Genomic DNA, 72,089 nt, shown 5'->3' on the forward strand with positions numbered 1-72,089 from the left:
CCAGGATATTCTCAACACACAAACCAGCCTATCCTTGACACACCCCAAATGCCATATTCCCTTAAACGCTTGTCCACAGCTGTGAAAGTCTGATGGTTTAGTACTCTTCTGTTTGGAAACATTTCCATACACCGTCGTCTTGCTGCGTAGGTATCGCCTCCAGTTGCACCGTAAGGGAGGTACACATTCACGTATTTACCGTTTGACGGGTAGGCCATTGTATCGTACAAAATGATTGCAATCTACGAGCGACCGACAGAATGAATGTACATGGTGCTGCTACATTACAACAGAGTCATAGAGCACAACGGATCTCACCAAAGTCAAGTAAACGAAGCATTGTAGAGGGGTGTACAAAGCAACATCAGTCGACATGCAGGCGAACACCATACGCCAAAAGCCTGTACTGGTCTATGATGTAATGCCTACAACAAATGACAGTATGCATCATAACCCGGATACAGAGCAATTTCAGGCAACACTTTATTTAATATTTTACTCTTACTTTGATGGATACATTACATTCACGAAGTGTGTACAGTTACTTTTGAATCACGCTGTATAATCCGTTGCACTATGAAAGCCCGCTTACTTCCTTAAGTTTCATTAACAGTAGTAAGACCGTGCTTTTGTTCATTCATCGGTAAAATTTTAGAAGAAAAAAGAATATTTTCAGGGCTTTTACACCGGAGCCATAATGGCTGTCCACTCTTAGGCTGAATCATGTCCAGGAGTAAAGACTTTCACGTTGCTCACGACAATAACATAGGCTCATTGTCCGAATGCTCAGCGGTAGGGTACGGCAGTGGCTTTGACATATTTCCCGAGTGCATGGTGATTTTAGTACGAGTTAGTTGAGATGATATTTGATCATCCACATAGAGAGGTTAGCTAGGCAGGAGAATATAATGCGTTATATATGGTACCCAGATCTCACATGCACTTCGTTTTCTGATCTCTCGTGCGATCGTTTGTTTCGGTGTGCCGGGGGCGTAAAAAACCATCACGTGGTTCGCTGTGTCGAGGAGTTAACGCCGTGAATCACCAGCTTCAAGAAATGACGCAAGTGCTCCCAGGTGTATCCTCTCCCGGAATGCGGCTTTTGTTTTCATGAGCCCCAAACAGCTCAGTTGGCTCTCGGCGTAGGAAGTCATAAAATTTATTTCGTAACGGTCCAGCAACTTTTTAACTGCGCCTCTTTACACGCGCGGTCGCCCGCCGCTCTGATTTACGGCTGTCATTTGTTTGGGAGTGGACCCGTGGACCTCGCGCAGGCTTCCGCGACGGCGAGCGTCCTTTTTGTGACGTGAAACTACACGACGTCGCTCTGCGGGTCGCCGCGGCGTTGCGCAAAAACTGGAGACGCGTCCTGCGTCACAATGGACCGTTGCGTACGTACACATTCGCTATACACACACTTCCTGTGCATTCCAGGAGGCCACTTCTAGCTCTGGGGCTGTGGATAAGCAGTTACACTGCGCGATCAAAAGTACCCAGACGCCCCTGCGTAATGCGGAATTGACCGCTAGATACCAAGAGAGGCGGACCCGACAGTATAAAAAATGGCGGGGACTGTTGTCAGCAGAAAATCAGTACCAGTAGAATCGGTCGGTTATCAAAACTCAGAAGCTTCGAAAATGGACAAGTCATTATATGTCGTCTGAATACCAAATCCGTCAGGGACATCTGAACCCTTCTAAAGCTCCACAGATCGACTGTTGGTGACATGATTGTGAAGTGCAAACGCAGAGGAACAGCCGCAGCTGAATGAAGACCAAATGACCTCATGTACTGACTCATGTACTGCGTCCGAAAATCCTGGAGGGTGGTTGTAAAAAAAATCACTTTAACTCAGCGGAAGAAGTAACTCGTGAGATTCAAAGTGTTACCAACAGCAGAGCTAGCATGTCTGTGCGTAGGGAACTATAAAGAACAGGGTCAACGGTCGAGCAACTCCTCATAAATAACACATTTCTGTAATCAGTACTAAGCAACGCTTCAGGCGGTGGAAACAGATACGCCATTGGACAGTGGGTGACTATAAACGAGTGATTTGGAAAGATGAACGACGCTGTAACCGGTGGTATTCTGATGGGAGGTTTTTCGCTTGGTGAAAGTTAACTGTCAACAGAGAAGTACCGAGGACGCTGCGTTACAGTATGGATGGTTAGAGTGTCGTCACTTTGTTGCGCTGAAGTATATGAACACGGTTTACAGCCTATTGTACCGTATACATTAGAGGAACATTTGCAGACGATGACAGTTTGTATCAGCATCCCAATACACCCCGACATTAAAGGAGCATCTGTGAGACAATGGTTTGGGTTCAATAATTCTTCTGAAATAGACTAGCCTGTCCAAAGAACCGAACTGAACCCAAAGGAACGACAATGGGACGAGTTATAAGGCGGAATAACCCATGTCAAAAAGGGCCAAGAGAAGTCTACTAGTATCAAACTTGGCCATTAATTTGAGGAAGAAACAGCAGAGTATGTACGTTCCGAGCACAGCATTGTAGCATTGTAGCATTGTAGCATTGTATGGTAGAGAGACGTGGACGCGGCCCCTCCGGCCAGAGGTTGGAGTCCTTCCTCGGGCATGGATGTGAGTGTTGTTCTTAGTATAAGTTAGTTTAAGTAGTGTGTAAGTCTAGGGACCGATGACCTACCCAGTTTGGTCCCTTAGCCATTCACACATGAGACATGGACTGTGGGAAATCTGGAACAGAAGAGAACAGAAGCTTTTGAGAGTTTCCAACAAAAGAATGTCGGAAAGTAGGTGGACTGATATGTAAGATAAGGAATGAGGAGGTTCTTCGCAGAATAATCGAGAAAAGCAATATACGGAAAACAGTGACAAGGAAAGGGGCTAGGTTGATAGCATATCTGTTAAAACATCAGGAAATAATTTCCATCGTACTAGAGGTAGTTGTACAGGGTATAAACTGGAAGGAAGTCAGAGATTGGAATACATCTAGCAAAGATACACGTGAAAAGAGTTTTGCATCACCTCAGTTCCAACAGTTCCGGAACCTACACAGAAAATTGGAATAGAGATCAACATAGACATCATTTCTGCCCTTTTTATTGCTCACGATAACAACACATTCCGTGTTGTACCACCATACAGCGAGACCTTCAGAGGTGATGGTCCAGATTGCTGTATACACCGGTACCTCAAATACCCAGTAGCACATCCTCTTACATTGATGCATGCCTGTATTCGCCCTGGCACACTATCCACAAGTTTATCAAGGCACTGTTGGTCCAGATTGTCCCACTCCTCAATGGCGATTCGGCGTAGATCCCTCAGGGTGGTTGGTGAGTCACGTCGTCCATAAACAGCCCTTTTCAATCCACCCTAGGCATGTTCGATAGGGTTCATGTCTGGAGAACAAGCTGGCCACTCTAGTCGAGAGATGACGTTATCGTGAAGGAAGTCGTTCACAAGATGTGCACGATGGGGGCGCGAATTTTCGTCAATGAAGACCAATGACTCGCCAATATTCTGCCAATATGGTTGCACTATCTGTCGGAGGATGGCATTCACGCATCGTACAACCATTACGGCGCCTTCCATGACCACCAGCGGCGTACGTCGGCCCCATATAGTGCCACTGGAAAACAGCAGGGACCCTCCACCTTGCTGCACTCGCTGGACAGCGTGTCTAAGGCGTTCTGCCTGACCGGGTTGCCTGCAGACACGTCTCTGACGATTGTCCAGTTGAAGGCATATGCGACACTCAACGGTGAAGAGAACGTGATGCCAATCCTGAGCGGTCCATTCGGCATGTTGTTGGGCTCATCTGTACAGCGCTGCATGGTGTCGTGGTTGCAAAGATTGACCTCGCCATGGTCGTCGGAAGCGAGGTTGCGCGTCATGCAGCCTATTGCGCACAGTTTTAATCGTAACACAATGTCCTGTGGTTGCACGAAAAGCATTATTCAATATGGTAGCGTTGCAGTCAGGGTTCTTCCGAGCCATAATCCGTAGATAGCGGTCATCCAATGCAGCAGTAGCCCTTGGGCGGCCTGAGCGAGGCATCTCATCGACAGATCTGTCTCTCTGTATCTCCTCCATGTCGGAACAACATCGCTTTCGTTCACTCCCCGACGCCTGGGTACTTCCCTTGTTGAGAACCCTTCCTGGCACAAAGTAATAATGCGGACGCGATCGAACCGCGGTATTGACCGTGGTTGAACTACAGTCAACACGAGCTGTTTACCTCCTTCCTGGTGGAAGGACGTGAGAGTGAGGTCACAAAGTTCAAACTCGATGGAGAAGACAGTTGTCAGTCTCACACACTATGTGAAGTCAACCTTACCTGGAAATTTTAGGCCCAGTGCACACAAAAGTGGGGTGTCATTGATATCTGCAGGAGTCCTGGTGGGGACCTCTCATTGTTTCGAGTCACCCATGGATAGCAAATGGAACTTACAGAGGTTCAGGTGTAGTTTTCAACTTCATCTCAGTACTCCATCTGACAAAACAGAAAAATGTCACCACCTTTGTTGACTTTATAGAAACATATTATTCTAACACGAGATAACTCTGACTCTTCGAACTCCATGAATTCAAAGGTTGTTACACTAAATATAAAGCGTTTCTCGGTGAACTTTCAGAATCACTAAAAATAAGAAATGATAGCAGTAATCTAGAATGAAGGTGGACTTTTAACTGCACCTGGGAATGTGGAAAATGCACTAAATGAATCTGAAGTAAGTAATCGTGTAAAGTTAAAGCTAAAAAGTAAGGGAGTCGAAATCTAATGTATTGCTTTCGAAGACGACCTAGCGATCTTTGACAAAAACATAAGTTCAGCCGCATTTCAGACAGGTCACCTCGAAATGATTACTGGGAACATAGACCTAAAACATCTACACGCTAAACGAAGTATAATTTGAATACTCCGTATTCTGTGGGCACATAATTTAGATGTTCTATCACGTTCAAAAATTAAAAAATAATTTTTCAAATCAATTGATTAAATAAAGAAGTAAATGACATCAGGACCCGAAATACTGAGAGTAACAACCCCCCAAATACATCTACAGGGTCAGTTTCCATAAATGCAAAAATCACGCATCATATCACTGTAATAACATTTCAAGCAATCTACACAGCAGAATGCATAATTTTATTCAGAGGCGTAGAAACGGAGAGAATACATAAAAGTAGAGAAAAGATCGGCGAAAACTTCTGGGACCGAAACAAATGAAAGAAAAAAAAAACAGTAGGAAACTTCAGAAACTTTTAAACACGAAACGGAGAAGTATGATTTTCTTTGGACACACAAACAGACTGGATCAAGACAAACCAGTTACACAAAGTTTTACAGATGATTTTTTTTATATACCACTGTCCGGGAACGTAGAACACATATCACTTATTGCCTTTATTAACCATGCAAGTCTGGAATTGTCGATTACATTTATCTTGCACTTTTCGTTTTTTTCCCAAACTAGCTATGTTGAATAATAATCGCAAGTCCAACAGGGGTACTTTGTGTAATTGCAGCACACGACCTAAGGGCGCAAAAAATAAAAACAAGTGAACACTGTTTGCCTACGACAATTTGGCAGTTTGGTGCTTATCGGTAGAGGACGGAAGTCATCGCCGTTGAAACAGTTGTCAACCTATGCGATGTAACAGTGGATGACAGTGTATTATTAATAATGCATTTGAGTGCACCGCGACCCATAGTGAGTGAGCATGAGCGGTGATACGTCATCCATGACTTCTAGGACGCCTCGGCAACGGTAGCCAGATCACGATGAACTTTGGTACTGCTGCTTCAAATGAAGACGAACAAATAATTTATTTCAATTACGCCCACCTATATCCTCATATAACGCCGTGTCAAATTATTTGGTCGTGTGCCACAAACGGCATTGGCTCGCCATCCCTGACCTAGACAAAATGAATGTTTCTGAGAAGATCCAAAACAAAGAAAACTTCGCAACCGGAATTAATAACTTCGAGTATTTTGTAGGCAAAGATAAACGCAAGTGCAGAAGAATGTTTACCGAGTAACAAACATTAGAGCGAAGAGATAACTACATATTTCGAATAAAGGAAAAAAAGAAACACCACCGGAAACATGTCGGACATGTCCGAAAGAAGAGACGCCATTTTTGATTCAGCTGTCACAATTAATTAGAGGCGTTACAGACATTGGCTGCAAATGGCTGTTCATGTAAATCAATGGGGAAAGTTGAAAATTTGTGCCAGACCTAGATTCGAATCTGGGTCTCCTGCTTGCTAGGCAGATGCTCTGACCAGAAAGCCATCTAGGCACAGTGATCATCACTATAGCACGGGATACCCTAGCACGCCTCCCGTCAGAACCCAATACTCAACTTTTCCTCACACTACCAATGTAGTGCCTCATTTTCCATTTTCCTGATTAATCGCAGCATCCCGCCAATTCCTGTAAGAGTTCGAGCCTGGTGTGCATCCGCACTGAAGGGGTTATTAGCCATCATCGCCTTAATTGTACAGTCGTGGACAAAACGAGCGAGACCCCTCGCCTTTTCGTTATGCTGATCCGCACGGCTTTAAAGTCTGCTACACAGCATAACAGGCAAGGCGACGAAGTGCTACCAACATACTATGCGCAGGCGTGAAATTGACAAACTATCTGAACTTTTTTAGACTGTATTCCATAATTTGTAAGACTATATTAATGCTGATTAGTGTGTTAAATACAACACGTAAATATAAGACAGAACTGAAAGAACAAACGCTAATTGGTATGAACTGGACAAATAAAAATGAATTTCAACTTATCGAGATGACTTAACTGTTTCAGTAAGACAAAGAACCCCAGATCGTTACGAAGTAGCAAACTATTATCCGCATTCGGCCGCGAAACGGTCTGTGTCAACGTTCAGACCAGTCATACTGGATTACCGTTGCTGACCTACCATGAAAGTGTGCAAATTTAGCAATGCGTGAAGATTCATAACGAAATTCACTTAAACATCATTCAGTGCCACGCTTAAGTCAATTCCATTATTGACAGAAGCGGAAAAAGTAGGCAGTAACATGTATGAAATTCTACAAGAGTGTCATATTGACATCCACAGAGCGCCAGTACAGAATAAAGGTAGCGATAAAACGTATTGGGTGCGCGAGAATTTCTTAAAATTGCTTTACTGATATTCTACCTGCCTCCATAGAGATTAGAACCGAAAACAAACCAGACCTTCCTTTCACTATGCTAGCAGACAACCTAGGCAAACAGCCCTCTATTATTACCCCAGACATGAACAAGCAGGCAATTTCGAAATGAAAATCTGCAGTTTCTGTTGCATAGAGCTTTCTGGACTCAAAAACATGAATTTTCTTCCTTTATGTCACCGCTTATGTGACAATCATTCGGGATGTTTATCGAAATAACAAATTACTGTTATTAGAGAGTAAATTTTGTAGGATAATTCTGCACCACCCCAGGAAATAAACGGCTACATAGCTGCCAAACGTATTCTGCATTGTTTCGAATTCTCCACTAGACTCGCCACAGCCAGAAAACGTTCATTAGCAGAAGTGTTTCTTAAGCTAGCTAGCAATGAGAATGTTCGTACTTCTAAAACGCGGTGGCATTAATACTGGGATGTGAATTACCACGTGTATAGGCAAATACATTCTATTTGCATTCCTGTAAACGTGATTTGGATCGAAAACGTAGCTACGACTAATATGCTTATGTATCGACAGCAACTAGAACATTTCGAATAAAGAGTAGCGGGTGTTATTTATGCGGCCCTCATCTTCAGTGTTTTCGTTGTTAGGATTTCGTCACCTAAACCGGTAAAAACGGAACCCTACTAGTCTCACTTTCTTGACCGTCTATCGGTCTACCCAACCCTTAAAACCCGTTTACCTCCAGAACGGGTGGACATAATAAGCGGAAATGTATCGCACTTCTTGCTGTAACCGGTCCCTTGCTGGTGTAAAAAAGTGAGCTTCTATGTCAACGCAATCAAAAGATACGACGGTTTATGTAAAGAAAATTTACGCGAAAGGTCAAAAAATGGCTTCAAGAACTATGCGACCTAACTGCTTAGGTCATCAGCCCCTAGACCTAGAACTACTTAAACCTAGCTAGCCTAAGGGCATCACAGACATCTATGCCCGAGGTAGAATTCCAACCTGCGACTGAAGCAGCCGTGCGGTTCGTCACTGAAGCGCCTGGAACCGCTCGGCCACCGCAACGCGGCGAAACCCTACTCACCTCATGTATAATGATAATATATACTGTCTAGTGAGGATAAACTGTATTCTCCAGCAACTCAGATCGTTTGATCACGGAACTTTTACGAAGCTACATTCAAACTTTGTCGAAGTCGTCTGCAATATCCATTACAAACACCCTAGGAACTTCGTATGCGATATCCACTTCTGAAGACGCTGGCAGATACTGCAGTACTATAATAAGTAGGTGGGAATTTATTGTTATTGGTCCACGCATGACACTTTATTTCAATATCAATTTAACGCGCCTAGGTGTTTGTATATGCCTGAAACTATTGAACAAAAAGTAAATAAACAACAAACGAGCCGGCCGCGGTGGTCTCGCGGTTCTAGGCGCGCAGTCCGGAACCGTGCGACTGCTACGGTCGCTGGTTCGAATCCTGCCTGGGGCATGGATGTGTGTGATGTCCTTAGGTTAGTTAGGTTTAAGTAGTTCTAAGTTCTAGGGGACTTATGACCACAGCAGTTGAGTCCCATAGTGCTCAGAGGCATTTGAACCATTTTGAAACAGCAAACAACTTCGATGTTTAAATCAAATGAAAGTCACATGTCGTAATTAAAACATAATTTCGTCGTTACATCTACATGACTACATCAACAGGATTTCTTGGCAATCCGGACTTACGTGCCTGGCAGAAGGTTAGGGTTATTTCTCTACCGTCCCACTCATTAACAGTGTGCGGGAAAAAGGACCACTTAAATCTTTTCTTGCGAGCCTTGAATTACATTATTACTATGGTTTCTTCCTGTGTTCCCGAGGAAATACCCCGATCTTGCTGAAACTTCGCTCAGTGAAAGCGGGGACAAAATAAGCGAACACGTGTCTCGGCTTATCTGCTTACACTCTACCGCTTCTGAGAAAACGACGGTCAAAGTTTTCAATGCGCTGTTACTATAGTGTAGACACCTCTTAGCGGGTAAGCATTCAACTGGAGCGGTGGCTCTGCGGCTACCATAGCGATTTCTGAACTTTGCGCTGCGAGTTCGAAACCCGGTTTTTCCTTTTTTTTCCCCTCACTCTCTGAATTATCTACGAATGTTTATTCCAATTTATGTTGAAACACTGTTGTCGTTATTCGTCAGTTAATTTACTGTGTAAAGAAATAAGTTAAAAAGGGAACACACAGTGCGTAGTGGGGCGATCACTCTGTTGTAGAAATAATTCAGAAGCCAAGATCGCTTAAATATTGTTTACTGGATATCCGGTTTCAACACACTAAAGGTGCCATCATCGGATCTGAATGTAGATTAACATTTATAAAATATTTGGTTATAACGATACATGAGGCAGCCCAGATGATGTTAGATCAGCTTGTCTCATTCGTTTATTACTTTTTAATTCATTAATTACACATAAAGTTAATTGGCGAATAATGACAACATTATTTCAACATAACTTAGAAAAAAACATTCGTAGATAATTCTGATAGATAGGCAGGAAAATAAAATAATTAAAAAACCCAATATGGTATCGAACACGGGAATCAGTGTTAAGAAGGAACGACGGTAGCCACCGCTTCAATTGCGTTCTCGGCTGCAGAAGGTATCTACACTAGAGCAACAGCGCGTTGATAACTTTGGCCGTCGTTTTCTCGGAAACGGTCGAGTGTCTGCAGATAAGCCGAAACACATGTTCGCTTATTTTGTCCTCTCCTTCACTGAGCAAAGTTTCGGGACAATCAGGCTATGACATTTGGCGAGTTCCCCTCGCTCGTCGAGTCGCTTCTTACGCCCGGCGAGAATTATGTATGCCTCCGAGTAAACTGCGCCACCTGGAAACACGGCGAGCGGGGATAAACACGTTTTCCTTCTTATAAGGCAACCTTCTACAGATAATATTCACGAAGTGTTCTTCAGGTTGCCTCAGATATTTCAGAAATGTTTCTTGCCTCAGGCCTGCCGCATATGCAAAACGTAAACATTTCATTTCATGTAATATTTATCAGGATAAGACATGACAAGAGTGGACCAGTCACTTCTGAGAAAAATTAGAGATTCTAAGTTGCTCCACTATGTAATGACACGGGCACGGGCTTGCGATCTGTTTTTTATGCCATCGATTTCCGTGTTACACATACTTGGCCACTGCGTTGCGGCTGCCATCTTGGAGGAGGCAGTCTGTTTCCTGCCAGCGCTGTTTCCGCAGCCAATATTAACCGCGACGAATCATTCAGTCAACGCTAAATGGCCCATCTGGCTGAGGCAGACAAGGGCGCTATAATACTCCATGCAGAGGGATCTTCAAATGCCGACATAGCGAGAACTATGGGTCTTCACAAGTCGACGGTAGCCAGGTGGATCAGACGAAAGGAAGAGAGTGGTAACTTGAATGGGAGGCCTCATGGCCGTCGCCGCAAAACAACGCAAGCTCAGGATCAGCAGATACGCCGTTTCAGTGAGAACCACCCATTTGTCAACGCACGACAAATCAGCAAATTCATGAAGCTTGGAATGAGTTACTTGAATCTCCTAGTTCTGTGGCTCGAGTTGTGGGTTCAATGCCCACAGACTTCCAGCTGTTGTGGAAGCCAAAGGAGGCTATACGCGATTTTTTTTTACAGACTTATGTTTTATATAATTTCAAGGAAACGCAATAAGTGGAATGGGGACAAACAAATTAATTCACAGCAAGATATGTAATATTTAATTTGATAAGAGAAGAAATACTCACCTTATATATTCATTCAGTCTCTATAAAATACGTGACACACGTGTGTATGCAAGAAGGGTACAAAACAGTTCAGCACAAAATAAAAATGTTGAGGAGAAGCTCCCCGATGAAGACGTAATTGCAGAACAAAGGTTGGGCTAGAAGGAGAGGTAAGGAGGCCCGAAAAAGCAGAACAAAATCAAATACCCAATAGACTTTGAGTAGTTGTCGCAGCAAAGGGCGGTTGGTATATGCGATTCGGAGCAACTGTACAAGAATAGTTTTATTTACTGATTTTTGAGGCTTTATTTTGTGACGGCTAAACAGTGCTGCATCATGAGACCCGCTATTTTTCCACATGTGGCTAAACATCAGAGCTGAAAAAATTTTGAGAGGTACCGAAGTTCTCTGGAAGAGTAAAGTGTTTTAGACAAGAAGATGATTTTTAGTTCATTTCATTTTAACCATTCACACTATGCTTCGACATTCTAATCTTTGATTTCATTTTATTATTACGTATCTTTCCTTCAGTGAAAGTCAACGGTAGTAAGTTTCAAGATATGAAGAATAACTGGAAGTTTCTAATTTGTGGAATAGCGTATTTAACAGTTAATATTATCAACAAATCTGTAGTTATAGGACATATTAAGAAGCAAGTAAAAATGGCACTGTGGAAAGATCAGGTTGGCCTCTAAAGGGTAACGACGGTAAAATAGCAAATACTAAACAATGGGTAACAACTATTGTTGATGGTGAGTAGCCGTAATCGATATGTCACTTTTCCGTAATTGTATTTCTGAAGTTTATCGTCAATCCTAGGACTGACATCGATACTCTGTTTTACGTAAAGAATACAACCTTCAAAATTTATTTAGCAGCGCAGAATATTAAATCACAGTTTATAGATCAGGAACCTAATCCAACTGCCTTTAATTTTATTCTCACGGATGACTTTGGGACAGTAAATAACAAGAGAAATAACAAAACTCTCAGAATCAATATATAGAATTCAAGTGTCCAGTGGATTCAAAAGTTTGCTATAATAGCGATTAATTGCTTTTACAGACTCCTTCATGCCTACATTTTCTATCAGACAATGTTTGAAACTAGGACTAAGAAGGTAAACAATTTTTCCACAAATTGTCAAATTGGAAGTCGGAGAGACAGTTACACAAATTACGATGACAACAAACGTTTTTCAAGTAAACTGATCACAGGAGGAATCCAACGCATTTATTGTGAGTTACATGCACAGTATGTAAACTGGCAACGCCACCAACACACAATACCACTAACAAGGGAACATCCCCATCGCACCGCCCTCAGATTTAGTTATAAGTTGATACAGGGGATAGGCCTTGAAAAACTGAACACAGATCAATCGAGAAAACAGGAAGAAGTTGTGTGGAAGTATGAAAAAAATAAGCAAAATATACAAACTGAGTAGTCCATGCGCAAGATAGGCAACATCAAGGATAGGGTGAGCTCAGGAGCGCCGTGATCCCGTGGTTAGCGCACGCAGCTGCGGAACGAGAGGTCCTTCCGTCAAATTTTCCCAGGAGTGAAAAGTTTAATTTTTATTTTCAGACAATTATTATCTGTCCGTCCGTCTGTCCGATGCGAGGTAACCGCGCCGTAGTATGATGACGCTACACCTAAAAAACATCGAAAGACATGACGTCAGTCGACTATAGCGCACGGAAGAGAGAGTATTCCTGCTAATGAGGCTCCCTCGCTGGCAGTTAACTGTTCGCTACTTTGGACGAGAGTGCATTAAATACGTGCGATGCATTGCGTGGGCAATATGAATCCAGCAAATATAGCTCGTGACTCCAATAACAATGTCAATGAATATTTTCCGAACTGTAAGGCATCGGAAAGTTCCTTAAGGGATCGAACGATTGTCGAACATTTGTATGATTATTTCCTACATTTGTTGAATAACAGTACGTGTGGTGATGATTGTCTGAAAATAAAAAAAATCAAACAACTAACCCGAGGGAAGACTTAAACCAGCGACCTCTCGTTCTGCAGCTCCTCACGCTAACCACGCGACCACTGCGCTCCCGTGCTCAAGCTATCCTTGATGTTGCTTATCATGCACACGGACTACTCAGTTTGTTTGGTTTGAATATTTTTTTCATAGGTCCACACAACTTCTTCCTGTTTTTCGAATGATCTGTGTTCAGTTTTCAAGGCCTATCCACTGTGTCAACTTATAACTAAATCTGAGGAGGGTGCGATGGGAAGGTTCCCTTGTTAGCTATGAAACAACTGTAGCAAAACGGAGCATCCTCGTTATCCATGTGATGGATAAGACGACTAATTCGCAACATAAATGTCAATGTAAGCATCAGTTTCTGTTGGAACGTGCTTCCCGGACCAAATAACATACATTTCCTACGTCTTCAATGCGAATCATGTAGCAAATGTAATTTAAAGGACATAAAAATATCGAGTGAATTTACTAAAATAATTATGAACCACTTGAATTTGCATTCAACAGGCAATGTTCAGAAGTCTGGTGTAGGAGTACTGCATGCTCTAATTCGAAACAACAAAAATCAACAGAGTAACTATTATTGAACGTCATCAGGTCACTCATCGAGCATTTCTATGCAGTACTGTTACTGGTGACGTGTTATGATGCCTTTATCGTTAACTTCCTAAGAAGAAATGAAAGGCTGAGCCCCACCAAAAGACGTAAACTCGAGGAGAGAGTTGCGTGAACATATTATTTTACATCTGATAAATCCAAAAGTGTGTTTTGGGCTACGAATTCTGCCTCCAGGGTGTGTGCAACACAGCTGGAACTTGTTGCCAACAACTGAGTCACCTTTCGGTCACAGTGTAAGAAAATCGAGCAACAAAACTACATCACCTGTGCTACTGCATGATAACGCACTATGTTGATTTGAGAAACAAAACTATCCAGGAGATTGATAGGAAAGTCGTCTCTCAGGCACATTTGTATTGATAGGGAAGTCCTCTCTCAAGCACTTGTCCCTCTCGTCATATATTTGTAAAATTTTACCTTTCCCACTCTAGATCGATCAACCGTCAAGGCAATTCATTTCTAGACGAAAATACTTTTAAAACTACTCTGGTTTATTGACATCGTTAGAACAAGTAGGTTTCTACAGGCGTAGAATTTGTAAACAACTTTAGCATTGTCATATCGTTTTAGATATCGTGAAAGAAAATTCTGCTGCTAATTAATTTCTCTTTGATAATTACTGTTGCGTTTAGTAAACTAATGGAAAATGCAATTAAAATATTCACTGTACTAATACAAACTAAAGTCAGCTTAATACAGAAACATCACGACGGCAGTCTATCTTAATAAAGCATTAAGTTTCTGTGAGACAATTGGGCTTATTTTAACACGAATTAGTAGGATATTACAGACTTTACACTTAGAAAAGATCTGTATTTATTTCATTTCCTGTGCCATTCGTAAGTGTTATGAAAATGGGGCTTTTCATAGATAAAATTATGTATTCACAACAACAACAAAATGTCGGCAGAAAACAAAAGTGGCATTATGAATCTGGCAGTACCGTAAGGTTTTCACTCTGACACTAAGAGTTACTGAAAGTAGCAAGAAGAATTTTGCTCGAGCGTTGTCTTACGATTCCCTTATTAAGTTTTTATCTGCCTGCTTGTAGCTGTGCTACAAAAGAATTAAAAATCTGGCTTTCAGCAAGTCTCGAAAGGCGAACAAAAGCAGCTTGTACCTGGTTACTAAGCATGTTACCTGGGGGCTGGTTTTTTCTTAAAGCGGGAAGACATCCTTTTGTGGTTCAATTGGCAAATGTCAGTCAGACGTGTGACGTTAGTCTAAGCGTTTCGGTGTGTTGAATTTGTACCAATGATTTTTCTACACGTTTTTTCTGTCCCAAATAGAGTTGAAGTCTCCCATTAGTATTTTCACGTCATCTTGGTGAATTTCGCTCATGGTATTTTCGAGTGTGTTCCAGAATTTTTCAACATTGTCGATGTTTTTCTTATTTTCGATGTTGGTGGGTTCAAATGGTTCAAATGGCTCTGAGCACTATGGGACTTAACTGCTGTGGTCATCAGTCCCCTAGAACTTAGAACTAGTTAAACCTAACTAACCTAAGGACATCGCACACATCCATGCCCGAGGCAGGATGCGAACCTGCGACCGTAGCGGTCGCGCGGTTCCAGACTGTAGCGCCTAGAACCTCTCGAACACTCCGGCCGTCGATGTTGGTGGGGACACGTGCATTGATGAGTGTATATGTTTTACTGGGGCTCTGAATGACCATAGTCATAAGTCGCTTGTTGACGGGCCAGCCGCGGTGGCCGAGCGGTTCTTGGCTCTTCAGTCCGGAACCGCGCGACTGCTACGGTCGCAGGTTCGAATCCAGCCTTGGGCATGAATTTGTGTGATGTCCTTAGATTAGCTAGGTATAAGTAGTTGTAAGTTCTAGGAGACTGATGACCTCCACTGTTAAGTTCCATAGTGCTCAGAGCCATTGGAACCTTTTGATTGTCGATCGGTGTGATTTCTTTGACAGAGTTGATAGATCGGTGTTCGAGAAATGCAATGCCGAAGATTGGTACGCCTTTCGTTACCTTTTGTTGTATTCTGCTCTTGAAGATGCAATGGTTTCCCTAATGCACGGTTTCATTGTCAGTTAGTCGTGGTTCTTGAAGTGCAAGGATGAGAATTTTTTGTCGGTCCATTTCTTTTGTGAGATTATTTAGTTTTCGTGTTTGGATCAAGGTATCGATGTTTACTTTTAAATGCATGTTTTTTGCTTGTAGGGAAATTTACCAGAGATCTTCGATATTCTCTGTCGTGCTAACCTGGACTCCCCAGAATCCGAAAATCCAACTGCCGCCTGTCGACAGCCGGGTTGTGTACCACCTGGGATAAAGTTGACTTTGCTTGCATAGTTTACGTTTGCTTGTGTTTCATTGGTTGTGCTTGGGTGATACCAGGACCGGACAGGACCAGAGGGTGTTGAAGCCTTTGAAAGCAAATATTTTCAGCCAAGCTCATTGAGCTAACACGGTGACCAGAGTAACGGTGATTTTCACTCAGACGTGTCTGGATTTTGCGTTCAACGGATTGAGTAGCCGTTCAGGATTGTGTTAGTATTTGGTTCACCCCTAGTATTTGATTTCCTCGGTACCACCCATATGGGGGAGGGTTTCCACTATCCGCCACACGCGATTATTATTATTATTATTATTATTATTGTCATTATGTCTCAGCAAATCCCATATGGTGTATCTTCCCACCACTGAAATAGATGTGTATTGTTCGATTCAGTATTTCCATCACATAAATGTGGTTTATAATTACGTTACATTGCTACTAGTAGACATATTTCTCACTTTTTCTTAGACAGTTGCTACCTGTTACTCCATCATAGGAATTTATGTGCGAAGCATTGTTGAAATACAGACGTTCAAATTATCCGATTTCTGTAATTTCATTTCGATACCAGATCGTTCTAATCGGATTCAGCCAGGTAGTCTTAATGTGGATATCCGACCACGACTGTCATCATATGATAGACTGTGTAAACCACATTCTTTATCGGACTGTTGAATATAGATCACTTATCTATGACAGGACCTGAATTCTTAAACACTGTGTAAAATAATAATCCGATGTGCTTATTACAAATACGTTATTCCAATATAAATATGTGAACTAACGAGATAACAGTTTATTTACAGGAGCAGAACTAATGTTCAAATGTTCAAATGTGTGTGAAATCGTATGGGACTTAACTGCTAAGGTCATCAGTACCTAAGCTTACACACTACTTAACCTAAATCATCCTAAGGACAAACACACACACCCATGCCCCAGGGAGGACTCGAACCTCCGCCGGGATCAGCCACGCAGCTCATGACTGCAGCGCCCCTGACCGCTCGGCTAATCCCGCGCGGCTACTAAAAGTATACTCGTCCACAAAACCCATGTGGACAATTATCTGATAATCGGTCAAGCTTTGCTTTGTCGCAGCTCTTTAGGACAAAAGAATGGACAGCTCCCTGCTTTTTGCGTTTCCGATAGCGCCTACGATAAGAATCTGGTGTCATATTATGTTTCAGAGCCGTAAACTGTTTATTTTTTCACCTCATACTAAAACAAAAGCTATGATATGAGACGAGGAAATGACTTATATGCTTCTCAGGAACTTAAGTTTTTCGCGTTAATTTTCTCACTTCATTCTAAAACAAGGACGTTAATATGAGAAGAGGAAATGAAATATACGCTTCCAAGACATATTATTTCCTTGTGTGCTACTACTGCATACATGAAAGCCCTGCAGTTAATTTTTGTATGTTGGATAAATTTTGATATCACCTCACATTCCTTTGTGAGAAGGTTCCTATTTTCTTAGGATTCAAATAGAGTGGACATTTCATCACTGGTTAATATTCTCATGACTAATGACATGATACCCGTTGCAATTGCTCCATGGCACCTGTGAGTAGAGTCTCACGTTGGTTACTATAAGAACACGCAGGCAGTGATATCCGCTCACTGCAGTCAGAGCCAAGGTGATTTCTTTCTGTTTATGGCGAAGCGTCTGCTGCAGTGTCCACGCTCAGCCAACATAAACAAATCGCGGCGGCATTGGGCAGTGCTGATCGCTGCGCTTGTCGCAGGCCTCGACAACAAGAGCGCACTCTCTGCTAACGATACTATGGAGTTAATACATCTTACTTAACGTAATATGCAGGACGTGGGTTAGGTGAAAATTCAGTTTGTAACTTCCCATCGCATTAACATACTTTACAGTCATATTTGATGCCCGGTTGTCTGTCTGATGTTAATAGTATTGATTCAGATTGTGCATTAACACGAAAACTCACTCACACACACACACACACACACACACACACACACACACACGCACACACTCATTGATTCCAGTGAGGGTGACAACTACTGTGTGTTGAACAACACATGCACCAGTCAGTTCCTCAGTTGGCGTCGAGTGGATGAGTTTTTTCAATTACCTTGCATTGCAAGAATTGTATGTAAGAGCCTGAAAGTAAATGGACTTGTATCCTAAAGAGCTGCGACAAAGCAAAGCTTGACCGATTATCAGATAATTGTCCACATGGGTTTTGTGGACGAGTATACTTTTAGTAGCCGCGCGGGATTAGCCGAGCGGTCAAGGGCGCTGCAGTCATGAGCTGCGTGGCTGATCCCGGCGGAGGTTCGAGTCCTCCCTGGGGCATGGGTGTGTGTGTTTGTCCTTAGGATGATTTAGGTTAAGTAGTGTGTAAGCTTAGGTACTGATGACCTTAGCAGTTAAGTCCCATACGATTTCACACACATTTGAACATTTGAACATTAGTTCTGCTCCTGTAAATAAACTGTTATCTCGTTAGTTCACATATTTATATTGGAATAACGTATTTGTAATAAGCACATCGGATTATTATTTTACACAGTGTTTAAGAATTCAGGTCCTGTCATAGATAAGTGATCTATATTCAACAGTCCGATAAAGAATGTGGTTTACACAGTCTATCATATGATGACAGTCGTGGTCGGATATCCACATTAAGACTACCTGGCTGAATCCGATTAGAACGATCTGGTATCGAAATGAAATTACAGAAATCGGATAATTTGAACGTCTGTATTTCAACAATGCTTCGCACATAAATTCCTATGATGGAGTAACAGGTAGCAACTGTCTAAGAAAAAGTGAGAAATATGTCTACTAGTAGCAATGTAACGTAATTATAAACCACATTTATGTGATGGAAATACTGAATCGAACAATACACATCTATTTCAGTGGTGGGAAGATACACCATATGGGATTTGCTGAGACATAATGACAATAATAATAATAATAATAATAATAATCGCGTGTGGCGGATAGTGGAAACCCTCCCCCATATGGGTGGTACCGAGGAAATCAAATACTAGGGGTGAACCAAATACTAACACAATCCTGAACGGCTACTCAATCCGTTGAACGCAAAATCCAGACACGTCTGAGTGAAAATCACCGTTACTCTGGTCACCGTGTTAGCTCAATGAGCTTGGCTGAAAATATTTGCTTTCAAAGGCTTCAACACCCTCTGGTCCTGTCCGGTCCTGGTATCACCCAAGCACAACCAATGAAACACAAGCAAACGTAAACTATGCAAGCAAAGTCAACTTTATCCCAGGTGGTACACAACCCGGCTGTCGACAGGCGGCAGTTGGATTTTCGGATTCTGGGGAGTCCAGGTTAGCACGACAGAGAATATCGAAGATCTCTGGTAAATTTCCCTACAAGCAAAAAACATGCATTTAAAAGTAGACATCGATACCTTGATCCAAACACGAAAACTAAATAATCTCACAAAAGAAATGGACCGACAAAAAATTCTCATCCTTGCACTTCAAGAACCACGACTAACTGACAATGAAACCGTGCATTAGGGAAACCATTGCATCTTCAAGAGCAGAATACAACAAAAGGTAACGAAAGGCGTACCAATCTTCGGCATTGCATTTCTCGAACACCGATCTATCAACTCTGTCAAAGAAATCACACCGATCGACAATCAAAAGGTTCCAATGGCTCTGAGCACTATGGAACTTAACAGTGGAGGTCATCAGTCTCCTAGAACTTACAACTACTTATACCTAGCTAATCTAAGGACATCACACAAATTCATGCCCAAGGCTGGATTCGAACCTGCGACCGTAGCAGTCGCGCGGTTCCGGACTGAAGAGCCAAGAACCGCTCGGCCACCGCGGCTGGCCCGTCAACAAGCGACTTATGACTATGGTCATTCAGAGCCCCAGTAAAACATATACACTCATCAATGCACGTGTCCCCACCAACATCGACGGCCGGAGTGTTCGAGAGGTTCTAGGCGCTACAGTCTGGAACCGCGCGACCGCTACGGTCGCAGGTTCGCATCCTGCCTCGGGCATGGATGTGTGCGATGTCCTTAGGTTAGTTAGGTTTAACTAGTTCTAAGTTCTAGGGGACTGATGACCACAGCAGTTAAGTCCCATAGTGCTCAGAGCCATTTGAACCATTTGAACCCACCAACATCGAAAATAAGAAAAACATCGACAATGTTGAAAAATTCTGGAACACACTCGAAAATACCATGAGCGAAATTCACCAAGATGACGTGAAAATACTAATGGGAGACTTCAACTCTATTTGGGACAGAAAAAACGTGTAGAAAAATCATTGGTACAAATTCAACACACCGAAACGCTTAGACTAACGTCACACGTCTGACTGACATTTGCCAATTGAACCACAAAAGGATGTCTTCCCGCTTTAAGAAAAAACCAGCCCCCAGGTAACATGCTTAGTAACCAGGTGCAAGCTGCTTTTGTTCGCCTTTCGAGACTTGCTGAAAGCCAGATTTTTAATTCTTTTGTAGCACAGCTACAAGCAGGCAGATAAAAACTTAATAAGGGAATCGTAAGACAACGCTCGAGCAAAATTCTTCTTGCTACTTTCAGTAACTCTTAGTGTCAGAGTGAAAACCTTACGGTACTGCCAGATTCATAATGCCACTTTTGTTTTCTGCCGACATTTTGTTGTTGTTGTGAATACATAATTTTATCTATGAAAAGCCCCATTTTCATAACACTTACGAATGGTACAGGAAATGAAATAAATACAGATCTTTTCTAAGTGTAAAGTCTGTAATATCCTACTAATTCGTGTTAAAATAAGCCCAATTGTCTCACAGAAACTTAATGCTTTATTAAGATAGACTGCCGTCGTGATGTTTCTGTATTAAGCTGACTTTAGTTTGTATTAGTACAGTGAATATTTTAATTGCATTTTCCATTAGTTTACTAAACGCAACAGTAATTATCAAAGAGAAATTAATTAGCAGCAGAATTTTCTTTCACGATATCTAAAACGATATGACAATGCTAAAGTTGTTTACAAATTCTACGCCTGTAGAAACCTACTTGTTCTAACGATGTCAATAAACCAGAGTAGTTTTAAAAGTATTTTCGTCTAGAAATGAATTGCCTTGACGGTTGATCGATCTAGAGTGGGAAAGGTAAAATTTTACAAATATATGACGAGAGGGACAAGTGCTTGAGAGAGGACTTCCCTATCAATACAAATGTGCCTGAGAGACGACTTTCCTATCAATCTCCTGGATAGTTTTGTTTCTCAAATCAACATAGTGCGTTATCATGCAGTAGCACAGGTGATGTAGTTTTGTTGCTCGATTTTCTTACACTGTGACCGAAAGGTGACTCAGTTGTTGGCAACAAGTTCCAGCTGTGTTGCACACACCCTGGAGGCAGAATTCGTAGCCCAAAACACACTTTTGGATTTATCAGATGTAAAATAATATGTTCACGCAACTCTCTCCTCGAGTTTACGTCTTTTGGTGGGGCTCAGCCTTTCATTTCTTCTTAGGAAGTTAACGATAAAGGCATCATAACACGTCACCAGTAACAGTACTGCATAGAAATGCTCGATGAGTGACCTGATGACGTTCAATAATAGTTACTCTGTTGATTTTTGTTGTTTCGAATTAGAGCATGCAGTACTCCTACACCAGACTTCTGAACATTGCCTGTTGAATGCAAATTCAAGTGGTTCATAATTATTTTAGTAAATTCACTCGATATTTTTATGTCCTTTAAATTACATTTGCTACATGATTCGCATTGAAGACGTAGGAAATGTATGTTATTTGGTCCGGGAAGCACGTTCCAACAGAAACTGATGCTTACATTGACATTTATGTTGCGAATTAGTCGTCTTATCCATCACATGGATAACGAGGATGCTCCGTTTTGCTACAGTTGTTTCATAGCTAACAAGGGAACCTTCCCATCGCACCCTCCTCAGATTTAGTTATAAGTTGACACAGTGGATAGGCCTTGAAAACTGAACACAGATCATTCGAAAAACAGGAAGAAGTTGTGTGGACCTATGAAAAAAATATTCAAACCAAACAAACTGAGTAGTCCGTGTGCATGATAAGCAACATCAAGGATAGCTTGAGCACGGGAGCGCAGTGGTCGCGTGGTTAGCGTGAGGAGCTGCAGAACGAGAGGTCGCTGGTTTAAGTCTTCCCTCGGGTTAGTTGTTTGATTTTTTTTATTTTCAGACAATCATCACCACACGTACTGTTATTCAACAAATGTAGGAAATAATCATACAAATGTTCGACAATCGTTCGATCCCTTAAGGAACTTTCCGATGCCTTACAGTTCGGAAAATATTCATTGACATTGTTATTGGAGTCACGAGCTATATTTGCTGGATTCATATTGCCCACGCAATGCATCGCACGTATTTAATGCACTCTCGTCCAAAGTAGCGAACAGTTAACTGCCAGCGAGGGAGCCTCATTAGCAGGAATACTCTCTCTTCCGTGCGCTATAGTCGACTGACGTCATGTCTTTCGATGTTTTTTAGGTGTAGCGTCATCATACTACGGCGCGGTTACCTCGCATCGGACAGACGGACGGACAGATAATAATTGTCTGAAAATAAAAATTAAACTTTTCACTCCTGGGAAAATTTGACGGAAGGACCTCTCGTTCCGCAGCTGCGTGCGCTAACCACGGGATCACGGCGCTCCTGAGCTCACCCTATCCTTGATGTTGCCTATCTTGCGCATGGACTACTCAGTTTGTATATTTTGCTTATTTTTTTCATACTTCCACACAACTTCTTCCTGTTTTCTCGATTGATCTGTGTTCAGTTTTTCAAGGCCTATCCCCTGTATCAACTTATAACTAAATCTGAGGGCGGTGCGATGGGGATGTTCCCTTGTTAGTGGTATTGTGTGTTGGTGGCGTTGCCAGTTTACATACTGTGCATGTAACTCACAATAAATGCGTTGGATTCCTCCTGTGATCAGTTTACTTGAAAAACGTTTGTTGTCATCGTAATTTGTGTAACTGTCTCTCCGACTTCCAATTTGACAATTTGTGGAAAAATTGTTTACCTTCTTAGTCCTAGTTTCAAACATTGTCTGATAGAAAATGTAGGCATGAAGGAGTCTGTAAAAGCAATTAATCGCTATTATAGCAAACTTTTGAATCCACTGGACACTTGAATTCTATATATTGATTCTGAGAGTTTTGTTATTTCTCTTGTTATTTACTGTCCCAAAGTCATCCGTGAGAATAAAATTAAAGGCAGTTGGATTAGGTTCCTGATCTATAAACTGTGATTTAATATTCTGCGCTGCTAAATAAATTTTGAAGGTTGTATTCTTTACGTAAAACAGAGTATCGGTGTCAGTCCTAGGATTGACGATAAACTTCAGAAATTACGGAAAAGTGACATATCGATTATGGCTCCTCACTATCAACAATAGTTGTTACCCATAGTTTCATATTTGCTATTTTATCGTCGTTACCCTTTAGAGACCAACCTGATCATTCCACAATGCCATTTTTGACTCGCTTCTTAATATGTCCTATAACTACAGATTTGTCGAAAATATTAACTGTTAAATACGCTTTCCACAAATTAGAAACTTCCAGTTATTCTTCATATCTTGAAACTTACTACCGTTGACTTTCACTGGAGAAAAGATACATAATAATAAAATGAAATCAAAGATTAGAATGTCAAATCATAGTGTGAATGGTTAAAATGAAATGAACTAAAAATCATCTCCTTGTCTAAAAGACGTTATTCTCCCAGAGAACTTCGGCACCTCAAAATTTTTTACACCTCTGATGTTCAGCCACATGTGGACAAATAGCGGGTCCCATGATGCAGCACTGTTTAGCCGTCACAAAATGAAGTCTCAAAAATCAGTCCACATTCCATTTACTGCGTTTCCTTGAAATTATATAAAATATACGTCTGTAAGTAAAAAAAAAAAAAAAGACGAAGAAGAAAGAAACAAAGCTTGAAACAGCTGATTGGTGAAGCCTCCTTTGGCTTCCACAACAGCTCGAAGTCTGTTGGGCATTGAGCCCACAACTCGAGCCCCATAACTAGGAGATTCAAGTAACTCATTCCAAGCGTCATGAATCACATCAGAAAGCTGTCGGCGAGTCGACGGTGACTGCCCTTTTCTCGTATTACTCTGACCATTTCTGCCCAGATATTCTCAATGGGATTCGTGTCAGCTCCTTTAGGTGGCCATTCCGTTACAGTAATATTACTATGGTCGTCGACCCGCCTCTTAACCACACGTGCCATATGAATAGACGAGCGATCTTGTTGGAACATGATCTGATCATCGCCAAATCTTGCTGCCACAGCAGGCAACATCACGTTCTCCAGAATTGATATGTAATTGCGCGCATCGAATCTTCCTTCCACTTCCCACAGGAGCCCACACCCTTCGGCCGATATCCACGCCCATACCGTTACCGACTACAAATGGCTCTGAGCACTGTGGGACTTAACATCTGTGGTCATCAGTCCCCTAGAACGTAGAACTACTTAAACCTAACTAACCTAAGGACATCACACACATCCATGCGCGAGGCAGGATTCGAACCTGCGACCGTAGCGGTCACGCGGTTCCAGACTGAAGCGCCTCGAACCGCACGGCCACACCGGCCGGCACCGACAACCTGCCACTCCTTCGGCAACTGTAAATATATTTTCGATTATACCTAGCACATTTAGGCCGGTAAACTAGTACTTTTCCGGATGATGCCGTAGAGAAAACTTTTTGGTGCGTGAAAATCACTCGCCTCCAAAACTGGAGAGGTTTGTCGCCATTTTCAGTAGCAAAAGCAAGGCAAGCTTCTCTTTGGGAAACAGTCAATGTCTCTTTCACAGCAGCGCTTCTTGCTCTCAGTCCACCTTCCCTTACACGAGGAGTGACGGTCTTACTGCTAACATTGAGACCCAAAGTTTGCTGAATTTGTCGTGCGTTGACAAATGGGTGGTTCTCACTGAAACGGCGTATCTGCTGATCCTGAGCTGCTGTTGTTTTGCGGCGACGGCCATGAGGCCTCCCATTCAAGTTACCACTCTCTTCCTTTCGTCTGATCCACCTGGCTATCGTCGACTTGTGAAGACCCATAGTTCTTGCTATGTCGGCATTTGAAGATCCCTCTGCATGGAGTTCTATTATAGCGCCCTTGTCTGCCTCAGCCAGATGGGCCATTTAGCGTTGACTGAATGATTCGTCGCGGTTAATATTGGCTGCGGAAACAGCGCTGGCAGGAAACAGACTGCCTCCTCCACGATGGCAGCCACAACGCAGTGGCCAAGTATGTGTAACACGGAAATCGATGGCATAAAAGAGAGATCGCAAGCCCATACCCGTGTCATTACATAGTGGAGCAACTTAAAATCTCTAATTTTTCTCAGAAGGGACTGGTCCACTCTTGTCATGTCTTATCCTGATAAATATTACATGAAATGAAATGTTTACGTTTTGCATATGCGGCAGGCCTGACGCAAGAAACATTTCTGAAATATCTGAGGCAACCTGAAGAACACTTCATGAATTTTATCTGTAGAGGGTTGCCTTATAAGAAGGAAAACGTGTTTATCCCCGCTCGCCGTGTTTCCAGGTGGCGCAGTTTACTCGGAGGCATACATAATTCTCGCCGGGCGTAAGAAGCGACTCGACGAGCGAGGGGAACTCGCCAAGTGTCATAGGCTGATTGTCCCGAAACTTTGCTCACAAGGGGAGGCCGCCAAATGTGAAATTCAGATTCGATTCATACTGCGCATAATAAAAGCTCATGGCCAGAGGTGTAATGTGGCAAAGCACCAAGATGCACTTCTCAGCTGTTGTCGAGAAAATCGACAGTTAGAAGAAACCGTTGCGGTGAAATACTCTCTACGATTAATAATTTTCTACAGCGTCGTGGCGCAGCGGTAAGCGCTCGAGTTCGTAATCCGAAGGTCGCCGGATCGAATCTCACGCCATGCAACATTTTTTTATTATTATTATTTTTTTGTAATTCAAATATAAAAACTATTAATGAATTGCTTATGCATGTTGGTGAAGGCGGATCGCTCTCCAATTGTACCGCCTCCATTTTACCGTTTGTTTAACAGGGTGTACCAAAGCTCTCACGTCCGCACTGATTTTCGACGGTGTTATAAGTTGTGCTAGGGACCGCATCTACCTTCTTTCGAAGTTAGCAGGCAACTACGCTGTTATGCGGCGGCTCGTTTCGGCCCATTCAACATCTGTCCTTCAAGTGTAACGAGCGATTAACGGAGTTTATATTTCATACCTGCCACAGCAAATTTGTGTTCGTGGGGTTTCTATTCTAATTCGAACGTTTGACTTACGCTATACGTATTCGTTTCGGAATATCGTTTCTACGTCTTCCGCTAACTATACGTGGTTAACATTATGAAGACAATTAATAACATTTGTGAAATACAAATTTGTTTGCGGAAAACATAATGATGTTCGAAGTCGCCAGTTTTCCACGACAAACGACTTTCAACAACTTATTATATGCATAATTGTTGCAACCTGTTGCCGGGAATTATATATATATATATATATATATATATATATATATATATATATATATATATATATATATATGTGTGTGTGTGTGTGTGTGTGTGTGTGTGTGTGTGTGTGTGTTTATACACACATTTGAATTACAAAAAACAAATACTAAAAAAAAAAAAGTTGCATGGAGCGAAATTCGATCCGCCGACCTTCGGATTACGAAATCGAGCGCTTACCGCTGCGCCACGACGCTGTAGAAAATTATGAATCGTAGAGAGTATTTCACCGCAGCGGTTTCTTCTAACTGTCGATTTTCTCGACAACGGCTGAGAAGTGCATCTTGGTGCTTTGCCACATTACACCTCTGGCCATGAGCTTTTATTATGCGCAGTATGAATCGAATCTGAATTTCACAATTGGCGGCCTCCCCTTGTCAGTGAAGGAGAGGACAAAATAAGCGAACTTGTGTTTCGGCTTATCTGCAGACACTCGACCGTTTCCGAGAAAACGACGGCCAAAGTTATCAACGCGCTGTTGCTCTAGTGTAGATACCTTCTGCAGCCGAGAACGCAATTGAAGCGGTGGCTCAGTGGCTACCGTCGTTCCTTCTTAGCATTGATTCCCGTGTTCGAGACCATATTGGGTTTTTTAATTATTTTATTTTCCTGCCTCTCTATCAGAATTATCTTCGAATGTTTTTTTTTCTAATTTATGTTGAAATAATGTTGTCATTACTCGACAGTTAACTTAATGTGTAATTAATGAATTAAAAAAATAATAAACGAATGAGACAAGCTGATATAAAATCATCTCGTCTGCCTCATGTATCGTTATATCCAAATGGTTTATCAATGTTAATCTACATTTAGATCCGATAATGGCACCTTTAGTGTGTTGAAACCGGTTATCCAGTAGACAGTATTTAAGCGATCTTGGCTTCTGAATTATTTCTACAACAGAGTGATCGCCCCACTACGCACTGTGTGTTCCCTTTTTAACTTATTTCTTTACACAGTAAATTAACTGACGAATAACGACAACAGTGTTTCATCATAAATTGGAATAAACATTCGTAGATAATTCAGAGAGTGAGGGGGGAAAAAAGGAAAAATCGGGTTTCGAACTCGCAGCGCAAAGTTCAGAAATCGCTATGGTAGCCGCAGAGCCACCGCTTCAGTTGAATCCTTAACCGCTAAGCGGTATCTACACTATAGCAACAACGCATTGAACACTTTGACCGTCGTTTTCTCAGAAGCGGTAGAGTTTAAGCTTATTTTGTCCCCTCTTTCAATGAGCGTAGTTAAAAGCAAGATCGGGGTCTGACACTTGGCGTGCCCCCTCGTAAATTGCGTGCGTTGGGATTCAGTAGACAGAATGCGTCCACTTTCCTCGACTACTCATTGACATGTTTGGAAACTTTCTTTGTTGTAGTTGCACTTTGCATTATGAGGGCTGGTTTTCCTGATGAGGATCTACTTATGGACTTTGCTCCTAATTTACGTTACTGTGTAGTAGACCTACTGCAACTACTTAAACCGGAAACGTTTGTTTGTTTGGATACTCCGCTTCTTAGTTGCTACATTTCGCTAAAATATTTTCCTTTTTTTCAAAACGGCAAGTTAAGATGACCACTGCAACATGGTAAGATCAGTAACAATTTAATACTTTGAAACAGTTATGTGTGGTGTACGAGGAGTCTACTGTTTTTGACTGAGGAATACATTAAACACGAAAGCTGCGTCCAATAACAATAATTAACTTTCGGTTACATGACAAAACACAAGTCGAAGCACTGTCAGTTCATCTCAGTACCCAGTAAAACTTAAACTGGAAAGATCGAAAACATACTTTTGTGGGGAAGGCAAACGAATGACTGCGTTTTATTGGCCGCACACTAAGAATACGCAACAGGCCAACTGAAAACACTGCCTACACTACGTTTGTCCGTCCACTGCTATAATATCCTTGACAGACGTGATTGACTGTGCACGCAAAAACGTCCAAGGAACGGTAGCACGCTTTGTAATGTCACGAAATAGGGGAGAGAGGATCCCAGATTTGATAATCGAGTTGGGGTAACATTCATGAAAACATATGCGTTTTTCGTTGCCACGAGATCTTTTCACGAAATTTCAATCACCACCATATGTTCTGAATGCCAAAACATTATTTCCTAGGGTACTTACACAAGAAGAAACCATAGTAATAATGTAATTCAAGGCTCGCAAGAAAAGATTTAAGTAGTCCCTTTTCCCGCACACTGTTAATGAGTGGGACGGTAGAGAAATAACCCTAACCTTCTGCCAGGCACGTAAGTCCGGATTGCAAAGAAATCCTGTTGATGTAGTCATGTAGATGTAACAACGAAATTATGTTGTAATTACGACATGTGACTTTCACTTGATCTGAACATCGAAGTTGTTTACTGTTTATTTACTTTTTGTTCATTAATTTCAGCCATATACGAACACCTAGGCGCGTTAAAGTGATATTGAAATAAAGTGTCATGCGTGGACCAATAACAATAAATTCCCACCTACTTGTTATAGTACTGCAGTATCTGCCAGCGTCTTCAGAAGTGGATATCGCATACGAAGTTCCTAGGGTGTTTGTAATGGATATTGCAGACGACTTCGACAAAGTTTGAATGTAGCTTCGTAAAAGTTCCGTGATCAAACGATCTGAGTTGCTGGAGAATACAGTTTATCCTCACTAGACAGTATATATTATCATTATACATGAGGTGAGTAGGGTTTCGCCGCGTTGCGGTGGCCGAGCGGTTCCAGGCGCTTCAGTGACGAACCGCACGGCTGCTTCAGTCGCAGGTTGGAATTCTACCTCGGGCATAGATGTCTGTGATGCCCTTAGGCTATCTAGGTTTAAGTAGTTCTAGGTCTAGGGGCTGATGACCTAAGCAGTTAGGTCGCATAGTTCTTGAAGCCATTTTTTGACCTTTCGCGTAAATTTTCTTTACATAAACCGTCGTATCTTTTGATTGCGTTGACATAGAAGCTCACTTTTTTACACCAGCAAGGGACCGGTTACAGCAAGAAGTGCGATACATTTCCGCTTATTATGTCCACCCGTTCTGGAGGTAAACGGGTTTTAAGGGTTGGGTAGACCGATAGACGGTCAAGAAAGTGAGACTAGTAGGGTTCCGTTTTTACCGGTTTAGGTGACGAAATCCTAACAACGAAAACACTGAAGATGAGGGCCGCATAAATAACACCCGCTACTCTTTATTCGAAATGTTCTAGTTGCTGTCGATACATAAGCATATTAGTCGTAGCTACGTTTTCGATCCAAATCACGTTTACAGGAATGCAAATAGAATGTATTTGCCTATACACGTGGTAATTCACATCCCAGTATTAATGCCACCGCGTTTTAGAAGTACGAACATTCTCATTGCTAGCTAGCTTAAGAAACACTTCTGCTAATGAACGTTTTCTGGCTGTGGCGAGTCTAGTGGAGAATTCGAAACAATGCAGAATACGTTTGGCAGCTATGTAGCCGTTTATTTCCTGGGGTGGTGCAGAATTATCCTACAAAATTTACTCTCTAATAACAGTAATTTGTTATTTCGATAAACATCCCGAATGATTGTCACATAAGCGGTGACATAAAGGAAGAAAATTCATGTTTTTGAGTCCAGAAAGCTCTATGCAACAGAAACTGCAGATTTTCATTTCGAAATTGCCGGCTTGTTCATGTCTGGGGTAATAATAGAGGGCTGTTTGCCTAGGTTGTCTGCTAGCATAGTGAAAGGAAGGTCTGGTTTGTTTTCGGTTCTAATCTCTATGGAGGCAGGTAGAATATCAGTAAAGCAATTTTAAGAAATTCTCGCGCACCCAATACGATTTATCGCTACCTTTATTCTGTACTGGCGCTCTGTGGATGTCAATATGACACTCTTGTAGAATTTCATACATGTTACTGCCTCCTTTTTCCGCTTCTGTCAATAATGGAATTGACTTAAGTGTGGCACTGAATGATGTTTAAGTGAATTTCGTTATGAATCTTCACGCATTGCTAAATTTGCACACTTTCATGGTAGGTCAGCAATGGTAATCCAGTATGACTGGTCTGAACGTTGACACAGACCGTTTCGCGGGCGAATGCGGATAATATTTTGCTAATTCGTAACGGTCTGGGGTTCTTTGTCTGTTATCTGGATAAGCTGAAATTCATTTTTATTCGTCCGTTTCATACAAATTAGCGTTTCTTCTTTCAGTTCTGTCCTATGTTTACGTGTTGTATTTAACACACTAATCAGCATTAATATAGTCTTAGAAATTATGGAATACAGTCTAAAAAAGTTCAGATAGTTTGTCAATTTCACGCCTGCGCATAGTATGTTGGTAGCACTTCGTCGCCTTGCCTGTTATGCTGTGTAGCAGACTTTAAAGCCGTGCTGATCAGCATAACGAAAAGGCGAGGGGTCTCGCTCGTTTTGTCCACGACTGTACATATGTTATGTCTGTTCTTTCGGACGTGACCTCCCATCAGACTCAAATTCCCAACTTAACCACACACTACGAATATAGTGCCCCTTGTCGGAAAAAGCAGACACCACATATACAAGATGAACGTTAATAAAGCCGACAAACTGCAGGGACAGATTCCTGACTGGAAATGGAAGAAAAGAGGTCCTACGAAAATCTGTCCAGAAATGCATCACTGTCATGGTCGATGACGCTGACTAATGACAGTTCTTCTGCATTTCTTGTTATTCCAGGCCGTGTGATTGACGCAGCGTACTGTTAGCAGTGGAGTGGTCCTGTATTCATGTCAGAACAAGGCGAAATGATGTTTGTGTACAGTCAAGCAGCTGGAAAAGGTTGAGAAGCAGCACAGCTATACCAAAACAAGCACCCTCAAAGACATCAATCAAATCCCACAATCCTTTTTGGGCGTTTGTGTGATCATGGGGCTTTCAGACAGATGCACATGCAGGGAAGTGATGGACTGTGTGTACACCAGATTTGGAGGTTCTACAGGGCATTGAGACGAACCCTAGTACAAGCTCCAGGCAAGTGGTCCATCAACATTGTGTAAGCCAAAGTACATATGTGTGATGACACTGTGAGCGTGGGTTTGCTATTCTGTTATTCTCCGCAACAGATTAATCTGAGATGTACCCTTTACCCTGTGTCTCCTGCAAGAATCGATTTCCACCCGCACACTACTACAGAAGTCAGACAGACGCTCCTAACGTTCTAAAGAGAAATTCCTGAAAAACTGTAAGCAATAAATATCTCCTGCAGTCATCCGCTGTAAGGAAAAGACACAAAAATTCACAAAATTTCTTACGTAACTAGTGGGATACTTGGGTACTGGAGTAGTGCTAGTTAGTGTAAGAAAAACATGAAACTAACGAAAATTATTGTTTATTTTGCAAAAATTCTGAGAAATCACAATGGCACTTTTAGTTATGAACTGAACACGTTATTTCCTGGTTCTTTTCGGAATGTGGAGTTACCTCTCAAGGTTAGGATTCGCTAATGAAATTTCTATACAAAGTTTAAGATTGTTATTGACTTGGCAGAATGGCTGAGAGCCGCACCTACTCAACTTGAATAATTATCCGTTAGAATGTTGCTAGGTACGGTCAAGGCTGTCGTGTGTGAAATGTAGTGAAGTGTACTGTTGTGGGGGAAATATGGGGCTCGCAAGAGCTATAGCGCACAATACCGTAAGCTGTGATGACTACTGTCTGCGCTGCTCGCTGCTGACAAATAAGATAACTCTCGTTCTATCTGGATTGACCTTCGCCAATCAAACTCGCCTTACGCCTTGATGAAGTCAATGACTCCTATTCGCCCCTAGTCTAACTATTGGCATGGTATACCGGTCAGGTAACCAGTCCACCGCGATGCCAGTCAAAAATTCGCTCGCAGGCGTTTAACTATAACTCTGTCTGTTCACACCGCACAATAAGTGTGGCGGCCAACACAGTGAACAACGCTTAATCGCAAGGACTCAATATAGAGTTGCACTTTGATTCGCTCTCGACAGAGTTGCTCTCCCAGTGAAGTACTGAGGAGAGACTTGTTCCTCGCTCTTTGAGTACACGTACGAGGTGCACACTCTCGTTACGTGTTCTTGCTCCAAGAGCGACAACGGAACGTCCCCTCTCCACACCAAACGTGAAGGGGCATATCTTTCGGTCTCTTCCATTACGCCTTCAGCTCAAGCCGTCAGAAATATTGTCTGCCAATCAGCATTGCTATTCTAAAACGGGAGAATGACGTTTCGTTTAACGCGACCAATCCGGAAATCCATAGCATTGGCGTTTGGCGTTTGCTGTCTACCTGTGAAAATCTCTGAAACTGCATGCTATGTGTAAAGAATGAGTAGGCTGGCCGCTCCCACACAATGTAGCGGAATTTGCTTTTAAGCCGAACACGGGGTCGTTCCTCCTTTCCCCTCAGGCAAACGCTGTCCGCTCCACGGGCGGTCACCAGCCGACATAGATAGGCTGAGTCGTCCTCTGAAGGGACCGGCCCCCTGGCGTGCGGTTTGCGTCTGCCGAACTAAAAGCAAGCCCCTGCAACTGTCGTGTCTTGAATGTGTGTGTGTACGCCAGCCTCGAGTATTTCAACCACGGTGCACTTACTTGTTATTTGCATACCGTTTACATGAATTCATACAACATTGACTTTATCTTATCGAGTTTGGATTCGAATGAAGCGTCTTGATGTGCGGAATATGATTGTCAGGGCGGAATATGTAACCAATGAAGGTCAGGAGACAAAAACGTCTTACAACACAAATGCCCCAAAAGACCTTGGAATGTTGTGTGATGTGGTTTTTGTCTGGGAGCGACTTGTTTTGCTACAGCTGTGCTGCCTCTTGAGCCTTTCTATCTGCACGGCCACACAGAAACACCATCTCGGCTTTTTCATAAAATGAATACCAGACTATAATGCCTGCTGATTACAGTACTCTACATCATGCACACAGTCAACAATACACAAGAAGTATACAGCACGTGGCCACAGGAACTTACATTTGTCATCACCTTCTACTGTGGCAATGACGCATTTCCAGACACATGTTCATAGGACCCAGCAATCGGTCCCTGCAGTCTGTCGGTTTTATTAATGTTCAAAAATGGCTCTGAGCACTATGGGACTTAACTTCTAAGGTCATCAGTCCCCTAGAACTTAGAACTAGTTAAACCTAACTAACCTAAGGACAACACACACATCCATGCCCGAGGCAGGATTCGAACCTGCAACCGTAGCGGTCGCGCGGTTCCAGACTGTAGCGCCTTTAACCGCTTGGCCACCCCGGCCGGCTTTATTAATGTTCATCCTGTATATAATTACGGTAAAAACGGCCAATGATCTCTTCAGTGCGCAGGAAAACAGGCTCAACCTGTTACAGGAGTGCCGCGCGGAGTGGCCGCGCGGTTTGGGGCGTCCTGTCACAGACAGCGTGGCCGCGTGGTTTGGGGCGTCCTGTGTCCTCCCTCGGGCATGGGTGCGTGTGTTGTTGTTAGCATAAGTTAGTTGGGACCGATGACCTAAGCAGTTTGGTCCCTTGGGAATTCACACACATCTGAACATCTCACAGGAGTCGGGCAAATGCCGCGAGTAATGAGAAGAATGGGCAAGAAGCTCTAAATTCGTAGTGTGTGGATAAGTTGAGAATTTGGGTCTGACGGTAGGCGTGCTAGGGTCGAGTCGGCACATAACACTGTGGCCAGTAGATGAGCAGTCGGTAGAGCACGTGTAGGGAGAACAGTAGTGCTGCAGGTTACGGGCAGACGCTGTAGGGAAATTCATGATGGGTCGGGGGGGGGGGGGGGGGGGCGTTGCTGTTATAAACAATAGCTAATGCTCAATTTTTTTGTAAATATTATATGGCATCCTTCCACGCCCACACTTGAATGATGACCATTCAGAAAGGTGTACTGTCACCTCTGCTTTGGTTACTATCTAAAAAGAACTCAGCTGAAAATGCAGAGATTAATTTTCACTTGCCTTGTTAACCTTTTGTAACTTTCAGAGAGGCGTCATGGTGGCGAATTTTGTGTGGAACTTACACATTTCTCTAGCCACCACCTTAAAATGTGCTTCTTTTGCTAAAACACAGCGGAGTTTACACAGTGTCATCTCACTAACATTTTGTGCAGATGCATATGGTTCTTTAAGTGAGGAGATGAGGAAAAGTAAGGTAATTAGCTTATGAACAAGGACACCCTTGGTACAAAACGAACGTGTAATGTCTTCGCTCGTAGCATTTCTCGTGTCATCAGCAATCGATGGCCCCTAAAAATTACATTCTTTCATCGGAAAGGTCTGTAGTTAGTGGAAAATCGCCGTAGATAATGAAGTTTCGCATAATAACAATATGGAGAAATCAGGTTACCTTCCATTCGGAAAGTGGATGCACTCAGCGACTGTATGTGACTTATAAATTATAGAGTGCAGCAATCAGTCGTCCTTTTTAGATTTTTTAGTTTTTTGAATTTTTTTAGATTTTTTTTAGATCTGCATAATAAAAAAATGTAAAAAGGACGACTGATTGCTGCACTCTGTAATTTATAAATATGGAGAAATGCTCTCCTTTTGCATGCATCATTTGCCAAAATATCATTTTGATATCCCAAACTGTTTATGAAATATGGTGAATGTTTTACATATTTCACTCTGGCTTAATCGCTGGAGCGGTGCGATCGCAAGCGAGTGTACTACATCAGATCAATTTCCTCGAGATTGGTTACAGATAGACCTCCACTCAACTCTAATGAAAAATTCTGTATCTTAGCTGAATTTCATGTATAGCAACATATAACGTAACATGCACCAAACGCAAAATCATAGCGACCCCTATTTTTCATTGCAAACTTATTCGAATTTCGCGCTGTGTCTTTCTTCCATGTAAATATCACGATACCTATGACCATTATCGAAATGATGGGCACATCATCATGAGACTTATAAAGAAGAAAGTAACTCGAAAACGAATTGTTTTTTTACCGAATAGTTCCTGTAAAATTGTTTGAATAAGATTGCAGGGCATACGCATATCCTCTCATCGCCGACCGGCCGAATGGTGACAGACAGTGCTGACATCCCTCCTTAACAAACGATTGTACTCGCTCCTCCAGTGTTTTGGACGAAAACTAGTCACTGCTCATCGTCCACCTTATCCTGTGCGGACTCTAGTCTATGCAGTTGGCGATAACCACAATGATTGGCCCTAGTACAAGGTCCAGGAAAGTCGCCCAGTGGTCATTGTCACTGCACAAGCTACCTTAGAACGTCTCCCGTCAGACCCAAATTCTCAATTCTTCCACGTACACTCATGTGTATCCTGCCTGAAAACCGATACTATACCTATCACCAGCAACCCCATGAAGACCACATTGAACATCTGTTGTGACATGGAACAATACAGCTCTGCATTGTGTTCTGGGGTGATTTGTTGTCATTGCACGCACTTCGTCCATTTCTGGACACATGCTCATAGGACTTTTTCCCTCCATTCCCAGTCGGGAATACGTCCTTGGGGTTCCTCACTTTCATTATATCACCCTGTATAATGTATATGCGTTTCTTTCAGTGAAAGATCACATGATTGTAAGCATATACAGTAAAGGGTTTACATATTGTCTTTCTGGTTGGGTCCCCACAGTGGCATTTCATCATTTCTCCATATTCTTATCATTTTATCGACTCAGATTTGAAGTAGTTAGGGAGACATGCTTTAATCTCTGGTTTATGATTATTTCTGACAATAATCGCTTTTTAGTGTCTACGATGTTTCTCTTATTGGTATAAAGTCTCAATCATAGCTTCGACAGCATTTCGGCAATAAATCTAATAACTTCTTCTTTTCTACGAGAACCAAGAGTCTTTGGAAATCAATCAGAGCTAGATGAGCCTCGTAGTTGAATTTCGGATCTTTATACCAGTTTTATTGTGAAAACATTGTTGCAAATAAACAGTTAAGCAGTTTATACACGTAAACAAAAGCGCTCACACACTCTCCGATGCGCGCGCGCGCTCCAAGCTTATTATGATGGAACAAACAAAAGAATGAAGTCCTACAACGTCCCGCTCAACACTCACGTGAAAAGAATGAAAGACGAAAAAAGATACATTATCAGTGCTTTTGGAGTCTTGGTTTATTTTTTAATCGAAATAGCTTCAGAGATATAACGAAACCTTGGAATTCTTATTTCCCCATACATTTTTGTAAGCTGTATTTAACAGACTAATACCTATGTAATTACCGGGATGGTATGCACTGAATACGTCTAATTATAAATTTTAATAGCCGCCTCCGCGAACTCATTTGCTACCAACTCACTCAGTTCTTTTTTGGTGTAATTATAATAAACTCGTCTTGGAACGCTACAGCTAAGATTGAGAAATATGAAGTTGAAATCTCTTGTGATTTAAATGAAGGTGATATTATTCCACCGAAGTATCAGTCTTATCAGGAAAATCCTGTTGGTCCACTTATGTTCTGCAATCTACATCTTGCAAAGCCAGTTTCAAGCTTAAAGTCAAAGCAGCAATTAGTACGTCATAAATAAGTGTCTGTAAATCAATACTATATCTCTCTTACTAAAAGGAAAAGTTTGAGTCTTAGATCTCATGGATACCTGTACTGCTGTAAATAAGTGTCAATCTGTGCCTTAAAACACAAATAGAATAGCATGTGGTTTCATTGTGTGCGGGTGTTTATATTGATAGTATCGTTAAGGTTGTGATCGAGATTAGCATCTCCGCGTGGTAAAGGGGTCGCCATGAATTGTGTTCTACTTCCTTGAGATACTAGAAACAGGTCTGAGTAATTAAGGTAATTCTCACTTATTGTTCCGTCTCAGTTGCACACTGTTAGTTAGATTACATGTTTCTATCACTCTGGATCATCTTCAGATCTAAATAGTTGCGTCAGCAACCCATCTTGTCCATTGAGCACCACGTATCATAGCACTACATCCGAAACCCGGTCTGTGGACAAACAGAACGTTTGGAAGACTCTAGGAAGTTCTGTCAGCAAGTTTCACACAGGTACAGTTAGCAGTGTTCCGTACTGCCGTCCATTCACACCAACTATTACAAACGTACAGGTCGACGGCAGAGTGTATTTCCAGGCAACTCACGTTGAGGGGCCCTTTGTGTGTCCGACCTACGCACCGAGGACCGCATACATTAGGCTCTTATGATTGTTCACAAGGAGCGCCCACTCTGCATGAACGTCACGTGCGACTGAGCGCAATTGGCTCTGCCTCCAACATAGTCACCACTAATCGCGTGCAGGTACTCACTGATGAGTAACTACAAATCATTACATACGGCACACATATTACAGGGGGGTGAATAACTTTATATCGGAAATATTGTTAACTGTAGTTTAGTCTTAGTGTAGCTCCTGACAGTAACGGAAGAATCGTGTGTTTGAAGCTCACGAGTTGTTCAATGGATGCAGTTAGTTTTCCTAATGTCCATAGCTTAGTTTGTAACAACACCAACGCTATACTATTGTACATATAATAATTTTTTTCTTCTGATTTTCGATAAATTAGTGTAAGCGATGTTCTGATTTCATTTCATTTTTCTTTTCATGTCATTATGTTAAAGAAAATGTAAACAATTTTCGATGTGAATATTAATGTTTATGTCAAATGTTTAAGCAATTTTATAACAGAATTGAAATGTAAGAAACGTTGAAACTATTGTAAGATGTTAAAATTGTAATTGTGCGTCTGGTCCATACGTAGGCAATGTATTAGGATATGTAGAATGCAAAACCTCTGGTGAATACCCTGTCTGTAGGGGAGCGGAAAAAGGTGGATGGCAGGTGAGCGCGGGAAAATGCACACGGGCACTGCACGGCATAACGGGCTCAGCAGTAGTAGTCGGAATTGGCATCGGTCTGAGTAACACGTTCTGGATCTAGGAGGCTCTCTTGGAAGACGTAGTTTCTTTGAGCCTCGGATGTGCCGTTTCCGACGACTATACAGCATGGCAAAATTCCATAGGCACTAAATGGAAAAATATTGCGACGTTATGAAGAAGTAAAGTGCCGATACATCAAGAGCCATAGCTGTGATTGTATGTGTGCTCTGCGCCTCGCCATCTCGCCGCCCGCCAACCGCCGCATCGATACGAACAGGTTGAAACTTTTAGTACTGTATTCGTGTGGACCAGTGTTACTTTTGTTCCTGACTGTTCAATAACAACTCAACTTTTACCAGAACTGTCCTATCATTTAATTATCCTCACCACTAACCTAGACAGGGTCCTTTCCACATGTTGTGCAATCCGAGTGTCCCGAGATGAAGATTTAAAGTTTATATTAATAAGAATTACCTGCAGACCTATCTATGTTAGAATGATGTTTAAAGAACTTTGTTGTTAATGAATATATAAATAAATAACAAAGTTCTGACAAAGTTGGAAGATAATGTTGAAATTGGTTTAGTAATGAAGTTTAGTTAATTTGAGACAAAATTAATGGTAGTTAAATGAGCAGGAAATAAGACAAAAAGAGTAGTAACTCATATATTAGAAATCTTGAGTGCTTAATGATTGCAATAATCAAAATTTCAGTACAGTGATCATAACAGTTTCAGCCCCCCCCCTTTTCTTTTCTATTCATTTAAATTCTGAAGTGTACTGAACTGATTTGACCAGCAAAGTTAAAGTCAATATAAAACCAAAATTTATTAGTGTTTTACCTTTTTCAAAATTGACATTGTAGGTGTGTTTCGAAAATGCTATTGCTAGGGTAACCTATGCCCGATTTTAATCAGATCAATAGACAGTACGAAGTTTGTAGTAAACATTATAGTGTATTGTTGTGTATTTATGGCTTGTCCATATTAGTACAGAAAGTGAAATTATTAGTTCAGTAGATTTTCTGGTTCTAAAATTTACCATATTATGCAGTGTTATTACGTGTTGTTTTGTATGAACGTACATCAACTTGTATTGGGAAGAAACTCAGTTAATGCCTAATTAGGCTGGCGACCGTATTATTAACAACTGGTAGCATCTGCTGTATTGTTTCTTGTCCGTTCTAACGGGTAGTTGCACTTCAGACTTGCTTGACGTATCATTGTTGTTACTGAGTCTGATTTTGCCTCCATTCAGGTACATGCGGTCAACATATATACCAAAATCCTTTCTTATAAGGTGAAGCCCGTCAACTTACCATAGTACAGGCTTTATCGTGCGCCCGAGCGTAGTGTTACAAGTTACTTGAAGCTAATGTTAGTCAGCAATTTTTAAATGAGTTTTTAAGTGGTTGGGAACATGTGCACCATCTCTACAAAGGTGGTTCACCTACTTCATCGCGTCTTGTGACGGACAGACAAGTCACAGTGGCCACTTTTCAGCTCCCTCCTGAAGCCTCGGTACTAACAGCGGAGCTCACCACAACACTAGATGTCAATATGCTGACGGCATACATAAAGATACAGTAATTATTCTGACATACTCGCGATCAGCATCATTGCTCATACGGAATCATGTCGTCAGTAATACCAACAACTAGTTGGTGTACCAGAAATACAGCGTTGTAACAAGATAATCACCATGCCGTGGTTAAAGGGGCAAAGAAATTGTTGACGCTCTCGGTAAGACTGTCACCCACCACAGCACAAAGACATAAAAACGTGTTCCTTACGCAGACGTTTTGCAATGTGTGGGGCCGCAGATCGCAATCTTGTAGAAAGCTAAGTGGCGCTTATCGTACCAACAAAGAGAAAGACATTATACAGCTATCCTACGGCACGACTGTGGTACTACTAACTTGACGTGTACCACAGAAAGCTGAAGGTCACCATGTTCCGCGTCCACTTCAACGACACACGGTTGCGACTGCACCTCTATCCCTCTATCAGCTACAGCTGTAATGTGACGAAGAGGACGATATCGACCACATCATTTTCGGCTGCCCACTGCAGTACCATGAGACTGCCGATTTTTTTGCATTGCTTGGCGCTTCTCAAATAACAAATTCCTATTAGTATGCCGACACTATCGCAGCACATATACCACTATACGTTGGTACCTCAACATATACCAACTTCAGTGTGTTACTTGATTTTTCTCTGTGTCTAACACTCTTCCCGCAAACAGTCACATAATTTACTACCGAACGTTTTCTGCATGGTCTTAACTACACCACTGACTGGATTACACCTGTCAATATAGGCTAACCGTTTTGCTCCCATCTGTCCACTCTTCAACGCCTGTCTTGTTGCTCACAGGAAAATAGCATTAATGGTCTGCTCTTGCCAGATTTACTTGCAGGTACTAACAAACCGAAAAATCATACTACTCCAAACAGCTAAAATTATTAGTCTGAAAATGATGGAAATACTGATGTAATGTCTTTCAATACATTCTATTCAGACACCAATAAAAATATCTGCACCTTACGTCTAACACCTTGTATAGACATATGTGTAACATTCTGGTGGCTCAACTCATCGTGATGTGATGTGTATAAAACTAACGTAAATATTCTGTTCGATCTTTGGGTTCACGTGTGTATGTGATTTATATGACTGGATACGCCTTTTAATCCGTAACATGGCATGTGTTGAAAACTGGCGGAGTGGATCGTGTCCAAATGACACAATTATACTGTATAAAAATCTAAAAACCCTTGGCTGCTGTGTTTTACTGACTTTTCACAACGGCCATCTGTGGAGCTCCTCATCACAGAAACACAACAGCCGTTTCTGGTTACGACTGTGCAGTAAACTTTGTCAGATGCCGTCGCATTCATTGAGCATAGTTACACCCCTTCCTTCCCGTTACATTCGTTGTCGGGGATACGATTTTGCGGGTGCATTTCCACGTGTTCATCCGAGTTATTTTTTCCAGTTTACGCTCAACACTCCGACGATCGATCCAATCGTCCTCTTCGGGTGCTGCGAGTTGCGATATACAGGTTGATTCAGTGATGATGTAACACTATTCAGAGATGGAGAAGAGGAAGTTTATCAATTTGAACTAAGGGAACCTTGTCCGGAAACTACCAAGTCGAAAATTATAAGTGAAAGTAGTTCCGATACCTCAGATAGTGGACCCCTTCTACTTCGCATAATTTGGGAGAAAGTATTAGGTTGGTGCACAAGTTCGTCGAGTTATTGTTTGCAAGTTGGTATTCCGGTTGTTATGGACCTATTTGGTGGTTGTTGTTTTTTGTTTGTAGTGTTTGAGTTTACAGGGCACGGCAAGAAAATGGTCTTATCGTTTTAAGGACGATAGTTTTGACGTTAGCGACTCTCCACGTACAGGAAGACCCTCAGGGTTTGATGAAGAGCGTTTAAACACATTCATATGTCATGATCCACGTAAAGATACTCGAACTCGCAAATGTGGTGAACTGTAATCATTCCATCATCGTGCGACATTTGAATGCTGCAGGGAAGTAAAAATCGGCTGTGCCAGTATACCACATGCTCTAAGACAAAATCACAAAAATCAGCCGGTGGACACAGGTGCATCTCTGCTTGGTCGTCATCAATTAGCTCGTAAACGACGCCTACCACTCCAAACCTGTATCGTTACTGGTGACGAAAAATGGTGTCTTTATGCTAACGTAAGCAAAAGAAAGGAGTGATTGAGCCCAAACAAAGCAGTAACTACGCGTACGAAGACTTGCGAAGATAATTTTATATGTCTAGTGTCTCGAATGCTTTCCCGGCATGCAACCATCACTGCTGACATTTATTGTCAACAGCTAAGATGTCACGCAGACGCAGTCAAAGAGCAACAACCAGGAAGACTGTGTCAAGTGATGCTACTCCACGATAACGCCCTACCTCATTCTGCTAGACTGACAAAAAAACAATATAAAGGAGTTGAGTTGGAAGTCATTTCGCACCCACCTTTTCCTCTCCATCGACCTTCAAGGAACTCCCTTTTCGGATGAAAACGCGCTCCGAACATGGCTCGACAAGTTCTTAAGCTCAAAACCACGTGGTTTCCGCAGTCACTGAATCGGAAACTTACCCCCGTGATGACAGACTGTTCTAAATGTACTGCTGATGACTGTAGCCTTCATTATGAATATATGTTCTATTTATTAAGTTTTTGGAAAAACGCTACGAAAATCCGCACCATCCCAATATTATTGTACCAAATAAGGAAAAAAAAGTCCAGTAAACACGGGCTCTGAAGTCCATACGAGAAAGAGTGCTTTTTCATCGTTGCTGCTGTGAAATAACTCTTCTACTGAACAAGTGCTTATTGCTGCTAAGGTATGCCCCTTAGAGCCCATGTTTACTGCAGATTTTTTTCTTGTTTTGGTCGATACTATCTACTCCCAAAATATGGGAAACAAATGGCCCGCCGGCCGGAGTGGCCGAGCGGTTAAAGGCGCTACAGTCTGGAACCGCACGACTGCTACGGTCGCAGGTTCGAATCCTGCCTCGGGCATGGATGTGCTTGATGTCCTTAGGTTAGTTAGGTTTAAGTAGTTCTAAGTTCTAGGGGAATGGTGACCTCAGATGTTAAGTCCCATAGTGCTCACAGCCATTTTTTTTAAATACATGAAAACCACCAGGCATATCAGCTGTCGCTAAGGACTGCCTCCATATAATCACGAAATCACTTATGAAGAGACCAGTATCATCATGCAAAACTCAAAGTTTGTGGTGCAGTGAGAGGGAGAACAAGAGTTTACAAGCAGGATAGCATCCTTTTGTCTGGACAGATCATGACGTTGGGGGATGGATGGGACCCGGGACATATAACAAGAGACGGTCCAGTCTCATAGGCCAAATAAGGTTCACTGTTAGTTCATCTGCCATTACAAAGTGAAACCATGAACAGTCGCGTATGAAGTGCCTTTGATTTGTGCATTAAAGCTTTATTTTGAATGGCAACAATAAATGCAGATAACAATAACTACAGGTTTATACGGTTACTTTTATGTGGAAGTTCCTCATCCGTATGTATACTAGAGACGTCTAATGGATGTGACTGTTTTCAGCGACTGTTCGGTAATCCTGTAATCTAAAAGTAACGGGCCTTTGCATCTGTTTATGCACAATAAAAATGTTTATGTCAGTTGTCGATGCCGTTCATGTTTTTCTGCATTTCGCTGCTTTTTACTTGCATCAGGACTTTTCTGCATACAGCAGCGACATGGAACTATTGGCGTGGTCGTCTAGGTCATTTATTTACGAGGTAAATCAGTGCCCCTACCGATGCCGTTTTATGCAACCTGGTCTTCAAGAAGCCCGCTCGAGATTTTCATAGTTTCTCGCTCGCTATGCGCAAACTGTTGTTCGTAGCACTCCCTCCTACCACTGTAAAAAATTACTGACTACACGAACTATTCCCGATATTCGATCTTTTTTGGTCTTTATTCATTGGGCCATTACGCGACCATCATAATTGGCTGTTTCGTTAATATTATAAATTTAAACGTGCCTGACAGAGTAAAGAAAGAAAAAATACTGTTTGAAGTGTTACGCGAAAACTAATTACACCGACAGTTCGAGTCAAACTTAAGCCTTGGTTTCGCAGTCAAAAGGACTGACAAACAGAACAATGTAATTCTTTATTTTATGCTATTAAAATCCACAAAACTGTTTCGTAAAATTCACAGAACATCAGTTTTACAGTCTGTAAGTGCTCGACTAAGCCGCTGGCGTAATGAGGCCAGTCAAAGAAGATAAAAAAAATAGCCGCTTGTGTACATTTTTCTTGGATAACCCGAAAACTGCGACCTAAAGCGAAAATGTATCCCGCTACAAAATTTAACTTGATTAAATTTCCCGCGAAATGGTTCTGTTCATTTTTTTCTGTAAGACTAACAATTTGCGCGTAGCGAGTGAGAGAACATGAAAATCTAGCGTATGGGTTCTGTAGGCAGGATGTAGCATACCGGGTTGCATGGAACGAAATCAGTAGGGGCAACTGCGGCACCCTATACCAGCTTAAAGGTCTGTACATTTCCTTTATGAGAGCTGAGAAAAACCTTGGTAGTATGCAATCTCCATCATGACTTGTCTTTCAATCCTGAATTTCTCAATGTGCTGATGGAGTGTGAAGGAGGTTGTGGCACTGACATCTGTATTCTTCAGTGTGCCAACGTCAACACTGTTTTTCTTAAGGGGTATTAGCACAGATTTTGTCGAACCTGAGTCTAAAGCGTTCTTAATCATCTGATACGTAGTTTAGTTCACGGCATACAAAAGATACAGTGAGCTACATCCACTTCTGAAGTCAGCTTGTTTCTTTGCCGTGTTAAACTCTAAGTGTCTTTTAAGTATGTGTTGTTAATTTTATTGGCTATCTCGTATATTACGAATAAGCGGCTGATGGGTGTAAAGCTTTTATGTTTTGGCTGTCCTTGTTCTTCTTCAGGTTAATAGTGGGAACGTTCCTTGAGTTCTCTAGGCATGTTTGTTTGTCAACATTCCGAAAATAACGTTTGAAAATTCATGTTGTTTAACTTCTCATCCGTCTTTAATTATTTTAAATCGTAACACCAGCAGTTCTAAGTGAATTCCCTCCCTTCACACTTCGAATTGCACTGTACACCTCATTTGCATTATTTTCGGAATCTCATTATGTGAATCATTACCTGTGCTTGGATGATTCATATCATAAACTGTGCAAACATTTGAATAAACCTTGCAATGCTGGTGCACCAGTCGTTATTTTGTCAGTTACTTTGTTACCTTCTCTCGTAACAGATGAAATGTGGTGTCACAGCTACCTTAAGTATGTGCTTCGTTTTCATCATACTTTTATTGTTTTCAATAGATTCTCATGCCAAATTTCAGCCATTTCACACTCCTCTCTACATTTACGACTGCGCTGTTGTGGTCTTCAGTCCAAAGATTGGTTTGTTGCACCTCTTCACGCTAACCTATCCTGTGTCTTCCTCTCATCGTAACTGCTGTAATCTCTATCATCTTGAACTTATTTACTGTATACACTCTACAATGTTTCATCTATACAGGTGTGCGATAAGTACATAATTTCAGTAAAATATGTGTTAAAATTTAATAGCTTTTTGGATGATATTTGTCTATAACAATAGCATCATAATTTCAAATGTAGTATCTTCTCTATTACGCGCAAATTTCACCAGACGTTATGCTCTCAGCAGATGCAGTAAAGAATTGTCAGCTGATATTGACGTAAAAGCAGATAAAATGTGAAAAATTAAAGTTATTGGAAGTCGCCAAGGAAACGGACAATGCTTCGCAATATGCGTGGGAATCGGATACGCGTCCTAATCTCCTTCTACCCCCCCTCCCTCTCTCTATCCCTCTCCCTCTCCACCTCTGTTTGTTAATCTCCTCATCCTCCCCCCTACCTCGTTCATCACCTTCCTCCCGCTCCCTGTACGTCTCTTATCGGACACTCTCTCTATCCATCTCGTACGTCGACCGATATTTCTTCGCCTCCCAGGTGGCATTTTTTCCAAAGAAATAAACCACGAACTGAAATCAACTGAATGTTTGCAACACACCAAATTACCACAAACTGACATCAATTCAGTCTCTGCAACGCACTAAAGATACGATCACCATCGATAACACACTGAAATATCGCTTACAATTGTATTCTTTTTCACAAAATATCAATACTCAATGCGGACTTTGTTATTATTATGAAAACATACGACAGCAGAACTCTCAAACCGACCGTCACGTTTCTCTCATTGACATTTTCGCACTAAAATGCCATTCAAATTTCCGATTTTTCTGGTGGATTTTCCTTTCGCACAAATCTTTGCTTGACAATTACGAACACAAAAAAGAAGTTAGCCAAATCGGTCGAGCCGTTCCCAAGTGATATTCTTTCACAATTGCGGCAATATATATATATATATATATATATATATATATATATATATATATATATATATATATATATATATATACAGGGTGAGTCACCTAACATTACCGCTGGATATATTTAGTAAACCACATCACATACTGACGAACCGATTCCACAGACCGAACGTGAGGAGAGGGGCCAGTGTAATTGTTTAATACAAACCATACAAAAATGCACGGAAGTATGTTTTTCAACACAAACCTACGTTTTTTAAATGGACCCACGTTAGTTTTGTTAGCACATCTAAACATATAAACAAATACGTAATCAGTGCCGTTTGTTGCATTGTAAAATGTTAATTACATCCGGAGATATTGTAACCTAAAGTTGACGCTTGAAACCTCCGACGTTCAGTTGCGTGTTGTAACAAACACGGGCCACGGTCGGCAAGCAGCATCTGCAGGGACATGTTTACGATGACGACCGTGTTGACGAGTGTGGCTGTAGTGCACTGTTGTGGTTTGGTCTAGCTGTCGCAGTGTCCGCATGTAGCGTTTGCTGCTATTATTATTCTGCATTCGTCTCCGCACGCAGACCAACTGTAGTACACCGTGTTACCAGACGTCTGTGACAGTGTAGTGTTGTAGGAACTGTGACCATGGTGTATTCGAACTTTGAAAAGGCGGAGATGATACTCATCTATGGCGAGTGTCGACGAATTGCAACTGAAGCCTGCAGGGTGTATGCAGAACGGTACCGAGACAGAGAGCATCCAACGTGCCGCACATTGCAAAACATCTAACGCCAACTGTATGCAACAGGTATGGTCGTAGCACGCAAACGGGTCCGTAACAGGCCCGTCACAGGATAAGCGGGTGCAGTTGGTGTGTTAGCTGCTGTTGCCGTGAACCCACACATTTGTATACGGGACATTGCGAGAGCCGGTGGACTGAGTCAAAGTAGCGTCATGCGCATACTGCATCGTCACCGCTTTCACCCGTTTCATGTGTCGCTACATCAGCAATTACATGGTGATGACTTTAATCATCGAGTGCAATTCTGTCAATGGGCATTAACAGAGAATGCGTTGCAGTTCTACCTGTTTACCGATGAAGCGGGTTTCACAAACCACGGGGCAGTGAATCCACGGAACATGCATTACTGGTCCGTGGACAATCCTCGCTGGCTCAGACAGGTAGAGCGACAGCGACCGTGACTGTAAATGTATGGTGCGGAATCTTTGGCGACCACCTCACTGGTCCTCACTTCATTGCAGGGCCCAAACAGCTGCAACATACATCGCGTTTCTACAGAATGATCTGCCAACGTTGCTCGAAAATGTCCCACTGGAAACGCGTCGACGTATGTGGTATCAGCATGATGGCGCACCTGCACATTCCGCAATTAACAGTAGGCTGACAATGCAACAAACGGCACTGATTACGCATTTGTTTATATGTTTAGATGTGCTAACAAAACTAACGGGGTTCCATTTAAAAAAACGTAGGTTTGTGTAAAAAAACATACTTCCGTGCATTTTTTTATGGTTTGTGTTAACCAATTACACTAGCCCCTCTCCTCACGTTCGGTCTGTGGAATCGATTCGTCAGTATTTGATGTGGTTTATGAAATATATCCAGCGGTAATGTTAGGTGACTCACCCTATATATATATATATATATATATATATATATATATATATATATATATATATATATATATATATATATACCAAGCAGCAAGAATAATTCAGTTATCAAGATCTGGTTCTGCCAGAGAACAGTACGTTATGTAGTATCTCATCTTACAGTTCTTTCATTTCCCTCTTTTTAACCTATTTACAATATTTATGTAAATTTTATATCTGAATGATTAAAATACATTGATGTATCCTGCTTTCCGGAAGAGGCTATATATGTATTATGGCCCACATACGTATATAGTAATGAGAAGAGGGAAAATTGGACGAAAATCGTAAAATTATTTCTCCTTTTCGCGCAATACCTCGATGTGTCGCGGCACGCGCGTCACTTGTTTCCCGCGCGCGGGAAGCTGGCTGGAGCGCTGTTGCCAGAGCGCGCTGCGATTAATCGCATCGCGCGTGCCTCTCGCTCGCCAGTCGATCGCCGCCAGTCGTAGCTGGTGGACGGACTCTGCTGGTGCGCGCGAGCGTAGCGTAGCGTCGCGTCTCAGCCGCGTGTGCGCGAGTGTCCGTGATCTTATTTCCTCGTGTGTTTGTGTGGGTGTATGTTCAGTGTCTGCGCACGTGTGATCTCGTCACCAATTCGCCTGGAGCATCTCCGCTGAAATCGTAAGTATCTAAGGAAAAATATTTATTCTGTGATATTCACGTAAATAAAGCCTGCGTGGGGGGGAAAAAAATTGCAATGCAGCGAAACGAAAGAATCTCCAATAAAAGTCTACATTTTACCTTTCACAATTTATTCAATTTTCCAGCATAATTATGTCAGTAATGTTGCCCGAGACGTGTTATTTCATCGATAAAATCAGTGTGAAGTGTCTCTGCGACTACCGCACAGTAGTTGCTGTTCCAGAATGTGTTCAGTTGGTTTTCTGCTTAAGATAATGACATCAGCTACTACATTCCAGGGTGTAGTTCTCATTTGTTAAGGAAAAACTTGACAACGGACGATTATTAATATGCAATTACTGCTGCGTGTGAGCACATTAGCATGCGAAATTCCTGACGCTCAGTGCCAAGAATACTGGAATCTATCTGCATACCAATTCAAAATTCGACTACAACCTACAAATGATATTTTTCCTGTCAAGATGACACAATACTTGGCTATCGTGTTTTATCCAAGTGCGCTCAAGTTACTATCATATTTTACGCTGTATTGAATTATATATTTCCAAATGATAGCTTTCCACTGCAGTACAACCATAAATTTTGCGAACAAATTAAATAAAACAGAACGTAATATGGATAATTGAGGATGATAAAAATTTTAATTGACAGAACACAAGGGTTTCTTCGTTTCCTCAAGTCAGCTATCGTGTATTAGAAATTGCTTCAGATTATTTACTAGTAGGCCTAACCGGAACTGATAATCACAAAATGTGAAGAATAGGATATAAGGAAGCATTTTGTCAAAGAATATCCTTCGTTGACATGACTCTAACGATCGTGCTTCCAAATTTTTTGGTACAAAATACTTGTAGACATCCGTTCATTCATACATTCAGAAACATCACTGGTGAGAAATCAAAAAGAACTAAGATTTCAAAACCTCTTCAAGTTGTTGGTTCTGATTTGTCTTAGAGTAAACCGTACCAGCAAGACAATATCGCCGGTAAAGTCACACTATTGTGGCCCATTCATCATACTTTTCATTATCAGGCGCTGACGAATTAAAACCGTGTAATGCTTATTTTCTCCACCAGTAGCGTTATCAGCAGTTGCTTATATTCCTTGACCGATAAATCTGTGAGATAATTATGTATCAAATCTTGTTATCAGTAAGCTGTTTTTGGACTTGACTTATTGTGACTGAGAGTCAGATTAAAGGGTGCATTATCATTTGCCCGTGAAACGCGCAACACTAGTTCGAAAAATCTACTTTCTCGCAGTTTTACCAGCGTACTTGATCCTACTTACCAGCTAAATTAATCCAGAATAAAATATATAATGAAACTGTGTAAGCTACTGGCCATTAAGATTGCTACACCACGAAGATGAAGAGCTACAGACGCGAAATTTAACCGACAGGAAGAAGATGTTGTGATACACAAATGATTAGCTTTTCACAGCATTCACACAAGGTTGGCGCCGCTGGTGACACTTAAACGTGCTGACATGAGGAAAGTTTCCAACCGATTTCTCATACACAAACAGCAGTTGACCGACGTTGCCTGGTGAAACGTTGTTGTGATGCCTCGTGTAAGGAGGAGAAATGCGTACCGTCACGTTTCCGACTTTGATAACGGTCGGATTGTAGCCTATCGCAATTGCGGTTTATCGTATCGCGACATTGCTGCTCGCGTTGGTCGAGATCCAATTACTGTTAGCAGAATATGGAATCGGTGGGTTCAGGAGAGCAATACGGCAGGCCGTGTTGGATCCCAATGGCTTTGTATCACTAGCAGTCGAGATGACAGGCTTCTTATCCGCATGGCTGTAACGGATCGTGTAGCCACGTCTCGATCCCTGAGTCAACAGATGGGGACGTTTGGAAGGCAACAACCATCTGCACGAACAGTTCGACGACGTTTGCAGCAGCATGAACTATCAGCTCGGAGACAATGGCTGCGGTTACCCTTGACGCTGCATCACAGACAGGAGCGCCTGCGATGGTGTGCATCATGATGGTCGCATCCGTGTTTGGCGACATCGCGTTGAACGGACATTGGAAGCGTGTATTCGTCATCGCCATACTGGCGTATCACAGTGTGTGATGGTAAGGGGTGCCATTGGTTACACGTGTCGGTCATCTCTTGTTCGCATTGACGGCACTGTGATCAGTGGACGTTACGTTTCAGATGTGTTACGACCAGTGGCTCTATCCTTCATTCGATCCCTGCGAAACCCTACATTTCAGCAGGATAATGCACGACCGCATGTTGCAGGTCCTGTACGGGCCTTTCAGGCTACAGAAAATGTTCGACTGCTGCCCTGGCCAGCACATTCTCCAGATCTCTCACCAATTGAAAACGTCTGGTCAATGGTGGCCGAGCAACTGGCTCGCCAAAATACGCCAGTCACTACCCTTGATGAACTGTGGTATCGTGTTGAAGCTGCATGGGCAGCTGTACCTGTACACGCCATCCAAGCTCTGTTTGACTCATTGCCCAGGCGTATCAAGGCCGTTATTACGGCCAGAGGTGGTTGTTCTGGGTACTGATTTCTCAGAATCTATGCACCCAAATTGCGTGAAATGTAATCACATGTCAGTTCTAGTATAACATATTTGTCCAATGAATCCCCGTTTATCATCTGCATTTCTTCTTGGTGTAGCAATTTTAATGGCCAGTAGTGTAGTTTCTGATAAAGGAAACGTATAGTCACAGGGGAACGTTAGATAGGTCATCGCATTTCATTTGTTAAAAACTTCGACTTCATCATTTCTCAGAGGTAAAATTTGTTAGAATTTCCTTGAAAAACGGCAAGAGTCAGCATAATCAATTTTTTGGGTATAGCAACCTCACGTTTCCCGTTTTGTTGCATCTTGTCGATGAAAGCCTAAGATAATCACAGCATTCTTAATGTTGTCTTTCAATTTCTGTTAATGTCTCCCAGATGATCCACTGTCTTTAGCGTTCGAACTGTACGTACTTTGGGTACCAAGAGAAGCACTGTGTTTACTAAACGAATCGATCGTTACGTTATAGAATAATTATGGACATCGTAAAACACGACGACTTTTTTATTTCGTTAACGCTTCAGCAACTTACCATGAATTTTCGTTTTCCCAACATTACGACGCTATCTGCACATGGTCCATAGAACAATGTTCCTGTATCACATCTGATGATGAACCTGTAGAGGCCCAAAAACTAGCTAATGGCAGAGAGAATCCTATCAAATTCAAAAAGCGAACGGTTGGCCTGTAACGTACATAAACTGTCAATCAATATTTTTTCCATCCTTAAATGATCAATATACGAATAATAATATATCCTATCGATTCATATGTGTTTTTAATCCATTATGTGGGAAATATACGAAAGTTAATATTTTTACAATAAAAAAATTGTTAAGAATTTATGACAGATGTAAAGACATTTGCGAAAGTAGGCTTCTAAAGGATCCAGAGTCCTCCATCAGGATCAGTATTTACTGTTTATATTAAATACACCACACTGATGAAGGTCTCTGGCAGCAGTGGATGGAATGTTGATCGACATAACAGTATGACGACCTGAACAAAATTTATTCATAGTAAAAACTCTTAAAAAAATCGAACTCGAAACCACTCCATCGTACATTTTTTTTTATAATGTCAACATGTATTTTCCTGTGAATATAAATGTACAATTTACGCTCCATTTCTTTTCATTATTACATAAATTGTAGATACAAGATAGCTATGCAGATGACCAATGAGTAGCAAAGAAAAATGTAGAATAAAATTACAATCTTACGTAACACTTAATTGATGACGATCTCAAGGTAACTTGGAACAAAATTTACTTACGATTGTGGAAAAGACTAGAAATGTAAATCATGGTGCGATTGATTGTACACGATTAGCAGATTTATAATATGGAGGAGGAGTATAATTTCGAGCGTGGAATTTACGTGGTTGGCGGGAGGCACTGAGATCTCCAGCCGATTAAGCGTGTACGAGTGTGACACCACTTCGCCCGGTTTCTGAGTAGCTGCCTCAGAAGTGTGCCGGCTCTGGCATGCTTACGGTCTTAATGTTAAGGCCACAGGCAATGTTCCCTGAGTTTCGTCAAAAACACAGAGCGTGTAACGAGCAGCTAACGTGCTCCGACTGCTGCCTAACTGAAGGAATGCGACCAGCTCAGTTATCACTACTCTAAACTGAAACAGCCGAATATCTCAAACAGAGCAACACTGTGGTTCGACACCTACCTTGAAACGGGTATCGACGAATCATCTGTGTGTTGGAGAAGTCACCATGGAAACACGTGCTCTCAGCAGTTCCCAGTCCAGAACATTTCTCACTGCATATCAATGATGCGTGCTACAGTTTTTTAACTACGTCTTACGTTATTCAGTATCATGATGGATAAAAACCTGGGTCTTAACTCAGGAAGTCAGATGTCATTTTCGTATTATATCTCAAGACTATAAGCGAACATTTTTGTCACAAAATCTCTGCTATACTCCTCATCACACGCAAGTGTTGTTGTTATTGTGGTCTTCAGTCCTGAGACTGGTTTGATGCAGCTCTCCATGCTACTCTATCCTGTGCAAGCTTCTTCATCTCCCAGTACCTACTGCAGCCTACGTCCTTCTGAATCTGCTTAGTGTATTCATCTCTTGGTCTCCCTCTACGATTTTTACCCTCCACGCTGCCCTCCAATACTAAATTGGTGATCCCTTGATGCCTCAGAACATGTCCTACCAACCGATCCCTTCTTCTAGTCAAGTTGTGCCACAAACTTCTCTTCTCCCCAATCCTATTCACACTTCCTCATTACTTATGTGATCTACCCATCTAATCTTAAGCATTCTTCTGTAGCACCACATTTCGAAAGCTTCTATTCTCTTCTTGTCCAAACTATTTATCGTCCATGTTTCACTTCCATAAATGGCTACACTCCATACAAATACTTTCAGAAACGACTTCCTGACACTTAAATCAATACTCGATGTTAACAAATTTATCTTCTTCAGAAACGCTTTCCTTGCCATTGCCAGTCTACATTTTATATCCTCTCTTCTTCGATCATCAGTTATTTTGCTCCCCAAATAGCAAAACGCAAGTACCCTATCAAAAAAGCGATCTCGGTGTAATTCTGAATACGTATTTAAACTGGGAAGACGAGCTGTCATATCGCGCAGGAAATCTCTTTCGTCTTCATGGAATCCAAAAATTTATATACATTTTTCCACCAAAAATAAAATAAAATAATAACTAGTCGAGTCATTAGCCCTGCCGAATGTTTACTACTGCAACGTAGTTAAACATGGCATAAATGGTGAATACTTTTAACGTTTTGAGGTAGACGTATTGTTACTTAAGATAAGCCTCAAATTACGTTCTCTGATCACCTCAACCCTTACTATGCTATCTAGAATGAATGCTTTCATACTATTCTTAGTCAATAAGGACCTCACCACTTGTTCTCAAATATCAGATACTACAAAAATAACACAAATCGCAACTTACCTGTACCTACGCATACTACTCAATCTTACTTCATCTCCTGCACTTCGAATGTATGAGTCTGGAACGAAGCACTCAGTAACTTACATCTTATCCACAACTGCGTTCAGGATGAGATTAAAGCTCTGCTTTTTATCATGATTGATGTAGCCTCTGCCGGCCGCGGTGGTCTAGCGGTTCTAGGCGCTCAGGCCGGAACCGCGCGACTGCTACGGTCGCAGATTCGAATCCTGCCTTGGGCATGGATGTGTGTGATGTCCTTAGGTTAGTTAGGTTTAAGTAGTTCTACGTTCTAGGGGACTGATGACCACAGATGTTAAGTCCCATAGTGCTCAGAGCCATTTGAACCATTTGATGTAGCCTCTCTCTTGTCATACACCAGTTGTCATCTTTCTTTACCAAGCCTACACAGTATTTTTGGCGAAGTGTCAACACCATCCATGCTTTTTTCAACCCCATCTATTTCTGTTTGGTTTCTTTCACATTATCTGCTACTCTTTCTCTGTTAGGTTTAGTTCTCTCTCTCCTCCAGAATAGTCAACTTCTTCTCCAGATTTGATTCCTTCTGCACTGCTGCTATGTCGGCCTCCGCAGCTGAGTGGGCACCGGGTTCGATTCCCGGCACAGCCACAGACTTTTCCTTTGTGGAAGGACTGTATCAGGATGTACTCAGCCTAGCTGAGAAGCTACCTGATTGAGAGTTAGTGGCTCGAAGGTCGAAACGTCAACAACGGCCGGTGTGGCCAGTGTGCTGCCCCCCTGCCCCTCCATACCGCATCCGATGATGAATGACTGAGGACGACACGGCCGCCAGTCGACTATCGCGTGGTCTTGAGGACCTGATCGTGGGCTTTCTTTTCCTGCCTTTATGCATTTCTGTCAGATGTAGTCACCGACTTTCGACAAAATCGCAGTTTCCAAAGTATTTAATACTGTTTTAAAATGGTTCAAATGGCTCTGAGCACTAAGGGACTTAACATCTGAGGTCATCGGTCCCCTAGAACTTAGAACTACTTAAACCTAACTAACCTAAAGAGGTCACACACATACATGCCCGAGGCAGAATTCGAACCTGCGACAGTAGCGGTCGCGCGGTTACAGACTGAAGCGCCTTGAACCGCTCGGCAACACCGGTCGGCCAATATAGTTTTAATTATGGTGACATCATGTCTGAAATACCATATATTCGTTATTATTATTAGATGTTACTGGACTGTACTGGATCTCGCTAACCTCTCTTATTTTCTTCTTGAATTTCGCATCTTTCTTCAGTCTAGTCTCTTCCTGTTTTCATCACGGTTTCCTTCTCCTTCTGCACATCCAAAGTGTCAATCTTACGTCCGTGCGAGTTCCCGCCTCAAACTTTCTGGAGATTTGCGTGGCCACTTTCTAGATCATTTCAACTAGAATTAAGAGAATATTTTTCAGTCTTACGTTAATATTTATTTGTTTCGTCTCGTTGCTGTGTTGCTGTCAGTGTGTGGATATCCATATAAATTTTTAATTTGCGTTTTGTATGTCTACAACGAGGATGTACGTTTTTCCTATTGTTTTCGGGATTTCACTCAGCATCAATTTTCAGTTCTGTTTGGGTCGAGAATCCCTGTCATATTTCTGCTTTCATGTTTCAGAACGGTTACCGCGTTAGCTTTTACTCATATTTTGTGTGAGAGCTTTTCTGGCATACAGGACTTCAGCTTTCCTAACTATGTAGTAGGGCCTAATTTTTGTACGATGGAGAGAGAGTTTGTTATACAAACCCCTAGTTCCTCTTGAGTTTCTGTGGGCGAGTTCCTTTTGCTATTTATTCTCCTCCATTATGTTCAGGGATCTCGTACAGGTACTTTAGGTACATACACTGTGGACAATTTTTGATTCTAGACTTTTGAGCACAATAACTGAGCATTTTTGAAAGGAAATTTGTTAGTCTACTTTTCCAGCGCGTTCTTTTGGGGTTTCTTTTCTATCATTTTATTACAATGTTCTCGTGATTTTCAAGTGACGCCAAGTAATCTGCGAAGGCCACGCATATAATTTTGATACCATCTTTCTCTCTTCTGATCTCAGTGGTTTCCAACAGTTTTGAAATTTCAGTTTCTTCTCGACTGTGTGCAGACCGATGCTGAACAGGAGTGAAGAAAGACTGTCGGGTTTTTCGACTCCGGTTCTGATCAGGAAAGGGGTCAGAAAATTCAACTTGAATTGTACTTAAGGACTTGTGCCGGTAAGTATTCAATATTACACCTGTTACCTTTTTTATCAGCTGTTATCATTCTTATTATATTGTTATATGCTTATGTATTACACATGTTGTGTGTAAAATTCGAAAGACATCTGGTTAGATGTGATATCTTGCCAGGTTAATTAAATACGCAAATAAATGCAGAACTCCCGTCACGGGTGCGAAAACGTGGGGCGCCTGCTAGGGTCCGAACACATCGGCAACACGTACCACGATCTGACAATTGGTCTATTCGAAAGGAAGATAGTTATTACAGATACTGCCTGACAAAAACTGTGATGCAACCAGGAGGGAAGCAGGAAACAAAAGTCTCACTGTTTTGGAGGGTAAGTGATGCTACTTCAGTGGTTACAAAATCTGCAAAGACCTTGGCAATCTGAACTCACTTATTAGTATCTCTTTGCACCCTCTCTGCCCTGGATATATGCACTGATTCGGTTGCGAAGGGTGTCATAAAGCTGTTGTATCCTCTACTGGGGAAAGATGGCCCATAACTGTTCTAACTGGTACCTAATATCTTGGGAAGCAGTTGGCTTCCAAGTTAGTCCCACACCTGTTCTATCATGGACACATAGTGGGATCGTACTGGCTATGTGAGTACTTCAACATCAAACAGAAACTTCGTAGAGAGACGTGCCATGTGTGGGTGAGTATTGATCTGTTGAAGAAAGGCACTACGATACTGTCACATGGCAGGCAACACGTGAGGAATTACGATGTCCGTGACGTGACATTATTCCGTCAGAGTTCCCTTAGTCGCTACCAGCCATAACCTTAAGTCGTACCTAATGGTGTCCCATACCATGACACCCAAGTAAAACCGCCGTGCCTCTCCAAAACATTGGAGCAATAGAATCTCTTCCCAGGTCCCCGCAGTCTGTGTTGTGGTATTAACGGCAGCCTATACATGAGACAGCAATTCCTTAGTCCGCCTGATAGTAGACTCCGACTAATGAGGCAGGATGCAGGTGCAGATAAAAAGAGGTCACTGTATGCTTCGTTCACAATACAGTGGTCAGATGTGATCGACCAAAAGCTAGATGACGAGTACGCTTGTCCCCACATACAGAAGCAGTCCAACACAGAGCCACTGTCATATCCGGATGCCCCACAAATATGAATAATGGATGTTTCGACCAGGCAGCCAAATGGAGAATCGCAATGAGGCCCCTTTCAGTCTTTGACACAAAAGAATTACAGACATTGGCTGTGATTGGGCACTGATTGAAATCAATGGAGAAAACTGAAAATCTATGCTGGACTGGATTAGAACCGGGGGCTCCTGCTTACGAGGCAGATGATCACCATGCCATTCTGGCGCACTGCTCATTGCAGCTGCACGGACTGCCCTAGCATGCCTCCGGTCAGACCCAAATTCTAACTTATCCACATACTATTAATTTAGTGCCTCTCGCCCATTATCCTCATTACTTGAGGCATTTCACCGTTTCCCGAAGACATAAAAAAAGCAATATGGTCATCTGAGATCATCAGTCCCCTAGACTTAGAACTACTTAAACCTAACTAACCTGAGGCCATCACACACATCGATGCCCGAGGCAGGATATATATATAATGTGTGTGTGTGTGTTCTTTCAGACATGTCAGGAAGAACAGACATGACATCATATATACGCTTTCAATATATCTCAGACGCTGATAATGATGTTTCAAACGATTACGCGCCATTTCTGCCGTGACGAGGTGAATCTACTTTCGTTCTCCCATAACTCTGGGTTGTTGGATTTTTCTGGGAGAAGGCTCATCAAATTAGAACATATGAAATGTTAGTTCACTTTATTACACGAGTAAATACAAGAGTTACTTTGAGTATGACATTCTTATTTGACACAGAATTGGTGGATAATTTGCATCTGTCATTGAGTAGCAAAGCATCATTTACTGCTCTTATTAACAAAATGTTTTCTTGCAGCACAAAATGCAACATTTACAAAAGTGCGTTTCAGCTGAAATTTTATCTGTCACTATCCTACACGATGACGTTGCATGTTCAACACCATAATGACCTTAGGACGAGCGCAGTGCTATACTTACAGTGAAAGGCGTGTCTTCTGGAGTGTCTCCCATTGGTTGTTGCGGATTGCAGCGAATCATCGATAATGTCTGTGGTATCGATATCGATTCGCGTTGTCGACTTTGGTGTGGCACCGTGACCTCTGGACGATACCATATTCTCCATATCCTTCACAGTGATCACTCAACATCTGATGCTGTTCACGCCGGTACTTTACCAGGCCTGCTAATAATAATAAATACGCCCGTGTGAGGTTGATAGATCCTCCATCGGGCGCCTCCCCAGGTGGCGGATAGGGGAAAGCCTCCCAGATATGGGTGGCACCGAGGAAATCAAATACTCGGGGCGGACCAAAACTATCACATCCTCGAGGATAAGTACCCGGAGTAAAAACCGGCGAAACGAAGAACATTAACACAAAAGCCCAGACACGTCTGTGTGGTAACCACCGGTACTCTGGCCAGCGTCTGTCACCAATGGTGCGGCTGATACGAGCTCCAGGAACTGAAAATCCCTGGTTCTACCAAACTGGCGCAAGCCAGACGAATTACAAGCATAATGGCAAGTACACCTAAAAACAACATTACCCCAGGTGGACGATCCACCCGTCGCAAGACGGCAACCAGGCACTCGGATTCTGGGGGACCTGGAGATGTACTAAAGGGCGAGTCGGAGCGCTCTGGCAAACTACCCAAGAAAACACACACATACTTTGGCACCTTCAACATACAGACACTAATACAAACGGGAAAATTACACAATCTAACAACGGAACTCACCAGTCAAAAGATCTCGATCCTAGCGCTACAAGAAACAAGATACACGGATTCAGACACAATAGACTACGGAAACTACAGATTCTTCAAGAGTGGAACCAACAGGAAAATCGGCAAAGGAGGAGCACTCCTCGGCATGGCCTTCGCAGTAAACAAAAACATCCTAGACTCAGTAAAAGAAGTCAACGCGATCAACAACAGGCTCATGACCATGCGAATCAAACACGCCAACAAGAACTACACCCTCATCAACGTACATGCCCCCACGAACGCAGACAACAAGGACAAACCGGAAGAAACAGACAAATTCTGGGACAAACTCGAAACCACCCTAGCAAAAATACCCCAAGACAACGCGAAAATTCTACTAGGCGATTTCAACGCACAAATCGGCAGAGAAAAACGCTACAGAAAAACAGTAGGAAATTTCCCTGCACACAAATTCACCAACAAAAACGGCACCAGACTGATCGAACTCTGCCAGCAAAACAACCTCAAAATCATGTCAACCTCCCTGATGAAAAAGCCCAAGAAACAAAAGACGTGGCGATCACCAGTCCACTCACTAGGCGAATTCCAGATAGATCACGTGGCAATCTCCTATGAATACCAGAAAGAAATCCACGACGTCCAAGTGAGAAAAGGCGCCAACATAGATTCGGACCACTACCTAACAAGAATCAAAATCAAACTCACACCAAGAAGACAACACAAAAAGAAATTGACCTCACCGAAATTTGATACAAGAAAGATCAGAGAATCGAACATCACAGAACACTGGGAAAAACAAGAGGCGAAGGATTGGACCAGCTTTAAACAAAAAATTGTGAACACAGCCAAAGAACTGATCCCGCTGACTAGAAAACCCAGGCACCCTTGGTGGAACACTACCTGCGAAATCGCCCTACAAAATCGAAGAACAGCTTTCACAAACTACAACAGCAACAAAACACAAGAAACACAGGACAACTTCTATGAAATTCGAAGACAAACATCGAAAACAATAAGACAAGAGAAACGCAAATACATAAACGATCAGCTAAACTCCATCGAAGAAGACTTCAGAAATTTCAACACACGGGATTTCTACAGGACGTTCGCCAACCAAGTCAAAGGATACTCACCACAGAACCTCTGCTTCAGAAAAGAAGACGGAAAACTGGCACTTACCAACAAAGAAAACTGTGAAGAGCTCGCGAAGTACTTTTCAAAATTACTAAATTGCCCGGAACCTAACTCAACCTTCGAACCCCGAGAACCGGCCAACGCACCGGAAGACTCACCATCACCAACAAAAGAAGAAATCCTCCACTGCATAAAGAAACTGAAAAACAACAAGGCAGCCGGTGAAGACGGAATAACGGCAGAACTGCTGAAGAACCTAGGACCAAACTCGCTAAACGAAATCACACAAATCATACAGAACACCTGGACAACCGAAATCATACCTGACGACTGGAAGACCGCACTCATTCACCCGCTACACAAGAAAGGTGACAGGACAGACACAAACAATTATAGAGGAATTTCCCTGCTACCGGTCATCTACAAAATTCTATCAACCTGTCTTCTCACCAGAACGCAAGGACAACTGGAACCCGCCATCTCGGAATACCAGGCGGGTTTCAGACCCAACAGAGCCTGCCCCGAACAAATCTTCAACCTGAAATCAATCATAAAATCCCACATGACAAGCCCCAAAAAAATCATCTGCACTTTCGTCGACTTCAAAAAGGCTTACGACTCGATCGACAGAAAGTCCCTCATCCAAATCCTCAGAGAAAAAGGCCTAGACCAAAAGACCCGAAGACTAATCGAACAGACACTAACCAATACAAAATCCAAAGTCAAATTCATGGGCGAAATCTCGGACCCCTTTGAAATCCACACTGGCCTAAGACAAGGAGATGGACTATCCCCGCTATTGTTCAACATCGTCCTGGACAAAGTAATGAGCGAATGGGAAGCTGAAGTCAGGAGACAAAACACCTGGAGACCAGTCACATTAGGAAGGAAAAGACTGGAAATCCCTTACCTAGCATTCGCAGACGACCTAGCGATACTGACCTATGACCCAACATCAGCAAAAACACAGATCGAAATCCTGAAAGAATGCGCCGATAAAGTCGGCCTACAAATCTCTTTTGAAAAAACGCAAGTCCTAACAAGAGAAGGCAACGACATCACAACCAAGTACGGCAAAATTAAAGGGGTCACACACTTCAGATACCTAGGCGAAATCATCGAACCGACCGGAACAGAGAAACTGGCTTACGAAGACAGACAACAGAAGACACGGAAATCACTAGGCATGGTACGAAACGTCTACAACAAACAATGCATTTCCAGAAACACCAAGATCAGACACTATAACACAGTGATCAAACCCGCCGTACTGTATGCCAGCGAAACACTAGCACTCAACAGGAAAATCAAAATTGAAGAAATCAAAAAAGAAGAACGCAAAATCATGAGGAAAATTTTAGGAGGAAGACCCACACCAGATGGCTACAGACTACAGAAGAACTCAACAGTAGAAGCATATTCGAACATCGAGAACGATATGAGAAAAAGGCGCCTTAAATTCTACGGACATTTAGATAGACTCCCTGAAACAAGACTCACCAAGAAAATTCTAGAACACATCAAGACACTTAAAGTCTCGACACCCTGGATGGAAGGAGTCCGAAAAGACCTACAAGCAATTGGCACCACAAACACCACAGACAGAAGCACCTTCCGAAAACACATAGACAATTGGGAAGTAAAGTCAGAAGCGCTAAAACAGCGGACCAAACAAGAATGGTCTGAGGAGAGAAAAGAGGCCCTCTCCAAGAGAATGAAGGAGTACTGGAAGGACAAGAAGAACAAGCCTTCAAAGTCATAAGCTTAACGATTTCCTTTTAGGGAAAATCCGCCAACAATAATAATAATAATAATAAATACGAACAATGCTACTACACCACGTGGCCACTCTACAGGACACACTGAATTGCAGCTCTAAGCTTTCACATAACAGCTGATATTGTGTACGTGTACCAGTTTACATTGACAACAGACCATGTATTTTGTGTGCTTCATTTTTTTTTATCAGGCAGTGTATTTTTAAGCTCAACTGGATTATATACGATGAGTTACTTCAGTGTTGAGGTACTGTTTAACTTTTTCTTTTGACTCCATCTCCTGCCACAACGAGTCCAAATCTACGTGCACGCTGCAGTAGCCGGTTTTCAGTGTCTGTACATGCCATTTCGTCCCTATATATGAATGTTTATCAGCCGGTCGTTGCGGAGCGGTTCTAGGCGCTTCAGTCCGAAACCGCGCTGCTGCTACCGTCGCAGGTTCGAATCCTGCCTCGAGCATGAATGTGCCTTAAGTCCTTAGGCTAGTTAGGTGTAAGTAATTCTAAGTCTAGGGGACTGATGACCTCAGATGTTAAGTCCCATACTGCTCAGAGACATTTGAAGCAATTTTTTTTTTTTTTGCATGTTTATCTGTACCGTTCCATTTTCGTGAAGTGAGGGAAAAATGAATGTCTTTATGCTTCTATACGCGCCCTAATGTCTCTTACCGTATTCTCACTATCTCTACGCGAAGTACACTCAAGCGAAAAAGAGGCTGGTGTAGGCATGCGTATTCAAATACATAGATATGTAAAGAGGTAGAATACGGCGCTGCGATCGGCAACGCCTATAGAAGACAATAAGTGTCTGGCGCAGTTGTTAGATCGGTTACTGCTGCTACAATGGCAGATTATCAAAATTTAAGTGAGTTTGAACGTCGTTTTATAGTCGGCGCACGAGCGATGGGACACAGTATCTCAGAGGTAGCGATGAAGTGGGGATTTTCCAGTACGACAATTTCACGAGTATTCTGTGAATATCAGGAATCCGGTAAAACATCAAATCTCCGACATCGCTGCTGCCGGAAAAAGATCCTTCAACAACGGGACCAACGACCCTTCCGCAAATTGCTGCAGATTACAGTGCTGGGCCCTCTAGTGTCAGCATGCGAACCATTGAACGTAACATCTTCGATATTAGCTTTCGGAATCGAAGGCCACTAGAGTACCCTTGATAACTGCAGGACACCTGAGTTGTGCAGCGTTGAATTCCGACACATTGTCTTGAACCTGTGCAAACCATAAAGACTTTTGAAGCACCGTCGTGCACCACACGATAAACATCCTGGGAAGAAGATCATCCTCAAATAGGATAACGAGTGTCCTTTCACTGCTCGTGTCACTGCGAAACAGATCAGAATTCTCCCACATCCTCCCTACAGTCCCAACTCGGCAACCATCGACTACCATCTTTGCGGGTCTGTTAAGTAACAGATACAAGGCCAACGCTATGGGGCAGTAGAGGGAGATCGGTCAAGTAGTGAGTCAGTATCTTAGGGGAGTTGGAATGCATTTCTGTCTTAGGGTTATTTTCAAACTTGAATGATGAGAAAATTTTCTGAAAAGAATTGGAGACTGTGTTGAAAAGTGACAGAAAATATTTAGATTAACATTATGTGACTGGATTGTCTGAAAAACAAAGATGAAAAATTTTAATCAGGTTTTGGTCATTACTTTCAGTACGCCTCTCGTACGCACCCAGTTACCCCAGAATCGAAGTCTTCCATTAGCCTCACCTATTGAAAATTCCACACGATCCAGTCACATGGCAGATGGCAATACTAGCAATGGAGGGTGTATAAAGTGTATCTGAGGAACACGCAGTCGTCGTCATAATACGGAAACGGAGCAATTTATCTGACGTCCAATAGGGCATGACATTGGCTTTCGGGTCAAAGGCGGGAGCATTTCCGAAACGGCTATGTTTGTAAACTACGGCTATGTTTGTAAACTGTTCACGTGCCGCCGTGGTTAAAGTGCAACGTACGTGGAGTTTATTGTAAAATTATCGATGTATTGAAAAATATCTATTGGTAGTCTTAGTCGACCATGAGTTGCTATCTGACTTAAGTTGGCTCTGTTTAAAAGCGCGGTTATGCCCGCAGTATCATTTGCATCGAAATTACCATGACACTCTAATTATTAAACAAAAATATGGTGATTGCTAGCTACGAAATCAATAATGCGATTATTATCATATGATACCAAATTAAGATTTATTCAGAAAACAGGATGAGCAATATTTCTAGCCTAACAATCCAATACACTCGCTAATCTAACTAGCCTATCATTGGCACAATGCATCCTCTTCTCCTAACTACTTAAGTCAACACTGAACCCGAAAGTGACTCTATTGAAGTTCTGCCTGAATGGACACAGACTCATAGAGTGCCAGTCAACGAGCTAGCGGAATACGAACTCATTTCGAATTACAGTGCCCTACTTTGGCTGATAATTGCTAATATCACCGTAATTCTCCGTGATGATTACGACGGTCGGCCCAGCCAACGTCGTGACGCCGTGGACGTGGCTTGCGTCCGTAAACTCCTATACGCAAGTGTTCAATTGCGGAGTCCGTCACTAGTCAATACTCAAGCTACTAACACATATGCCAAGATTAGTTGGTACACTTCAGATTGCATATGAACACCACAAGTTAGCATTATCTGTTCCTCTGAGGAGAGAAACAGATTTGTACTGCGTGTGTGGAGTCGTATGCTCTACACTATTCAGACTTGGAGAGTAACCACTCGACTCAATGCCGGTAACTTCTCCAACCTACTTCTCTCCACGCTCTCCAAGCAGGGCAACCAGACACCGCGACTGCTCTCCTCCAAAGCCGTCCCCAGAGTCCTCCTTCAGAGTTTTTGCAAACCTGGCCGTTCTTCGCCGCATGGATCCGTGCGCGTTGGTAGCCAATAACGACACAGACTTCCATGTACCCCTGCGCGATTGTACCCGACTACGACACAGAATTCTCCCGCAGTTTCTGTTGCCGCCAAACTTTTAACACGTATCTCTACGCGATCTGCGCCAACCCCGTCACAGTCTTCCGCAAATTTCCCACTGTGGCGCGAAATGTCTTTCCCTCTTTCGCATACAGCTCCTTCTCACTTCTTGTTGTGATGGCCCAGCCTCTCCCAACGTCTTTGGTGAACTGAAGTGCCAGCCGACAAAGGGGTCCGGCCACGGCCATCCCGTTAGTTTGACATGACATAATCACCTTCCTTAGGGGTTCCGGCCGTGTTCCAGCCTCTGCGGTCATCTCGTTAGTTTGACATGACACACATAACTTCCTTTTCTGTGTGCATTCTCCCCTACCGGTGGGCCAATTGTCAATTATTATTCGGTGTATTAGTACTTATTTAGCATCATGTAAGGAGCAAAATCTGCTACGTTACAAAAGCATAACGTGCATGGCAAAATGGCGCTGTCCAATACCGGCGCCGAGTCACCTTTGGTGCACCACAGGCCATAGAGGACAGGGTGAACGACGGCAGTGGAAATGTGTACGAGCGAATAGATGTGCAACTGTTAAACAACTGTCCGGCCATATGAAGCAAGGTGCTACCAGCAGTGTCTCCGCCACGACCTTTCAGACAATGTTGCTGCGTACGGGCCTCCGCAACAGGCACCTGCTTCATGCACCCATGCTGAGTACTGATCATCGGCGACGAAGGGTGGAATTTGTGGTTGGAAGACTGGAAATACTCCAACTGGACTTCCATTGAGTGGTAACAGGTGGGCTTTTCACATGAATCACGTTTTGCGCTCCATCGTACAAACGCTTGTTGACATGTACGCCGTGAAGCGTCTGAAAGCGAATACACTGCAACAATCACCGGAAGGGTGCAGGTTGTACGGCATTCCCTGAGTGATCTCGCCAGGTCTGGAAGGCACAATGGAACAACATAAGTGTGCATCTATCCAAGGAGACCATGTCCACCCCAACAAGTATTTATTTTTCTCAGCGTAGAAACATTTATCTGCAGGATAATGTAATATGTCACACCACTTGTAGTGTGCCTGCGTGTTTTGAAGAGCACCGTGATAACTTTAACGCGCTCCATAGGCCACCGAATACCCGGATTTAAATCCGTCAGAATCTGTCGGACCGCCGCGATCGGGCTGTTCGAGCCATGGATCTTCAGTCCAGTAACCCAGCGTAAGTGGCGACGGCACTCGATTTAGCATGGCTCCACATACCTGTCGGTACCTTCCAGAACGTCACTAACGTTCTCCTGCACCTCTCGCAGCGATCCGAACTGCTAAAGGTGGTTATTCAGCTTTCTGACAGGTGGTCATATTAATTTGACTCGACAGTTTACTTGTGTATTCCATACCATATCACTTCCTTGTATTACCGTTGAAGCTTTAGAGACAGGGACGCCTTCTGGACTCTCGGCACCAATTTTGTAATCTTCTACTAGCAGTATCTTTCTTACAAGGGAACCTCCCCATCGCACCCCCCTCAGATTTAGTTATAAGTTGGCACAGTGGATAGGCCTTGAAAAACTGAACACAGATCAATCTAGAAAACAGGAAGAAGTTGTGTGGAACTATGAAAAAAATAAGGAAAATATACAAACTAAGTAGTCCGTGTGCAACATAACCAACATCAAGGACAAGTTTTGTGCAGGAGCGCCGTGGTCTCGTGGTTAGCGTGACCAGCTGCAGACCGGAAGGTACTTGGTTCAAATCTACTATCATATAAATATTTTAATGTTTTATTTTCAGACAATTATGGGACGCACATGCCGTCACCAGTGTCGTATAGAATATATCAAACGCGTTTTCCTGTGGAGGAATCGGTTGACCTATGACCTTCCGATCAAATGTTTTCGGTTCCCATTGGAGAGGCACGTCCTTTCGTCTACTAATCGCACGGTTTACCGGTGCAGTCGCAAAACACAGACACTAAACTTATTACAGTGAACAGAGACGTCAATGAACGAACGGACCTATCATCACTTTGCGAAAATAAAGAAATTAAACTGTTCACTGGAGGGAAGACTTGAACCTCTCATTCCGCAGGTGTTCACGCTAACCACGGGACCACGGCGCTCCTGAGCTCACGTTAGCCTTGATGTTGCCTATCTTACGCATGGACTACCCAGTTTGTGTATTTTGCTTATTTTTTCATAGTTCCACACAACTTCTTCCGCCGGCCGAAGTGGCCGCGCGGTTCTGGCGCTGCAGTCTGGAGCCGCGAGACCGCTACGGTCGCAGGTTCGAATCCTGCCTCGGGCATGGATGTGTGTGATGTCCTTAGGTTAGTTAGGTTTAACTAGTTCTAAGTTCTAGGGGACTAATGACCTCAGCAGTTGAGTCCCATAGTGCTCAGAGCCATTTGAACCATTTGAACAACTTCTTCCTGTCTTCTCGATTGATCTGTGTTCAGTTTTTCAAGGCATATCCACTGCGCCAACTTATAACTAAATCTGAGGGGGGTGCGATGGGGAGGTTCCCTTGTTAGTTGTATACACTGTCTTGCGTTTCTCTATATCTAAAGAGGGTTATTATGCGTTACTTAAAGCAGAAATTTTGTCCATTTTTTTTTATTTCCTTAATATCATCCAACGACGATACTTCGCTGTAGAGAAAAATACCGGCAGCGACCAATCTGACTATGCTGACAGATTTTATGTATATGGAGAACATTCTTATGCATCCCTGGGGCACATTATATGTTACTTCCCCTTCGGTTGAACATTCGTCCTGCAGTATAACCTACTGGGTTCTGTTAGCTAAAAATTCATGTCTTTGAAGGTACTCCATATGACCTCACCTTATGTCCTAGTCGTTATAGCGTTCCATTGTTCACCTCAACAGAATGTAGCGTCATCACTGAACACTAAACGTCAAAGGAAACTGCTTTTTCCAAGTCTGTGTCCTATTACTATTTCTCCTGGTTTGATGTTGGTCCAATCATTTCAGCTGCTCGTATCATGAATCCGGGAGCTGTTTCCTAATTTTCGACATGACAATGCCTCGTTCCATAAAGCGAAGCGAAGGAGGCGATCAGCGTGATATCGTCAAGCGATACGATGATTTTCTGATCTTAATGAGAGTCAGACTACAGTGTCGCAAAAATGACTTCAGCAATCACCAAGCTGTATTTCATGTCATAGTTAGATACTGGTGACGCCTTCTTTTTTTGTTGGTGATCAATAAATAAGATCCTATGTATCAGTCAGGTAGTGTTATTGAATAGTATCAGATTTCTAGCCTCTTACAACGGAGGTGTGTGACGCCGAACGCTCATAACTGAATGCTATATAAATCACTCATCCCACAAATAGCTGAATGAGACATTGCCAGGCAAAATTGTGAGTCTTGACACGAGAGTTATTTGATCTGCTAGTCGAGGTTTAAGAGATGGACTCTGTTAATACTAAGAAACAAAATGTTTATATAATAGGACCAAAACCATACGTATTTCAGTGTCGTACTTTATTGCTAAACGCACGTCCGTCTGCTTAAAATAATTGCGCCATCTGAGAAACAAAATTTTGCTACTGACCTGACAGTGTTGGACAGCTAATCAGTCGTCAAAGTGCCGGTGTAGGATTTCAGTGAAGTGTTCGAAGGAAAGCGTTGCAGAACAGTGTTCTCATCTGACGAAAGCAACTTTTTCAAATTCAACATCACTTCTGCATTCAAGCAGTCCAGTATCGAACGCATACTAATTACATTTTCAAACGATGATATCGGTATGTTCAGTGTCGCAACTTGCGTTTTGCCAAGTTGTAGTTCGGTGCGGAAAGGTTTGATATCTGATGATGAAATGGCGATATCGTAACTTCACTTGCTGTTTTTCACATGTTGGTGTTACAAAATCAACGACTCTTCTCATGTAGAGTTTAAATTTCCTAAAGAAGTGTGCATCGTAAATCACGGCATTGAATGTTCAAATGTGTGTGAAATCTTAACTGCTAAGGTCATCAGTCTCTAAGCTTACACATTACTTAACCTAAATTAACCTAAGGACAAACACACACAAGGAGGACTCGAACCTCCACCAGAACCAGCCGCACAGTGGAAGACTCCAGCGCCTAAGACCGCTCGGCTAATCCCGCGCGGCCACGGCATTGATAAATGTGTGTTTTGGGCCCTATTATATCGACCTTGCCGTTGGTGGGGAGGCTTGCGTGCCTCAGCGATACAGATGGCCGTACCGTAGGTGCAACCACAACGGAGGGGTATCTGTTGAGAGGCCAGACAAACATGTGGTTCCTGAGGAGGGGCAGCAGCCTTTTCAGTAGTTGCAGGGGCAACAGTCTGGATGATTGACTGATCTGGCCTTGTAACATTAACCAAAACGGCCTTGCTGTGCTGGTACTGCGAACGGCTGAAAGCAAGGGGAAACTACAGCCGTAACTTTTCCCGAGGACATGCAGCTTTACTGTATGATTAAATGATGATGGCGTCCTCTTGGGTAAAATATTCCGGAGGTAAAATAGTCCCCCATTCGGATCTCCGGGCGGGGACTACTCAAGAGGACGTCGTTATCACGAGAAAGAAAACTGGCGTTCTACGGATCGGAGCGTGGAATGTCAGATCCCTTAATCGGGCAGTTAGATTAGAAAATTTAACAAGGGAAATGGATAGGTTAAAGTTAGATATAGTGGGAATTAGTGAAGTTCGGTGGCTGGAGGAACAAGACTTTTGGTCAGATGATTACAGGGTTATAAATACAAAATCAAATAGGGGTAATGCAGGAGTAGGTTTAATAATGAATAAAAAAATAGGAGTGCGGGTTAGCTACTACAAACAGCATAGTGAACGCATTATTGTGGCCAAGATAGACACAAAGCCCATGCCTACTACAGTAGTACAAGTTTATATGTCAACTAGCTCTGCAGTTGATGAAGAAATTGATGAAATGTATGACGAGATAAAAGAAATTATTCAGGTAGTGAAGCGAGACCAAAATTTAATAGTCATGGGTGACTGGAATTCGTCAGTAGGAAAAGGGAGAGAAGGAAACGTAGTAGGTGAATATGGATTGGGGGGAAGAAATGAAAGAGGAAGCCGCCTTGTAGAATTTTGCACAGAGCATAACTTAATCATAACTAACACTTGGTTCAAGAATCATTAAAGAAGGTTGTATACCTGGAAGAATCCTGGAGATACTAAAAGGTATCAGATAGATTATATAATGGTAAGACAGAGATTTAGGAACCAGGTTTTAAATTGTAAGACATTTCCAGGGGCAGATGTGGGTTCTGACCACAATCTATTGGTTATGAACTGCAGATTGAAACTGAAGAAACTGCAAAAAGGTGGGAATTTAAGGAGATGGGACCTGGATAAACTGAAAGAATCAGAAGTTGTAGAGAGTTTCAGGGAGAGCATAAGGGAACAATTGACAGGAATGGGGGAAAGAAATACAGTAGAAGAAGAATGGGTAGCTCTAAGGGATGAAGTAGTGAAGGCAGCAGACGATCAAGTAGGTAAAAAGACGAGGGCTAATAGAAATCCTTGGGTAACAGAAGAGATATTGAATTTAATTGATGAAAGGAGAAAATATAAAAATGCAGTAAATGAAGCAGGCAAAAAGGAATACAAACGTCTCAAAAATGAGATCGACAGGAAGTGCAAAATGGCTAAGCAGGGATGGCTAGAGGACAAATGTAAGGATGTAGAGGTCTGTCTCACTAGCGGTAAGATAGATACTGCCTACAGGAAAATTAAAGAAACCTTTGGAGAGAAGAGAACCACTTGTATGAATGTCAAGAGCTCAGATTGCAACCTAGTTCTAAGCAAAGAAGGGAAGGCAGAGAGGTGGAAGGAGTATATAGAGGGTTTATACAAGGGCGATGTACTTGAGGACAATATTATGGAAATGAAAGAGGATGTAGATGAAGACGAAATGGGAGATAAGATACTGCGTGAAGAGTTTGACAGAGCACTGAAAGACCTGAGTCGAAACAAGGCCCCGGGAGTTGACAACATTCCATTAGAACTACTGATGGCCTTGGGAGAGCCAGTCATGACAAAACTCTACCATCTGGTGAGCAAGATGTATGAGACAGGCGAAATACCCTCAGACTTCAAGAAGAATATAATAATTCCAATCCCAAAAAAAGCAGGTGTTGACAGATGTGAAAATTACCGAACTATCAGTTTAATAAGTCGCAGCTGCAAAATCCTATCACGAATTCTTTACAGACGAATGGAAAAACTGGTAGAAGCGGACCTCGGGGAAGATCAGTTTGGATTCCATAGAAATGTTGGAACACGTGAGGCAATACTAACCTTACGACTTATCTTAGAAGAATGATTAAGAAAAGGCAAACCTACGTTTATAGCATTTGTAGACTTAGAGAAAGCTTTTGACAATGTTAAATGGAATACTCTCTTTCAAATTCTGAAGGTGGCAGGGGTAAAACACAGGGAGCGAAAGGCTATTTACAATTTGTACAGAAACCAGATGGCAGTTATAAGTGTTTAGGGGCATGAAAGGGAAGCAGTGGTTGGGAAAGGAGTGAGACAGGGGTGTGGCCTCTCCCCGATGTTATTCAATCTGTATATTGAGCAAGCAGTAAAGGAAACAAAAGAAAAATTCGGAGTAGGTATTAAAATTCATCGAGAAGAAGTAAAAACTTTGAGGTTCGCCGATGACATTATAATTCTGTCAGAGACAGCAAAGGACTTGGAAGAGCAGTTGAACAGAATGGACAGTGTCTTGAAAGGAGGATATAAGATGAACATCAACAAAAGCAAAACGAGGATAATGGAATGTAGTCAAATTAAATCGGGTGATGCTGAGGGAATTAGATTAGGAAATGAGACACTTAAAGTAGTAAAGGAGTTTTGCTATTTGGGAGTAAAATAACTGATGATGGTCGAAGTAGAGAGGATATAAAATGTAGACTGGCAATGGCAAGCAAATCGTTTCTGAAGAAGAGAAATTTGTTAACATTGAGTATAGATTTAAGTGTCAGGAAGTCGTTTCTGAAAGTATTTGTATGGAGTGTAGCCATGTATGGAAGTGAAACATGGATGATAACTAGTTTGGACAAGAAGAGAATAGAAGCTTTCGAAATGTGGTGCTACAGAAGAATGCTGAAGATAAGGTGGGTAGATCACGTAACTAATGAGGAGGTATTGAATAGGATTGGGGAGAAGAGATGTTTGTGGCACAACTTGACTAGAAGAAGGGATCGGTTGGTAGGACATATTTTGAGGC

This window comes from Schistocerca nitens, chromosome 2 (assembly GCF_023898315.1).
Source record: "Schistocerca nitens isolate TAMUIC-IGC-003100 chromosome 2, iqSchNite1.1, whole genome shotgun sequence".
NCBI classification, from domain to species: domain Eukaryota; kingdom Metazoa; phylum Arthropoda; class Insecta; order Orthoptera; family Acrididae; genus Schistocerca; species Schistocerca nitens.